Below are 71,096 nucleotides of genomic sequence, written 5' to 3'. Positions count from 1 at the left end.
TCGCCCAGGGGCCCCAGCAGTTTATGTACTTCAACTCCTATTGTTCTAGTGACCTCAGAATCCAATATGTTCTCTATGACAGATTAAAATAAAAGCTGAGGCCCTGAGAAGGCCCCACTGATAGCTGGTATTTGGACTGAGAAATCTGGAATACAGGCAAATCTGGACACTGGGACTGAAGTCCCAGAGAAGTGCACAGCTATAGGCAGGGTGGTGACGCAGATGCGGAGGCCTGGTGACAGGGCTCCAGCTAGGGCTGCTCCTGGCCAAACCTGACTCTCCCACTAACAGTCTGACTCGGGCTGAGGCCAGGGCGGCCACCATTCACTGGTTCTCCGTCTTGTCTTCATGTTTTCTCGCTGCGGGAGTTAAAGTCAGCCAGACAAGAATCCCCAAAGGCCAAGTTAAATTTCCAAATCTCCACGATACTCTTTCACATGGTTCAGAATTTTCAGAAATTCAGGGAAACAATGCTCTTCACAGACTATGAGTGAAGGGATTCATGGCAAAAACGACATTCTGAGACAAATAACGGCGTGATCCACATTGTGTGAGTGAACACATGCTGCAGTCGGTGTGGACGGCATGGTGTCTTCACACTCACTCTCAAGCTGCTGGCCTGCCAGGAACGGCCTCACCCTCCCTGAGAGAAGCCCAGCCTCTCCCTGAGCACCTCAGGCCTTCTGGGCATCCACAAACTCCTGTTTCTGTGTGACTCAGGGCTCCCTCCCTTCTTTCTGGATACATCTCTAGTTCTTCCCTTATACAGAACACACGGTCTATGTCCTGTCATCAGTGTGTCCCTCCCTTCTCTCAGACACACACCTTCAATTCCTCACATTAAGGCCTCAGCCCTCCCGGAGCACAGAGCATCGTCTCCATACCATATGTGTGTGAAACCTGCTGTGCCCAGCATTCGGAGAAGGGCAGGTCTCTGCCACCACAAGGAACCTACAACCCTCTCAGTATGACTGGAAGACAAGGTCCATCAATTCTAAGTACAGAACAACCAGAAGAAAGTTACCATGTCTTTAGCAGTCTTCACTCCCTCATGCCACGAGAGGCCTGTGGGCAGCACCGCTGGTCCTTGTGGAGGACGCTCCAGCATCTGTATCTGACCCACACCATGGAAAAGACAGAAGCTTCTCCACCTGGAAGTGACTGAGCAACATTCCAGCAAACCCTCTACACCTGCCTCCGGCATCTGCCATTTTTTCTTTCATTCTAACCTCCCAGACCAGACAAGAGCTTTATCCACAAGTTTCTAAGCTACAGAGGACAAGGGCAGACCCCTACGCTAATGAACAATGAAGGGACCACTTCCCTGTGTCAGGCGTTTATACAACTAAGGAAATGACAGCTTAAACCCTACACACTGCAGATGAAGTGAGAGGTGTTTCATCCCTCCCAGAACAACGTATGTGGATGCTGGATGTGTACGACGGTAAGAGACAGATGTCTGCCATTGTGCAATGGAGACACTTCCTTCCCAACAATGGCAACTGCCCACTGCTTAGTGTGCGCAAATAGCCAGGCACAAGCACGTGTGTCCCGAAGAACTTCAGAATCATACAGCGTCCCCAGCCTGGTTTCCCCTTGAATGTCAAGCCCTGAACACAAACTCTGCCTTTGCTCCACTGACACAACCAGAAGGTGATGATCTGGAAATAGACGCCTGTAAGCTCTGCATGAAGACTTGCCACTTTGAACGGGAAACGACACCACACACAGACCCCAGGATATACCCAACACACAGAGGTCAGGACACTGTGCTGCCCAGAGAGGAACAGGACTCCAGAAATGGGTACAACTGAAAACGCTCCAGCATTTACTTGGTTCTTCTCTGGGAACTTCTCGGGCATGGTGCTGCTATTGTCCCCTTGAGCTCCACAGGCTTCTGATTGGGACCGAAGTCCGAGAAGGGACAGAGGTGGTTTCAGACTGACGATCACACAGGATTCAAGCCAACTCTCTACCCCTGCCCCAGCCTATTCCCCTCTCTCCTTCCGGAGGGTCCACTGTGTTTCTCACAGGACTCCCTGGACCCCTGTGGACGAAGGCGGGAACTGTCCATCACCCTCGCAGATACAACCACTCTTCGTGGGACATATGTTTCCAGAACTAATCTATAATGCTGGACAACTGGGGGTCTCCACATGTGAGACTGATGTGAAGGTTGTGCTTCGTCCAGCCCAGAGCCCAAAACATTGTGTCTGTGTAGTGCACCTGGGCAATGCTTCTATGTCTGTCCTCTGTGGAATGTCACTTTTCTGCTCCATAGTAGACGCCTGCTGCCCAGTTCTGTATGTTGAACCAGACAGTCCATGAGATGGACGTCAGACAAAGTGGAGGAATGTTACCATGTCCTCACTTGGGCTTATTGCTGCATTGCAAAGCCTTGTGGTACCACCTCTCCATCCTCTCAACCGACAGAAGTGGTTCAACTATGAATAAGCTCTATGACCCATGTCAATTCAGATCATCTCACCTTGTGGTGGAGGAACGAAGTGTGGCCAAGGCCCCCATGTCCACCACTGTGGAGGTGGATGAGGAGGAGGGAAGTCTGGTACATTCCACCCCATGTGGTAGGGCATACGGAGGAGCCCTGGGCAATGAGGGAACTCTCTCACACCTCTAGTGACCTGCAGAACAGACAAGAAAATATTTTAGCAAAACAGACAAAAGTTGCAACACCAAGAAAAGAAACCAAAAGAAAGAGCTCCCAGCATCCGGCTCCTTCTCCAATACCACCTTCCAGGAGAGCTGCATCATGCTAGAAAACTTACATGTCCCTCCCAGCTGGGGCCAGTACAATGAGGGGGGAGACAGCAATGGCTGTTACAGGAATAGCCTGTCACCACACATCACTGCCCATGTCGGCCCACATTATCCAGCAAGAAGTAGTGTCTTCAAGAGAAAAAGGATCATTGCAAACTAAAGCAGCACATTCCAGACACGGAGGCATCGACATTCTGAACAATACTTCCTCTATCCTCCTCAGCCACCAGAGAAGATTTTGCTTTGGGCAGAATAGAGAGAATGTGACGAAACTGAATGCCCTTTCTCCACAAAGTTTCTGAGGCACTTGAGGGTAATCATTGGCGTAGAAGTCCCTGACTCTCCCCACGCTGCCTCGCTCCTGACAAAGGGGTCCTCTACTCTCTACAGTTTCTGTCCATGGCTACAAAGACACTTGAGGAATTAGGGCCTTGTGGTCTGACAGGGGCACTGGAAAAGTGTCGTCTGAGGGACATGATATCAAAAACCTTTATTTACACTGAGCAGCTGTGCTTGCCTTTTTTTTTTTTAAAGATTTTATTTATTTGACAGACAGAGATCAGAAGCAGGCAGAGAGAGAGAGAGGAAGGGAAGCAGGCTCTCTGCTGAGCAGAGAGTCTGATGTGGGGCTTGATCCCAGGACATAGGATCATGACCTGAGCCTAAGGAGAGGCTTTAATGCATTGAGCCACACAGGCATCCCCTGTGTTTGTCTGAAAACACAGTCATTGGGAAATTTCAACCTACTGAGTTCCAGAGTAATTTTGTACAATGGGAAATGAAGATGGGAAGGCCATATAAGAGAATTCACAAAAGGGTATATGCTTCCCAGTGGAAAACTCCACACGTGTGATGAGAAAAGAAATAAACTCTCACAGTAATTTAGGACCAAAGGACCTGTTCCTGGAAACCCAGTTGAAGGGCTGGGAGGCAGTGATCATGCACGTAATCACTGATGTCCCCCTTCAGAACATGTGACCCAGTGTGCGATTATGACAGTGCACATAAGAGCTTTGACACTTCAAAATACTTGTAGAAAGGGTCTTAAGTGGGCTGGTTCTGCAAGGCACGTTTTCCAGCAGAAGTAAAATGGAGATGACTTGTGAAACATGCCCTGAGAACATTGCAGACTGCAAAGGAGACAGTATAAAATGCAGAGAGAGTTTTCCCCAGTCTCCATTTGTGAGGATTACCAGACCCATCTATCCCTAGCATGAGCACACCACCAGTGCACCTGAACGTAACCTAAAGGGAGTCGGGCTGGCCAGAGCACTTCACTGTGAGGGAGGGGCCCTCCTCCCCCAGTTACTTCCCCGGAGTGCACTGTGGGCAGGCAGGGGTACACATCCGCATACACATCTTCCCCACCACCATGTTCCAATACTATAGCATCTGTGCCAGAACACCTATCCGCCCCCTGTGTCTCACCTAGCACCTGGGGTGAAGACATGCCATGGGGAAAACTACTGTCACCACATGTTAATATAGATCTGCACACCTCGACAGAGACAAGAGTGTGACACCAAGGATAATCAACTAAGGAAAAAACTCCATTCACGACAGGCCAGTATCTACAGCTGGGACCACACCTCCCCCATCACATCAAACAGAGCAGCTCCTTCTATACATTGAGAACAAACACAATGATAGGCCCTGGAAAGCCTGTTGTCCACATGTGGAAGTGCATGTGCTTATGGGTCAACTGGAAGCCCACCAGCATCCCCCCTGAACAGCTCTGCTTCCCTCCCTGACAATGGGATCTCCTACACTCCACAAGGGCTGTCCATGGCCACAGACACCGCTGAGGAGATAGGAGTGTCCGGAGTCCTGCAGAGGACCTGGAAGAGTGCTTTCTGAGAGTAACAGGACCCCTTTGAGTGAGCGAGACCAGCTCTGTGGATCTACGTCCCCGACATTCGGACAGTCCTTAGCTCAGGCACAGAGCAAATGCCTAGTCTTTGGTGCTGAGACCCACTGATGGGCCGATTCGATACCCCCAAATGGGAACCAGTGTGTCTGGAGAGCAGAGGCAATGCTCCCAAGATGGGTATGGAGAGACCCTATGAGTTGGCACAGCCATCAGACCCCATCAGAACCCGCTCATGGAAGCACAAGTAAAACACGTGTGAGGTGTGGGCCTTGCAGAGAGTCACTGGGATTCCCTCTTCAGGGCTGCTGCTCCAGGGGGTGTTTTCTATGACACACCTGGCACCTGCCAGAGTTCATCATCATCTCAACCAGGGGCCAACTGGAGGGATTCCAGCTGTCGTCTTCATCCACTCAGATGGGACGCACGGGAGGTCACAGCTCACCTTCTCCACAAACACTCAAGCTGCCCAAAGCAGGTGGGGCAAGTGTGACGCGGTCCTGGCTTTTCCCATTTTCCATCTGAGGACCTCTGCAGATACCCTCCCAGGTTAGTCTCCTGACCCGAATACTAAAAATGCTCCAGCTCCCGCAGGAAAGCAAACCACAAGGAGTCAGCCGGACTAGATGACTTCACTGTGGGGTGAGATGTCACCCTCCTCGAGTTATGTACACACATACATACACGCACGTCCACACACACACACATACACACACAGATGCATGAGGTGAGCATCCTACCATCACGTATCTCAAAGCATCTACAGCTTTGGGAGGAAGCACAAAATTGAAGATCTCTAACGGAGCAGGCGGAGGCTCCTGGGTGAACAGCGTGCACTCTGAAAGGGATGATCGCAGGACACACACCAAGGCCACAGGCTAGGACAGGGACCTGTCCACACTGCAATCCATTTCAGAAACGGACACAACTAAAAATGCCCAAGCACTTACCGTATGCATCTCTGGGTCGCTTTGAGGGCTAGTGCTGCTGTTCATCCTGGGAACCACTCTAGATGCTAGATCAGACAAAGGTCAGAGGTTTATATTGGTTTCGTGCCCTCCATGCCTTCCTCTCCCCATCTTGCACTCTTTCCCACACTTGGGTCCCTTATCAGAGGGTTTCACCCGTGACTCAAGTGAGTCCTTTGCAACGAGAGACACCAGTCTCCTCTTGCCTGAGACACTCCAGGGCCCTGGTTCCAGTGTTTTTGTAAGTAACCCATCACGTGTAAACAGGTTGGGGTACAACTGGCTATCAACACTAAAATTGGGGTGCTCAACACACATCAGGAAAAAATCACTTTATCTTCATAGATTAAACACCTAAGTGAGAATAGCCTTGCGTGGGGACATCCACAAACCCTCAACATGAACAGCCCATGTTCTCTTCTCAGGCCACAGGTGAATGGTTCATTTGTCCATCCTGCATTTGGGACCTAGAATGCGTGACTGGCCAACAAATAAACATTTCAGGGAAGAAACAGACTTTGACATTTGTATAGTCACGAAAAAAGAAATCATAGACAGATTGAGCAATAAAGCAATGGCACTGCACCGATGACATGAGAGGAGTAAAATATATTTCATTGCTCAATATGGTCCTATAGATGACAAATAAAATAAAAATATAGAAGCCTCCATAATGAGTAAATAAATGCCCTTTTTCAAAAATAGTCTTTTATTTTTTTGTCAAAGTTTGACCACTGAGTCAAGGTGGAAAGGGCGCTCGTCTCGCACCTTCTCAGGCTCAGCTCTTCCGAAGGGGGTAGCAGGGGGAAGGTGTGGAGCGGCGTGAGCTCCACCTGTCACGGGGCAAGTGTCCTGCTGCCTGGGGACATATAAGAAAAGCACCCTCCTGTCACCCCTTCAGACAACCTGCAGGCTTGTGATTTTCTCCAGGACACACAGCAATCACCCACAGGAACAGGAAGGACACCGTGTGGTTTCACAACAGAAATCAGGCTGCTTCATTTCACTTCGTGCTCCCTACCTTGCCTCACAGGCTTCTGCGACTCAGGCCTTCTCTGCATCAGTTCCTGCCTCACGGATCCCACAGGCAGCATCTCCCTTTGCATCATGCGCAGTCTTGAACACAGAAAAAGAATGGACATCTCTAAGAATTACAACACCACGTCCTCTCCTAGGCAGTAAACAGCATAGCCGTCACCTCTCCAAACACCCGTAAAAACGCACATCAAAGTCTCACACCTGTATTTCAGGTAGGCGTTCTCCCTGCTCTGCTGCATCATCCTTGTTTCCCAATACCGAGCCTTCATCTGCGGCAGAAAAACACACCCACATTCAGTTGTGCCCAACTCTGCCTCAAACGAAGATGAGGAAAAGGAAAATACTTACCCAGTTAGCTAGAGCGTTCCTCTCTTGAACTGCGATCTGAAAAAGCCAACACACCAGAAACCCATGTTCAGGGCTCTAAGGGCCACGACCATCACCTGCAGGGGGCGCCAAGGGGTCAGTGTGTTGGACACAACTCCCATTACCTTGTGGTTGAAGGTGAGGTTAGACTCCTGCAGCTCTTCCCGCATTTCTTCCACTTCTTTTCTGTGAGGGGGACAATTGTTTTCATCAGACAAAACCCAACACTGGGTGTGATTTTCAATCATCTGCCAATGTGGCCATCCTCCTCTTATCTGTCCCCTCATACAATTGATCCTGACACAGGAAACACTATCACCTGACTATAATTGGACTGTGGGATCAAAGCTGTTCTTAACAGCCTTTCCTTCATCATTTTTCTTTGCCTGCGGGATCAAAACCGACAAAACTTCCTTACCCATTTTCAATCTTTCCCTCAGTTATCACATGACAAATGTCTTTTGTCATGAAGCTCTATTCTCCTTTAACTTCTATCCTCACTATGGTTCCCAGGTTTGCAAAGACCAGCACCATCAGATGCCACTACTGGGCTTATGGGAAAGACTCATCCTAGGACAAACTGTTTTCCTCCAAACACCACCTCAAGGACGCTGGTATGGAGCTAGTTTCCACAGTCAGGCCAACACTGGGGATCCCGATATGTTTAGTAACGTAATTGTGTTGTGCCTTATCTTTCTGTGTCAGTTAATTCGCTCTGGATACATCCTCTGAATTTTAGTGTATATTACTTAATTGAGTCCTCAAAATGTACAAAGATTAACAATCCAAAGGGAGGGAGGAGTCAATATGGTCGAGAAACAGCAAGGTGAGATGATATGAGGTAGCAGGAGACGAGCTAAATAGCTTATCAAAACATTCCAAACACCTACAAATCCAACAGATGATCGAAGAGAAAAAGAGCATCAATTTGAGAAACAGAAAATTGACTACTTTCTGAAAGGTAGGACCCACGGAGAAGTGAATCCAAAGCGACGGGAAGAGAGAGCCTGGGGGGAGGGTCCGGCTTCTGACAAGCAACAGAGCACAAAACCAGGACTTTTAAAAGCGATGCGCACTGAGGGACGTCGCTCCAGAGGCTAAAACAGGCTGAAGCCCGTGCAGGGACAGCATGCCCCCAGGTCCTGCAGGGTCACAGAAGGCCCGGGGGTGTCTGAGTGTCATAGAACACGCAGGTATTAGAGCAGGGAAGCCGGGAACAGAAAGAGAGCCAAGGAGTGACCTCTCAACTCAGAGTTACCTTGAACCGTAATCTATGGCACAGGATCTGGGGAAATCCCCCCAAAAGAGCTCAGCGATCTAAGGGTTTCGGAGACTCCAGGTGGAGCTGTGTGCCAGAGACAGAGACACTTGGTCACAGCCTGGGTGAGATCTGAGCGCAGCCGGAGGCCAGGGAGAGGGAAATGATGAGTGCTTTTCTCTGAGGGCGCACTGAGGAATGGGTCCCTGAGCTCACAGCTCCTCCAGGCCAGAGACTGGGAGGCCGCCACTTTCATTACTGATCTCTGGAACTCTACGGAAAGTGTTCAGGAAACAAATTCTCCTGAAAGCGACCCCAGCGGATTACTTAGCCTCGCCTCTGGAAAGGGTGGTACAATTCCGCCTGGGGCAAAGAGACCTGCGGATCACTACAACAGGCCCCTCCCTGAGAAGACCAACAAGAAATCCAGTCAAGAGCAAGTTCACTTACCAAGGAGAACAGCGGAATACCAGAGGAGGAGAAAGCAAACCATGAATTCACGGCTTTCTCCTCATGATACTTTAGTCTTGCAAAGTTAATTTTTTTAACTTTACTTTTTTATCTTCAGATAATTTTTTTTAACTTTTACCGTTTCTTCTTTTAACATTTTTTAAACTAGTTTATCTTAACAATACTTTTCATTAAAAAAATCTTTTTCGAACCTTCATTATTATTGTTGTATGTTATCCTTCATTGTATCTAACTTCAGTTTCTGTATACACGTAGGGTTTTTTCTTCTAAAAAATTTGGGGTACAACTTCTTCTAATAGATGAAACTACACCCTAAATCTACCACCGGGCTTGTTCTACTCTCCAGCCTGAGCAATTCTTCTCCATTTTCTTTTTCTTTATTCTCCCAACCAACTTACATATCAACTCTTTCTTTAGAAATTAAAAAAAAAATTCTTTTCATCTTAATAGTCATATTCTGTCCTTTCATTGTGTTTACTCTTATATATGTTTTCCATTCTTTAAAATTTTGGGAGGTAAATTCTTGTAAGAGACAAAAATACACCCCAAATTAAGTGAATGACCCTGTTCTAGTCACCAGTCTAATATGTATATATATTTTTCTTCTTATATTATTTCATTATTTGTATTCTTTTAAAATTTTTTTTCCCTGAACTTCCTTTTACCACCTTTCTCTCCCACCATGATTTGGGTCTCTTCTGATTTGGCTCAAGCACACTTTCCTGGGGTCTTTGCCACCCTTTTAGTATTTTATTTGCTCCTTCAAATATTCTTATCTGGACAAAGTGACAAGATGGAAAAACTCACCACAAAAAAAAAGAACAAGAGGCAGTACCGAAGGCTAGGGACCTAATCAATATGGACTTTGGTAATATGTCAGATCTAGAGTTCAAAATGACGATTCCCAAGGTTCTAGCCACGCTCTAAAAAGGCATGGAAGATATTAAAGAAACCCTATCTGGAGATATAAAAGCCCCTTCTGGATAAATAAAAGAACCACAGTTTAACCATGTTCAAATCAAAAAAGCTATTAAAGAGGTGCAATCAAAGATGGAGGCTCTTACTGCTAGGATAAATGAGGCAGAAAAAAGAATTAGTGATATAGAAGACCAACTAACAGAGAATAAAGAAGCTGAGCAAAAGAGAGACAAACAACTACAGGACCACTTGGGGAGTATTCCAGAGATAAGTGATACCATAAGACAAAACAACATTAGAATACCTGGGATTCCAGAAGGAGAAGAAGAGAGAGCAGAGCAGAAGGTCTATTGGAGAGAATTATTGGAGAGAATTTCCCTAATATGGCAAAGGGAGCAAGCATCAAAATCCAGGAGGTGTAGAGAACTCCCCTCGAAATCAATAAGAATAGGTCCACAACCCGTCATCTAATAGTAAAATTTACAAGTCTTAGCAACAAAGAGAAAATCCTGACAGCACCCCGGGACAAGAAGTCTTTAACATACAATGGTAAAAATATTAGATTGGCAGCAAACTTATCCAAAGTGAGCTGGCAGACCAGCAAGGACTGGCAAGATATATTCAGAGCAATAAACGAGAACAATATGCAGACAAGAATACTATATCCAGCTAGACTATCATTGAAAATAGAAGGAGAGGTAAAAATATTCCAGGACAAACAAAATCTGAAAGAATTTGCAAACACCAAACCAGCTCTACAAAAAATACTGAAAGTAGTCCTCTAAGCAAAGAGAGAGCCTAAAAATTGTAGATCAGAAAGGAACACAGACAACATACAGTAACAGTCATCTTACAGGCAATACAAGGGCACTAAATTTATATCTCTCAATAGTTCCCCTGAATGTAAATGGGTTAAATGCCCCAATCAAAAGACACAGGGTATCAGAATGGATAAAAAAACAATACCCAACCATATGCTGCCTACAAGAAACTCATTTTAGACCCTAAGACACATCCAGATTTAAAGTGAGGGTGTGGAAAACAATTTACCATGCTAATGAAAATCAGAAGAAAACTGGAGTGGCAATCCTTCTATCAGATCAATTAGATTTTATGCCAAAGAGTATAATAAAAGAGATGAGGAAGGACACTATATTATACTCAAAGGGTCTCTCCAACAAGAAGATCTAACAATTTTAAATATCTATGCCCCTGACATGGGAGCAGCCAACTATATAAACCAATTAATAACAAAATCAAAGAAAGACATCAACAATAATACAAGAAGAGTAGGGGACTTTAACACTCTCCTCACTGAAATGGACAGATCATGCAAGTGAAAGATGAACAAGGAAATAAAGGCCTTAAATGACACACTGGACCATCACAGATGTATTCAGAACATTCCATCCCAAAGCAACAATACGTATTCTTCTCTAATGCACATGGAACATTCTCCAAAATAGATCACATTCTGGGTCACAAATCAGGCCTCAACCGGTATCAAAAGATTGCGATCATCCCCTGCATATTTTCAGACCACAAAGCTCTGAAGCTAGAACTCAATCACAAGAGGAAAGTTGGAAGGAACTCAAATGACAGAGAAAGGAAGCTAAAGAGCATCCTAATAAAGAATGGATGGGTCAAGCAGGAAAATAAAGAAGAATTGAAAAAAAAATTCATGGAAACAAATGACAATGAAAACACAATGGTTCAAAATCTGTGGGACACAGCAAAGGCAGTGCTGAGAGTAAAATATATAGCGATACAAGCCTTTCTCAAGAAATAAGAAAGGTCTCAAATACACAACCTAACCCTACACCTAAAGGAGCTGGAGAAAGAACACCAAAGAAAACCTAAACTCAGCCGGAGAAGAGAAATCATAAAGATCAGAGCAGAAACCAATGAAATAGAAACAAATAGGGGCGCCTGGGTGGCTCAGTGGGTTGGGCCTCTGCCTTCGGCTCAGGTCATGATCCCAGGGTCCCAGGATCGAGCCCCGCATCGGGCTCTCTGCTCAGCGGGAAGCCTGCTTCCTCCTCCCTCTCTCTGCCTGCCTCTCTGCCTACTGCCTACTTGTGATCTCTCTCTCTGTCATATAAATACTTAAAATCTTTCAAAACAAACAAACAAACAAATAAACAAAACAATAGAACAAATCAATGAAACTAGGAGCTGGTTCTCTGAAAGAATTAATAAGATTGATAAACCCCTGGCCACACCTATCAAAGGAAAAGAAAAAGGACCCAAATTAATAAAATCACAAATGAAAGAGGAGAGATCAAACCAACACCAAAGAAATACAAACAATTATAAAAACATATTATGAGCAACTCTTCGCCAACAAATTTGACAATCTGGAAGAAGTGGGTGTACTAGTAGAGACAATATTATCTACCACAAGTGAGCCAGGAAGAAATAGAAAACCTTAACAGACCCATAAACAGTAGGGAGACTGAAATAGTCATCAAAAATATCCAAACAAATAAAAGCCCAGGGCCAGATTGCTTCCCAGGGGAATTCTATCAAACATTTAAAGAAGAATTAATTCCTATTGTCCCAAAACTGTTCCAAAAAACTGAAATGGTAGTAAAACTTCCAAACTCGTTTTATGAGGCCTGCATCACCTTGATCCCCAAACCAGACAAGGATCCCATCCAAAAAGAGAATTACAGATCAAGATCCTTGATGAACACAGACGCAAGAATTCTCACCAAAATACTAGCCAATAGGATCCAAGAGTACATTAAAACGATTATTCTCCACCACCAAGTGGGATTTATTCCAGGGCTGCAAGGTTGGTTCAACATCCGCAAATCAATTAATGTGATACAATACATTAAGAAAAGAACAAGAACCACATGATACTCTCAATAGATGCTGAAAAAGCACTGGACAAAGTATAGCATTCCTTCCTGATCAGAACACTTCAAAGTGTAGGGATAGAGAGCACATATCTCAATATTATCAAAGCCATCTATGGAAAACCCAATGCAAATATCATTCTCAATGGAGAAAAACTGAAAGCTTTTCCGCTAAGGTCAGGAACACGGCAGGGATGTCCATTATCACCACTGCTATTCAACATAGTACTAGAAGTCCACGCCTCAGCAATCAGACAACAAAGAGATATCAAAAACACCCAAATCGGCAAAAAAAAAAAAAAAAAGTCAAACTCACTCTTTGCAGATGATATGATACTATATGTGGAAACCCCAAAAGACTTCACTCCAAATCTGCTAGAACTTGTACAGGAATTCAGTAAAGTGTCAGCATATAAAACCGATGCACATAAATCAGTTGCATTGCTTTACACAACAACAAGACAAAAGGACGAAAATTAAGGAGTCAACCCCATTTACAACTGCACCAAAAACCACAAGATAATTAGGAATACAACTAAGCAAAGAGGCAAAGAATCTATACTAAGAAAACTCTAAAGTACTCATGAAAGAAATTGAGGAAGACACAAAGAAATGGAAAAAGGTTCCATGCACCTGGATTGGAAAAACCAATATTATGAAAATGTCTTTGCTACCTAAAGAAATTCACACATTTAATGCAATCCCTATCAAAATCCCACCCATTTTTTTTCAAAGAAATGGAACAAATAATCCTAAAATTTATATGGAACCAGAAAAAACCTCGAATAGCCAAAGCAATATTGAAAAAGAAAGCCAAAGTTGGTGGCATCACAATTCTGGAATTCAAGCTCTGCTACAAAGCTGTCATCATCAAGACAGAATGGTACTGGAACAAAAACTGACACATAGATCAATGGACCAGAAGAGAGAACCCAAAAATACACCCTCAACTCTATGGTCAACTAATCTTCAACAAAGCAGGAAAGAACGTCCAATGTCCAAATGACAGTCTCTTCAACAAATGGTGTTGGGAAAATTGGACAGCCACATGCATTAAAATGAAACTGGACCATTTCCTTACACTACACAGGAAAATAGACTCAAAATGGACGAAGGACGTCAATGTGAGAAAGGAATCCATCAAAATCCTTGAGGAGAATACAGGCAACAACATCTTCAACCTCAACCACAGCAAATTCTTCCTAGAACATCATCAAAAGGGAGGAAATCAAAGGCAAAAACAAACTATTGGAACTTCATCAAGACCAAAAGCTTCTGCACAACAAAGGAAACAGTTAACAAAACCAAAAGACAACTGAAAGAATGGGAGAAGATATTTGCAAACAACATATCAGATAAAGGGGTAGGATCCAAAATCTATAAAGAGCTTCGGAAACTCAACACCCAAAGAACAAATAATCCAGTCAAGAAATGGCAGAGGACATGAACAGACATTTCTGCAAAGACATCCAGATGGCCAACAGACACATGAAAAATTGCTCCACATCACTCGGCATCAGGGAAATTCAAATCAAAACCACAATGAGATACCACCTCACACTAGTCAGAATGGCTAAGATTAACAAGTCAGGAAATGACAGATGCTGGCGAGGATGCATAGAAAAAGGAACACTCTTACAGTTTTGGTGGAAATGTAAGCTGGTGCAACCAACTCTGGAAAACAGCATGGTGGTTTGTCAAAAAGCTGAAAATAGAGCTACCCTATGACCCAGCAATTGCACTACTGGCTATTTACCCTAATGATACAAACGTAGTGATCTGAAGGGCCACGTGTACCTGAATGTTTATAGCAGCAATGTCCACAATAGCCAAACTACGGAAAGGACCTAGATGTCCATCAACAAATGAGTGGATAAAGAAGACGTGGTATATATATATACAGTGGAATACTATGAAGCCATCAAAAGAAATATCTTGCCATTTGCGACGACGTGCATGGAACTAGAGCGAATTATCCTTATTGAAAGAAGTCGACTGGACAAAGACAACTATCATAGGGTCTCCCTGATATGAGGAAGTGGAGATGCAACATGGGGGGTTGTGGGGTAGGAAAAGAATAAATGAAACAAGATGTCACAAAATAAACTGAGGGATGCTGGGGGGAAGGTTGTAGGGAGAGGATGGTGGGGTTATGGACACTGGGGAAGGTATGAGCTATGGTGAGTGCTGTGAAGTGTGTAAGCATGGTGAATAACAGACCTGTACCCCTGGGGCTAAGAATACATCATAGGTTTATAAGAAAATTAAAAAATTAAAAAAAATCCAAAGGGAACTTTTCAGGAGCCAATAGTATGTAGTGTCTGAACTTACCTGTACTTCTCCATTTCTTCTTCAGTTACTTTCAGATATGTATTGGCAGTTAACAGCTCATTCTTAGTTGCATTCAATTCATACAGTTTCTCTTCTAGCTTCCTAAGATGGGAGAGATATATACATTGTCCAGTAGCCACGGTCCTGAATTTTTGCCATTTATTCTTCTAGCACACTTGATGGCCTATGTTGGAATGTCCCCGCTAAAAGCACAGACTGACAACACAACAGGGAAATGAATGAAGGCCCCATTTAGGGTTGAAGAAACATCGAACTTTTGCTGCTGGCCAAGCTCCCTGCAACCATGGCTGTCTTTTTACTTGTCTACTTTAATTCATTCACCATGTCACCAAATAATATTGCACTCTGTGCCCTCTTGGAATGCGTCTTTGGTTTGAGATGGTGAAGGCTCATTTCAATTCAAAGTGAAAAGCCAAGCCTGACGAGCTACACTCATTTGGATGAATAGGGGCCCATCATTAGTCTCTGTGGGGAGCCCTGATCCTCAGACCAAGGCTGTGCCCCCACATTCAGCCCAAAGGAACTTCCAGAATATGGCTTCACTGGTATGGAAACTCACTCCCACACATCTCTAGGCTTTAGAAGTACAACCCCTGGCCCCTTGTGAAAGATCCTGATATAGGAAAAGGCCAATCTTAGTGCCGAAAATATGTCCTCATATAATCCATGTGAACTGTCACATACTCAGGGTGTTATCTCAGTGGAACATAGTTCAGATGTAAACCTGTCAACTCCAGTGACTCTAACTTTATTTTTTAAAAAAAGATTTTATTTATTTATTTGAGAGAGAGATATCTCAAGTATGCAGAGAGGTAGGCAGAGGGTGGGGGGGGAGCAGGCTGTCCACTGAGCAGAGAACCCAATGCTGGGCTCCATCCCAGGGGGACCATGAACTCAGCCGAAAGCAGAGGCTCTAACCTCCTGAACCACCCAGGCCCTCCAAGTCAACCTTCTTGACCAAAACCAGCTTCATGGATGGTGAAGGCAGCAAACGGTGATGCTTAGAAAGTTTGGTCTGCTGGGCTGCCCTCAACTCTTTTGTTCATGGTGTTCATTCACAAGGTTTCAACAGGACACTTGTCAAGAATCTCATGCAGAAAGACTTAGGGACAGACAAAAGCTCTAGAAAGAGAAGGACAGGAGCATCTTCTTCTGGTCTCTCAACCATCCTTCAGCAAATGTCTTCTGGAGCGGCAGTCAGTGTGTGGCTCAGGGATATGGTGTTGAAGAGAGAAAGGTGGTCAGGACATTGGGCCTGCCCCAAGAAGGTCCTGAAGTACGTAAATTAAAAGTAAGACTCCTTTCTTTGCCTGAATTGTTTTCTAACAGCAGAAATAAAAGTAATGAAATATTATTATTATTAAAATTAATATTATTTCAAAGATTGATTTGAGAGAAGGAAAGAGTGAGGGGAGTGGGTCTTTACCAATGAACAGAACCCAAGTGCCTGTGAGAGAGAGTGGCCCCCACCCCCAATGTGGGAAGGAATAACACAAAGCTGAGTCTCCAGGTTAGACAGGGAACAGTTTTGCTTTTCCACATGAATGAGGGACTCCAACGTCCTTATCTCTCCTGAGAAATAAAAGGACACACTGGACAAGAGAGAAAACTTGTGAGTGAATGCACACAATTTCTAAAGAGCACATGAAGAAACATGATAATCAGATGGAGAAGAAGGAAGCCTAGGAGAAAGCCAGCCTGGGAGCCAGTTTCCGGAGGACACATCAGTGAATTCTAGAACAGGCGAGTGAATACAAAGAAAATGAACAAGCAACCTTTGGGGGACAGGTTGGAATGCAACAAGTGAAGCTCTCATCCAGCCAGCAAAGATGAGACTTAGTGAAACTGCAGGCTTTGGTTGGGATCCAAGAGACATACACCTAGAAAATCGTGTGGAGGGGCACCAGGATGGCTCAGTAATTATCTGCTTAAAAGTATTTGGTACAGGTCATGATCCCAGGGTCCTGCAATAGAGCCCCACACTGGACTCCCTGTTCGGCAGGAAGCCTGCTTCTCCCTCTCGCACTCCCCCTGCTTGTGTTCTCTCTCTCGCGGTGTCTCTTTCTGTCAAATAGATAAATAAAATCTCTTAAAGAAAGAAAGAAAGAAAGAAAGAAAGAAAGAAAGAAAGAAAGAAAGAAAGAAAGAAAGGTAAAAGAAAATCAGGTGGTCAGGAAATACCCTGGCCTTCTAAGGTATTGGGCTGCAGCAAATGATCTCAGTTGTACACCAGATAAAGGGACCCAGTATTGCTGGAGCCCCAGCACACTTTCCACAAAGAAACTTTCCCTGTTTCTGCAGGAAGAGAATTCCATTTTTCTCTCCATGTTCTGGACCCAAGTCTCATACTGAACAAGAAATGGACCTAATGCAGGAGTGGTCAGAGCATGTGATGAGAGTTAAAATGAAAGGGAAATGTAGACTGATCCAGAGGGGATCCACGTATCAAAGTGATTAATGCTGGTACCTTCCCCCTTCTTCCCCAATGAATCACACAATAACATGTGGCAAGTCATTAGAACAGAAAGGAAAATTCAGGTTACACAAATCAAGACAGGAAGGGCAGGCACAATTCTACAGAATGCATTTGGCAAAAGTACACAAAGATCCAATTCCAGAAGATCCAAATACTGGCCGCCACGAAAATTCATACAACAATATCTATGACAACACAGCAATGGCTTACTCTTCTGCAGTCAGTTTTTGGTTTTCAGAGAACTCCACCACCATATCCAATTTTTTCTTTAGCAGGTTCAATTCTGCTTCTTTAGAACTCAGGGCATTACACTGGTCTTCCAGGAATGTTTTCCTTTCTGTAAAGGATGAGTTTAATTTTCTATGTTTGTGCCATGACCTGAGAACTTGGTTTCAATGGGGAAAGGAGAAGGGCAAGGCTGTGAAGGCAGAAAGGCATTCTCTCCCTGCCCGATGCAAACTCATTGCCACCATATGGAGATTTCATCCCCCAAAACAAGGTACCTTTCAGTTCTTGGTTTTTTGATGTCAAGGCTCTCAACTCTTGATCCACCAGTGCATCTTGGGCCTTTAAGACAGATTTGAGAAAAGACATATGAGGGCACCTAACAGGACAGGATCATGGAGGGCAACAAAGAAAGCCCTTGAGGCATAAATGGAATAAGGGGCAAGTAAAGAAACTAGTTCATGTCAAAAACCGCACAAATGGCTTTCTTAGAGGAACTGATATAAAATAATATTCTACTATACATATTGGGCTTGCTATCATCCTTCACTGCTCACATATTTTGTGGGATTTTCTATGTAACTTGGAGGGCAGCGCTGAATGATGTGATGATTACCCAGCTGTGAAATAAACCATACTTCCTAGGCCTTGAAATTGCAAATCTCATCGGGGTGGTCCTATGTGAAATCACAGTTCACGGTTCAGTAGAGGTTGCTGTTCCCAGATTCCCACGCTCTACTGCGCAAACAGCACAGGAGTACACTGCACTCACCTCACCAAAATAAACCAAAAGCCTCCGAAGCCACATTATAGTACAACTAACACCTAACTTTTACCACATCCACATTTTTAATATTCTTTTCTCTCTGAGCTTGTAAGAGAGCCTGTTTACAATGAAGGGAGTCCTTCAAATTTTCATTAATCTCTTCCACCTTTTTGATGTTCTCCTTCAAGAAAACATATTGAATGAGTAACAGTGATTCATTCCTTGGGGCACCTGGGTTGCACCTGGGTGGCCCAGTCTGTGGAGTGTCTGACTCCTGCTTTCGTTTGCCTCAAGTCCTGATCTCAGGGTCATGGGATTGATCCCCGCATCAGGCGAAACACTCGGCACGGTGTCAGCTTGGCATTCTCTCTCTGTCTCCTTCAGACCCCCTCCCCTCACTCTTTCCTTCTCTCAAATCAATCTTTGAAATAATAATAATTTTAATAATAATAATAATATTTTATTACTTTTATTTATGCTGTTAGAACACAATTCAGACAAAGAAAGGAGTCTTACTTTTAATTTACGTACTCCAGCAAGGGAACGCTTATGTTCTCTCTTCGTTTCTGCTTGCTTCTTTGCTTCCCTGGCCTACAAAAAATATGAAAAAGAATCAGAAGTCCAAAATAGCATGTTAAAGAAACCTATATTTGTGCCTCTCCTTTTGTGACAAAGAAAGAGGCAGTACTCTACATTTGTGAAGCTTCTCTTACTCAAGGACCATTTCTGGGTTGCATGATATAGATCGATAGAATGAACTACCAGAGGGTAAGTAATCAATATGAAATCACAAAAAAATATTTGAAAGGGCACACATACCTTCTCCTCCCAACTCGCTATGTTTTTTTCAAGATCCCTGTTTTCGTTTTTAAGGTTATTAATCTTCATCTTGATTTGGTCTAAAGTAACTGAAAGGAGAAAAAAGAATTTTAAGATAATTAGCAAAAACAGCGACATTGAATAATTCAAATATATTAGCACCAGAGTCCATTCTCTGACATTTGGGTGTCACTAACTTGCTAGCATTCCCATTGTGCCTGAAGGAAGCATGTTATAGCAGCATTTGAAACCTAAGACATTCTATATCAGTGAGATTCCTACTTAAAATGTTTTTCAAACATAAAAAAAAAAAACAATCAAAAGCTTTCTCATTTTTCTCCCACCTGTAAGCACCATTCTTGGAAAATTCAAACCTTGCATATGCTAATGTCATCGCCAGAGATGTGACCAAAAAATCAAGCATCCTAGCAACTAACATCTCTCTCCTCCAGTCATTCAGATACAAAAGCAGGTCCCTGCAAACAACACATAATGAGCAAAACTATACATTGTTCCTGCTCAGTGGATCGTCCACTTCCAGGTCCTACTTGGAATTCCACACAAGGAAAGCTCAAGATGTCAGGTGAGTGACAACTCACAGGCCTTCAGAAACTTTCTGCTGCTCCCAGATCGCCTTTCATGGACCCCAGGCTGGGGGCTCTGGAGGACCAGTTCTCTGCTATAAACACATTTGGGTACAATCTCCACGTTACAGAGAGTCTTCGGAGGCCCTGGATAATGCACAAGCCTGAGAAGACAAGATTTTTCATCACAACAGGAGAATGTTACCCTCCACCCTTAAAGGAAAACAACACTCATGAGGAGACTGATGGCAGCTGCATAACACTTGTAAGGTCTAGAACACAGACTCCTCTAAGAGCCACTTAATTTTCTCATCGTGGGGCACCTGGGTGGCTCAGTTGGTTAAGGGTCTGCCTTCTGCTGGGATCAGGATCCTGGGTCCTGGGATCACATCCCACATCCAACTCTCTGCTCAGCAAGGACCTGCTTCTCCCTCTCTGTCTGCCTCCCACTCTGCCAGCTTGTGCTCTCTCTATATATATATCTAGTGAATAAACAGAATCTCTTAAAAAATAATTCTCTCAGCTTTCCTCAAAGTGCAAATTTCTCTTCTCCTGACCCACTGTGTGTGCTCTCCTGCTCTGAGACCTCTCTTCTCACCAGAACCACTTCCACACTCACAACAACGAACAATGACATTCAATGGTCTCCTAAGTGCCAGGTGGCCACCCAGGCCATCAACAGCCAGCACCATGGAATCACCACAATCCATGATCCCCACACACTATCCATTATCCCCGCTGGCACAGGCTTTATTCCATTCATTCTCCCCTGGCAGGCAATGACCCCTCCACTTCAGACTTAAAACCACAGTTTACCTATCTCCTGTAACACACGCTCTGCATGGCAATATCTGCCTTCTTCCCTATGTGTAGCCATTTTGCTAGACTCAGAGAGTTTTCTCCTCTTGACATTTCACCAAGAGCCAGCTCATGGTCAAGTACTCACTCCAGACCTCACGCTGTCATCATCACTTGCCTCCTAAACATGTCTCTGCAAAATTACACCTTGTATTCTCCCTAGTCCCACTAGGAGTTCCTTCTCCTGGTCTCTTAAAGATGGCAACTCCCTCCACACTGTCACTTAGACTCCACATGGGGAAGAGAAGCATTTTCAAGACTTAAGTCAGTGAGACATCAGAAGTCACCATATTTATCCCTCATCAAATTAAACATACATCAAATACGGGTACTGAGAATTTTTGGCAAAGAAAACTGAATCCCCCAATCTTACCTTCGTATTGTCGAGGCTTTATCTAAGAGAGGAAGAAAAAAAGATAAGCTGGATGACAAAACATATTATGAGTAATAATCTATAGTACAGATAGTACCACAATTATAATCCAAAGATATGACAACAATCACTTTGCTTAGCAGCATGAATTCACAGGATTAAAAAGGAAGATAAAATTAGAATTTCTGATTAAGTCATCATGGTTTACAATCAATTTATGATAAAGAGCCCAAGTTGTGTTTAACTTATTTTTGCCCCCAAATCCTATTCACATAGTAGTCAATGAATGTTCAACCTCTTCAATTTTGACAAGGGATCATACAGACATTGAAAAGATATCCTTTATTTCATTATTTACCTAGCTATTTTTTATGTTAGTCACCACACAGTCTGTCATTAGTTTTTGTTTTCTTTTTTTTTTAATTTATTTTTTATTTATTTTCAGCCTAACAGTATTCTTTGTTTTTGTACCACACCCAGTGCTCCATGCAATCCATGCCCTCTCTAATACCCACCACCTGGTTTCCCCAACCTCCCTACCCCAAGACTTAAAACCCCTCAGATTGTTTTTCAGAGTCCATAATCTCTCATAGTTTACCTCCCCTTCCAATTTCCCCCAACTCCCTTCTCCTAACTCCCCATGTCCACCATGCTCCACCAATAAGGGAAACCATATGATAACTGACTCAGCATTATTTCACTCAGCATAATCTCCTCCAGTCCCATCCATGTTGCTAAAAAAGCTGGGTATTCGTCCGTTCTGATGGAGGCATAATACTCCATAGTGTATATGGACCACATCTTCCTTATCCATTCATCCGTTGAAGGGCATCTTGGTTCTTTCCACAGTTTGGCAACTGTGGCCATTGCTGCTATAAACACTGGGGTACAGATGGCCCTTCTTATCACTACATCTGTATCTTTGGGGTAAATATCCAGTAGTGCAATGGCAGGTCATAGAGAAGCTCTATTTTTAATTTCTTAAGGAATCTCCACACTGTTCTCTAATGAGGCTGCACCAACTTGCATTCCCACCAACAATGGAAGAGGGTTCCCCTTTCTCGACATGCCCTCCAACACATATTGTTTCCCGTTTGGTTAATTTTGGCCATATCTCAATGAAGTTTTAATTTGAATCTCCTTGAGGGCTAGTGATGATGAACATTTTTTCATGTGTCTGATAGCCATTTGCATGAATTCATTGGAGAAGTGTATGTTCATACCTTCTTCCCATTTTTTGATATGATTATCTATTTTGTGTGTGTTGAGTTTGAGGTGTTCTTTGTAGATCCTGGATATCAACCTTTTGTCTGTACTGTCATTTGCAAATATCTTCTCCCATTCCGTGTGTTGTCTCTGTGTTTTATTGACTGCTTCCTTTGCTCTGCAGAAGCTTTTGATTTTGCTGAAGTCCCAAGTTTATTTTGGCTTTTGTTTCCTTTGCCTTTGGGGACATATCTTGAAAGGAGTTGCTGTGGCTGATATCGAAGAGATTACTGCCTATGTTCTCTTCTAGGATTCGGATGGATTCCTGTCTCACGTTGAGGTCATTTATCCATTTTGAGTTTATATTTGTGTATGGTATAAGAGAATGGTCGAGTTTCATTCTTCTACATATAGCTGCCCAGTTTTCCCAGCACCATTTATTGAAGAGACTGTCTTTTTTCCACCGTATATTTTTTCCTGCTTTGTCAAAGATTATTTGCCCATAGAGTTGAGGGTCAATATCGGGGCTCTCTATTCTGTTCCACTGGTCTATGTGTCTGTTTGTATGACAGTACCATGCTGTCTTGGTGATCACAGCTTTGTAGTAAAGCTTGAAATCAGGTAACGTGATGCCCCGCATTTTATATTTGTTTTTCAACATTTCCTTAGCGATTCAGGGTCTCTTCTGATTCCATATAAATTTTTGGATAATTTGCTCCAGGTATTTGAAGAATACTGGTGAAATTTGGATTGGAATGGCATTAAAAGTATAGAATGCTCTAGGCAGTATAGACATTTTAACAATGTTTATTCTTCTGATCCAAGAGCATGGAATGGTCTTCCATCTTTGTGTGTCTTCTTCAATTTCTTTCATGAGTGTTCTGTAGTTCTCGAGTACAGATCCTTTACCTCTTTGATTAGGTTTATTCCCAGGTATCTTATGGTTCTTGGTGATATTGTAGATAGAATCAGTTCTCTAATTTCCCGTTCTGTATTTTCATTGATAGTGTATAAGAAATCCACTGATTTCTGTACATTGACTTTGTATCCTGCCACATTACTGAATGGCTGTAGGAGTTCTAGTAGTTTGGGGGTGGGGTCTTTTGGGTTTTCCATATAAAGAATCATGTCATCCGCAAAGAGAGAGAGTTTTACTTCTTCATTGCCTAATTGGATACCTTTTATTTCTCTTTGTTGTCTGATTACTGTTACTAGGACTTCTAATACTATGTTGAACAAGAGTGGTGAGAGTGGGCAAAATTGTCGTCTTCCTGATCTCAATGGGAAGGCTGCAAGCTTTCTCCCATTGAGGATGATATTTGCTGTGGGTCTTTCATAGATAGATTTGATGAAGTTCAGGAATGTTCCCTCTATCCCTATACTTTGAAGCGTTTTAATGCATCGGATGCTAGATTTTGTCAAATGCTTTTTCTGCATCAATTGAGAGGACCATGTGGTTCTTCTCTCTTCTCATACTAATTTGTTCTATCACATTGATTGATTTGCAAATGTTGAATAATCCTTGTAGCTAAGGGATGAATCCCACCTGGTCATAGTGGATAATCTTTTTAATAAGCTGTTGGATCCTGTTTGCTAAGATCTTGCTGAGAATCTTAGCATCCATATTCATCAGTGATATTGATCTGAAATTCTCCTTTTTGGTAGCGTCTTTGCCTGGTTTGGGAATCAGGGTAATGCTGGCTTCATGGAAAGAATCTCGAAGTTTTCCTTCTGCTTCAATTGTTTGAAACAGTTTCAGGAGAATAGGTGTTATTTCTTCCTTGAAAGTTTGGTAGAATTCCCTTGGGAATCCGTCAGGACCTGTACTCTTGTTTTTGGGAGATTTTTGATCTCTGCTCCAATCTCATTACTAGACATTGGTCTATTCCGGTTGTTGAATTCTTCCTGGTTCAATTTTGGGAGTTTATAGTTTTCCAGGAATGCATCCATTTCATCTAGGTTGCTAAGCTTATTGGCATATAAACTGTTGATAATAACTTCTGATGATTGTTTCTACTGCCTTGGTGTTTATTGTGATCTCTCCCTTTTCATTCATAATTTTATGAATTTCGGCTTTCTCTCTTTTCTTTTGGGTTAGTGTGACCAATGGTTTATCGATCTTATTGATTCTTCCAAAAACCAGCTTCTAGTTTCATTGATACGTTCTACTGTATCTCTGGTTTCTAGCTCATTGATCTCAGTTCTAATCTTGATGATTTCCGTTCTTATGTGTGGAGTTGGTTTGATTTGTTGTTGATTCTTCAGTTCTTTAAGGTGTAGAGACAGATGCTGTGTTCTGGAATTTTCAATTTTTTTGATGGAGACTTGGGTGGCTATGTATTTCCCCCTTAGGACCACCTTTGCTGTATCCCATAGGTTTTGGACCAATGTGTCTTCATTCTCATTCGTTTCCATGAATTGTTTCAGTTCTTCTTTGATCTCCTGGTTGATCCAAGCATTCTTAAGCAGGGTGGTCTTTAGCTTCCAGTTATTTGAGTTCCTTCGGAACTTTTCCTTGTGATTGAGCTCCAGTTTCAAAGCATTGTGATCTGAGAATATGCAGGGAATCATCTAAGTCTTTTGGTATCAGTTGAGTCCTGATTTGTGACCCAGTATGTGGTTTATTCTTGAGAAGGTTCCACGTGCACTTTAGGAAAATGAGTATTCTGTTGTTTTAGGGTGGAATGTTCTGTATATATCTATGAGGTCCATCTGGTCCAATTTGTCATTCAATGCTCTTGTTTCTTTATTGATTTTCTGTTTCGATGATCTGTCTATTCTGAGAGAGGCGGGTTAAGATCTCCTACTATTAATGTATTCATATCAATATGACTCTTTATCTTGATTAACAGTTTTCTTGTGTAATTGGCTGCTCCCATATTGGGGGCATAGATATTTACAATTGTTAGATCATCTTGGTGGTTAGTTCTTTTAAGGATTATGTAGTGTCCTTATGTATCTCTGATTACAGTCTTTAGTTTAAAATCTCATTTATCTGATATGAGAATTGCTACCCATCCTTCTTTTGAGGCCCATTGGCATGAAAGATGCTTCTCCATCCCTTCACTTTCAGACTGGGTGCATCTTTAGGTTCAAAATGGGTCTCTTGTAGACAACATATGGATGGGTCCTATTGTTTTATCTAATCTGCAACCCTTTGCCATTTTATGGGAGCATTTAGGCCATTTTCATTGCGAGTGATATTGATAGATATGTTTTTATTGACATCGTGCTACCTTTTAAGTCTTTCTTCCTGTAGATTGTCTCTATATTTCTGTTCAATACTATTCTTAGGAATTTTCCTCTTTTATAGAACTCCCCCCTTAAGATTTCCTGCAGCGTTGGCTTGGTGGTTGCATAATCTTTTAAGCCTTGCCGGTTTTGAAATCTCTTTATCTCTCCATCCATTTTGAATGTCAGTCTTGCTGGATAAAGTATTCTTGGCTGCATATTATTCTCATTTAGTGCCCTGAATATCTTGCCAGCCCTTTATGGCTTGCCAGGTCTCTGTGGACAGGTCTAATACTATTCTCATGGGCTTTCCTCTGTAAGTAAGGAGCCTCTTAGTGCTAGCGGCATTCAAGAGATTATACCTACAATTATGATTCCTCAATTTGACTATCAGGTGTCTTGATGTTTTTCTGGAATCTATAATCTTGGGTAGAGAACATTTGGCCTCTAGTACATGAATGCTGGTTCCATTCCCTAGATTGGGAAAGTTTCATGAAGGACTTGTTCCACTATATCCTCTAGACTTCTTTCTTTCTCCTCCCCTTCAGGAATTCCAACAATTCTGACGTTGGAACTTTTCATGGCATCATTTATTTCCCTGATTCTGTTTTTGTGGTTTCTATTCTGTTTGTTCCAGGCTTCCTCTTGATATTTCTCTCTATCTGTTTGTTTTCCAGATCACTAATTCCATCTTCTGTCTCAGTTACCCTAGGTTTTAGAAAATTTAGATTAGATTGGAACTCACTGAGAGCATTGTGAACATCAGCCCTGGTAACTTTTAACTCTGCCCTAACATTGTGACCATCCTGTCTGGTCCCTTTCAGCACGGCCCTAATCAATTCCGTTTGGTCATCCATGGCTTTCTCCAACCTATCTATTGCCTGGATAAATGTTAACCTGAATTCTCTTTTCGACATATTGTCTATGTTGATAGCCCTTAGCTCTGTTGTGGAAGGTCCATCCTCTGTATTTTTCTCTGTTGGGATTCCTCTTCCTAGTAATTTTGGTGAGAGATGACTGAACAGATGTAGCTGGATATATCGACCGTGGTGCAGTCAGGGTGCACTCTGTAACACTTCTGAGCAATCAGGATTCCCCACCAAAATGAGAGAAAAAAGACAAGAAAAAGAAAAAAATAGGAGATAGAGAGAGACAGGAAAGAAAGGGAAGATGAAAGAGAAGGTTCAGCCCAAATGCGCCCCAAGGAAAGATTTATGAGGTATACAAACAAAAGACAAACAGAAAGACTGATAAAAGTATATAACAAGAGAAAAATATGTAAATATATGCAAATACAGGAATAACCTTGTTGAAAAGAACCCCAAGTGTAAGATTTATATACTATCAGGACAAACACAAAAACACAGAAACACTGGTGGAAGAAAAAGATGGGAGAGTGGTTATAAATTCTCTGTGTGGGCAAGGAAGGTTGTTTTGATCCTTGCTGGATGTAATTGATATCTTTGTTAAAGGACTCAACTTTCCTAGGATAAAGGGATTAAAAATGGTTTACCTCTAGGGGTAGTATTGATTGGGGAATGGGGATTTCTTTGAAGTTTAACTCTATATGAATATTAGAAAATAAAAATAAAAAAGGAATAAACTCAGCTAAACTAAAAATTTTAAAAATTCAAAAAATAGAAGTGCAAAAAGAAACAGGTGTATGCAACAAAAAGTTTAGGTTGGAAATTTATTATGGAATTTCATGTGCTGGACAGCTCTCTGTGATGGTAAATCGGTTAAACAATTATCTATATACAAAAAATGAGCCAGAATAGTGGGAACAAATTAAAAATAAAAGTTGTCCTATGAAGTAGTGGTGGTGGTTCTCTTGTAGTCTTTTTTTTTTTTTTTTTCTTTCCTGGTTGGTTTTCTTGGGGAGGTGCCTGCCACGTTGGTTTTCAGTCAGTAATATTCCCTGAGTTAAGTCCTCCAGTCCCTGTCTAGGGGGTGGGCTCTGAGGAAACCGTTTTTTTCAGGCTTTTGTTCTCTGGAGCTTTTTATGTTTCTTCACCTTTTACCCCCCTCTAGCCTTAACCTCTTTTGATGGTTTTTGTCCGTTTAGAGGAAAGCAAACTGTACCCTGACCTCCCTCTCAGAGAGAAGCCTCAGTCTGTTCTGTGGGTGTTGCAGAGCCCATATAAACTTCCCCTTGGCTGCTGGCAGAGTAGGTTCTGAGTCATGGTTCCTGGGGACGCAGGATCTTCTGCTTGTACCCAAAAGCATGGCAGCGGCGTCTGTCTGGGATCTCCAGACCGCCAGAGAGGTCCTAAGCATGGATCGCACACTGAGATTTTCCCGCTGGTCCAGGCTGGGAGTGCCTAGTCTTTCTAGGTCTAAGAACACCTGGCTTGCATGCACCTCTTTTGGGGGAGGCTGTGGGTCGCTTGCACGTCTCAGGCCCTGAGAATGGGTGCAGGTCCAAAAGCACCAGGCTGGGCCTTCGCACACCTCTCTCCTGGGAGAGTTTGGGGTGCCTTTGATAGGCTCTGAAACAATGGCGCATATCAAAGAGCGCTGGCTGGGCCTTTGTACCTCTCTCAGGGGAGGATAAGGGACATGCACATTAGAGGCTCTGTAGCAGGGCTCACACATTCTGCCATTCTGTGTGGCTCCCATCCCCTCACAGGAGCCAGAACCCACGCAATCTCGGGTTTGCTGGCGGCTCTGGGACCAAGATCTGGTTTCTTTGTCATACTCTCTCTGGCTCAGATGCAGGGGAGGCTGTCCTGGGACCAAGGACTTAAGCCCCTGTCCCTAGCTGCCCGGATTCCAACAATTTACCCCCCACGTTCCTTTGCTCTTTTGGAGTGCTTTCAACCAGTCTCCAAGTTAATGCTGGTCCCCAGACACTGGGCAGGCTCGCTCGTATTAGGGTATTACTTTCCAACTGGTCAGCTCTGGTGGCTCCCTCCCCCTTTTGTTTATCTTGCAATATCAGTCCGCCTTTCCCACTCCGCTTTACCTGCCCATTGGCGTCTTCTGCCCCTGTTGAGATCCAGATGTGTAAAATTCTGATCTCAGGCTGATTTCATAGGTGATCAGAGTTCTTTGGTAGGTAATCAGCTCGCTCTAGAGTACAGGTTGAAAAGGTGCCTCTTCCTACTTTCCCGCACCATCTTTTCCCTTCTGTCATTAGTTTTTGATGTAGTGTTCCAGGATATACTGTTTGTGTATAACACCCAGTGTTCCATGAAATAGGTACCCTCCTTATTACCCATCACCAGGCTCCTCATACCCCTCTCCTCTAAAACCCTCAGTTTGCTTCCTAGAGTCCATAGTCTCTCATGGTTCATCTCCCCCTCTGACTCTCCCCCCCCCCCCGATTCATTTTTCCCTTCCTTCTCCAAATATTCCCTATGCTATTCCTTATGTTCCACAAATAAGTGAAACCAAAGGATAATTGACTTTATCCACTGGACTTATTTCACTTAGTATATTTCCCTCACATTTTTGCAACCTAGTATCTGCACTGAAGTACAGAATTTGGGACTATTTTAAAATACTGAAAGAAAGAAAATGGAAGGAAGGAGGAAAGAATGCAGGCAGGCAGGCAAGGGAGCAAAGGCTGTGTCAAGGATATGCCACCTCTTTCCTTCTCTACAAAGCTATCTTGAAACCTTACAAAGAGTTGGCTGTTTGCTGAATTCACACACAGTTATGACATATCAGGTGCTATGCAGTTTCCCAGACTGTTTAAATGCAGTGTCATCAAAAGAAGTAAAAGCCATCAGATGAGATAAAGAGTGGCCCATTATGAGAAGAAGCATAAGCCATGACAGAAATGACAGCTGATGGTTCCAAAAAGGGAAGTGAGGCAATTCAGATTTGAGTCACCCTCATGTTATTATAGCTCAACAACATCTAGGCAAGACCTCACTTTGACACCATTAACATATTTCCTGTTTTAATAGGTTTACAGGATGATGAGAGGCTGGGGCCAACCTGCAAATCTTGCCAGGATATTGGAATATCACCATGCTATCAATAAACCAGTCATAGTATGTTGTTGGGGAGAGTGCATCAGGGGAGGGAAATCAGAAAGCCATGGTTATTCCTTTGATTTCACATGTTGATTAGGAACCTCTGAGCTCCTGTGGCCTATGTCACCAGCCCCATGGGCAGGGGAAGTGGAAAGGTCGATGGCTACACCAAATATATATTTTTCTTTTCTCTTTGAAGGGAAGTTTTCTCCATTGTGAGGGAGAGGGGGAATAGTCCCACGGAGAAAGAAACTCAAAAGAGTTCTTTCTTCTTACAAAGGCCTGCCCTCAAATGAAACTATATCTCCAGAGTCTAAATGGGGGTTTCCCAAAGACTCAGCCACAGAGGTGAGGGAAATCCTCAACTCCAGTGCCATCTCCTCCCTGTCTCACCGGCAAGGACCTCAGTCTAACTCCGAGCCAGAGAAGCAGAAAACCTCACCCTAACTCCCACTTACCTCCCTTCCTTCAGCAGGACACAGTATCTAGATTTCAACACAACCCTACAAGGCATGCTGCAGGTAAAAACCATGACAGCAAGCACGAGAATCACACTTCCTGTGGCAGAAGTGATGGGGAGAGCAGGCTGGACTTTCAAGTCTCTTTGATGTAAGATACTGGGTCTAAGGGAAAAGTGCACAAGAGGAAGAAGAGATGGTAAATGTGGGCAGAGATAGGAAACTCTAAGATTGTAACATGTTGTCTAGAAAGACAACAACACCATTATAAAAATCAAGAGTGCTTGCGCTGGCTTCATGAAGAGACTCAAAATAAACCAGAGGAAAGAATCATTGACAGGAAAGAAACTTCCAAAAGAGAAACACAAAGACAAAAATTACACAGACAACACAGAAAACCCAAGACAGATAGGTCATTACAAATGTGTAACACACACATATCAGGAATACCGATTCCTATAGGAGAGTGGACGGAGAGCTATTTGAAGGAATAATGACAGAGGATTGTCTGAAATTAATGGAGTTACCTAATCAAGATCCAGGAAAATCAAAACATTGAAAGAAGGATAAATACCAAAACACACCCACACACACAAACAATGAACCAAAACCACCAATGTTTCCTAATCTAGAATATTCAGCTACAGATCATTAAAGACAAAGAAATTGTTTTGGAAATCTGGAGCAGGGATTGGGAGTGGGTGGGGAAGGGGAGAGGTGAGCAGTAACACCTTACTCCAGAGAAAAGGATAAGAACGACATCACACTTCTTTTCAGAAACCATGCCATCAAGAAGGATGAAGTGTTTATACTGTTTAAAGGAACATCGAGCTAGAAATCTGTGGCCAGTGAAATGGTCCTTCAACACACACCACACAGTAAAGAAACCCGTCAGGAATAATGGCGGGCATTATTTCAATGATGAAGGGGTCAATTCTCCAAAAAGACACAACAATTTCTAATGCATATGCATCAACAACAGACTGTCAGAGCACATGAAACAGAAACTGAAAATACTGCTGGTGGGAACAGATGAATCCATTCCTACAGCTGGATAATTCAAAATCCTCTTATCCCTCATTGACAGACCCAGAGATGCAGAAGATCCATGAGAACACAGGTGAACTGACCAGCATCACCCATCCACCCCATCCACTATCATCGGCAGAATACTTCATTCAACAATGAGGTATAGACATTCTGCTCGGGCTGACATGAAACAGTCACTAAGAGAGCCAAATTTCGGGGCCATACAACACATGTGAACCACCAAAGGAATTGAAATCACTGGAACTATGCTCTCAGACCCCAGTTGACTTAAACTAGAGATCGAGAACAGAAAGATAGCTGGAGAAATGACCAGAGAGAGAGAGATTCAACAGCCCACTTCTAAAGAAGACATGGGTGGAAGGGCAGGTGGGTGGAGGGATGGGTGAAGGAGGTGAAGGGAAAGAAGAGTGCACTTCTTCTGCTGAGCACTGAGAAATGTACAGAATTGCGGAGTCATGTTGTACACCTGAAAGTCACATTACACTGTTTGCCAATTATGCTTGAACTTAAAAAAAAGAACATATGGATCAAGAAGGCACTTCAATAGAAATTTAAAACTACATCAATCTAGGTGATAATCAAAATTGACATATTAGAGGGAAATTTGTAGTACTGAATGGACATAAAAATGTCCAGGGACTATAACATATTTTTGCTTATTTATGAATGAAAGTACAGAAGGTACATTAATATACTTACAGCGAGGATGGTTCTCCAGAGGTATATGAGAAAGGCACAAGTTCCCAAGAAGGCAGTTAAAATGAGAAGCTTCCACAGAACTTCAATCCCATGAGGGCCAAGACAGAAAGGATCAGGCAAGGAAAGGACAAGCTGAAATACCATTTGAGACAATGAGGAATCTCAAAGACTTTTACTGTGTATCTGTCACAAAAAATCAACTTTACAAACCCTCAGTCAGCCTCCAGGAGGTGAGCATACCTCTTAACTAGCTCCTCCTGGAGGAGAAGGAGCACAGAGGCATTTCCAAGGAGCTGGGGCAAACTTTTGGCAGTGATGAGTGTGTTTACCAACTTACCATGATGATGGCTTCCTTGTTGCTTCCCTATGTCTAATATCAACAAAAAGTATTCTTTGAAAAGATGTTGTGATCATATATACATTATGACTCACTAAAGCTGCAGGCAAAATCTAATAGACAAATCTTAAGAGATTTTATTTTATCTACAAGCACATTGCAACTGTTTTTTCTATAGCTAACAGAACCTGAGAATTTATAAGCCAACATAAAATAAACAAGGTAAGTCAATGTAAACTTAGAATAGGTAAGGAGTCAGTGACTTCTATTGTATATCCATGGAGGACCTGGAAAAACTCCTTTGGACCATTTCCAAAACTACACCCAAAATTTAAGGACGAATGAGGGAAAGCATGAATAGAATTTGTACTAGAGGTACAAATGAGCACATTATATGGACACATGTTTATAGATCAGGACATAAGTGAGAGAGACAGGAGGCTGCTCGTTAATACGACATGTGATTATTGCCCAATAAAAATAAATCAGAGTTACTGATTAGTTTCTGAAAACATTGATGTTTTCTTTCAATGCTCACTCTGATTCTGAATTGCAAACCCAGATGTCAGATTTCTGAAGTACATAATCAGGTGATCATGTATGTTCTAAGCATATCTGTGAGGGTTAGTATCTCCAAAAAGCCAATGGAAGCAATTCATGTTCCTATTTCTTGGTACTGTAAGTAAATCATGCAAGAGCAACTTAAAATTTAACTTTCTAAACAGGGAAAATATTAATGAATGTATTTATTTATTTGAAAGAGAGATGGGAAAAGGCAGAGGGAGACTGAGTAGATGAGTGGCAGCTGAGCAGGGAGCCCAACCAGGGCTCAATCCCAGCACCCTGGGATCATGACCCAAGCCTAAGGCAGACACTTAACTGCCTGAACCACCCAGGTGCCTGTGAATTCTAATACAAAATTCCTGGATACAAACACCGAGGCTAGGAACACATCATTTTACAAAAACTACACTTAGAAGTATTTCAGGAGAAAAGACACTAACAATGCAATTCATACTAATTCACACCAAGCTTGAATTTTGTGCAAACACACCTCTCTAGAAAGGAGCTCCTGAAATCTAAAACATTTTCCTCTTCAGCCCTCACAGCTGAGGTCAGGAAAATGTGTGCTGGTGGGAAACGTACACTGCCTTTAATAGCCACTGTCTGGAAGAGAGCAGTAGCTGTCAGCACAATGGTTGGTCATGGGGATCAAATGCACAAAAGACAGAGGCTGTCTTGTCAGGAATGTAAAACACGCCCAGCTGTGGGCACTCAGTACATCTGGCAGCTGTCTGGATGCTGATATCAGTAGCTGAGTCTTAACTAGAGGACAGCCAGTGGGGCCAAAAACTCTAGGTTCTCCGACAGTGGCCATGAGCAGGTGGAGGTGGGAAATGCAACACCAGTTCATTTAGGCAAGAGTTCAGAGATGAGGAAGGGTGAGAAAGGTGAACTGATCCATGAGATGCAGCCCAGGTAGAGGGGAATGATTCCAATCCAGACGACCAAGAAATTCCCTCTTCTGAAGACTCAAATGAAACAGAATGGGGTCTACTTTGACTAGAGGTCTTCATGTGGGATGGGTCTGCCTCAATACAAGCATCCTTCTTGACTACTGACACTTCCAGATCCCTCTTTCATAATCTGGTGCAAGCGGATCTAAAGTAGTCTACTTATTTCCAGGGGTGTTCCCTAACTGTTGGCTGACTCTCCCTCTTTCTCCTGGGGGTACAGGGTTTACTTTTTCATGACAGAGTGAAATATTCATGCTGGGAACCACGTATTTCTTTATATTTGGACAATCCTAAGGACATCCAGAACTTTCTTATTTTGGGAAAATCAACACACTGCACATACTTGGTCAAAGAAAGGACAACAACTCATTCACTTCCTAATCACATCACTCCTAGTGATTTTCCTGTGACATATATCCCAGCAGGTTGTGGTCTATTAGTGTCTTCTGGGATTCTCAGGTCTCCATGGACCTGGTGGGACACACAGTCCCTGGGGACAGCCTCCAACCAAGAAGCAGAGCAAAAAGGATATTTCACTTCTTAACACTCTAGTCCCAACACCAATGCTTAAGATACCCAGGGATGTCAAACTTTACAAATATAAACAATGCGCTGACACAAAAACAAACTAAACAGAAGCTGGACCCTGAATTTACCAGGCTTGCAGTAGGATCTTCACCAGGATCCCAGGCTACAATCTAACACCCCTAGCTCCTACTAAATTAGAGTTCCTGACATTTTTGAAGAGAATTTTAAAGAGATATAATGTACATATCACACAAGCCCCCTATTTAGGACAAAGAGCTCAATGGCTTTTCCTATCTTCACAAATCCTTCCTCCTGACACTATAAACCTGGTGCCTTCAGGTTTCCATCCTACCAAAGCTGTGCTTCTTGGACCCAGCAGCACAGACAGGACCCGAAATACGAGGGAAATGGCTGTGGCCTCAACACCTTCAGGTTGACCCTGAAACCTGCCCTGTGGTGCCCAGTCATCAGGAAGAACTCTCGTTCTTCTGAAGTTACCTTCAAGAACCCCATGAAAAAGCTGTGATTAAATAACCCAGTTGGAAGGAAGAAACCACTAGCAGCTTATGGACACCCAAGTGGCTCAGTCAGATACGTGACCAAGTCTTGGTTTGGATCAAGTCATGATCTCATGGTCCTGAGGTTGAGGCCCACTTTGGGCTCTGTGCTCACTGCACAGCTGGTTTGGGATTTTCTCTTTCCCACCCTCTCTGCCCCCTACAAATGAGCCCTTTTTCTCTATTCCTCAAATAAATCATATCAGAAGAAGAAGAAGAAGAAGAAGAAGAAGAAGAAGAAGAAGAAGAAGAAGAAGAAGGAGAAGGAGAAGGAGAAGGAGAAGGAGAAGGAGAAGGAGAAGGAGAAGAAGAAAGAAGAAGAAGAAGAAGAAGAAGAAGAAGAAGAAGAAGAAGAAGAAGAAGAAGAAGAAGAAGAAGAAGGAAGACATGAGTGAAGTGTCACATTTACTCACATTTGGGTTGGGGGAACAGGGACACTGGAGCAAGACAAGCCAGAAGAGTAGCTTTTGCACCATCATGTCCTGGTCCTTTTAAGGGGCACTGTGGGCCCAGGGAGGAAGTGGAGATGGTTGGGGGGCAGGGGAGGGTGGGGTGGGGGTGTTTGGAAGGGGTGGGGAGGGGCAGGGTGGTAATTAGGGAGGGGAATAGGGAAGAAATAGAGGGTAGGATGGGGAAGGTGTTGGTCAGGAGGAGGGGTCAGGGACAGTGTCAGGCGGTGTCAGGGTCAGATTAAGTACTCAAGGGGAAGTAGCACGGTTCAGAAAAGTTAGGAGGTCAGCAGGTTAGTAAAGGACAAGGTCAGCAGGACACATTAGCAGGTCAAGTGAACTCTCAGGAGCAGTTGGTGTGGAGAATCCATCCTCCATCAAGCCTTCCCGTGTTTGAACGTTTCCTTAGCAACCTAGAAACATTCTAATCTCTCCACCAATCCCCTGCCTTTGCCCCTAGTAGCTCAACATGGATGCCACAGGTACAAAGCCCCTTCCCACCTGATACCCCAACACATGCCATCACAACGACAGATCCTCTCTGGATCTTTAGCCATCCTTCTTGTTTACTTCCTCCAACCCAGGTCCCTGTTCCCTCTTCTGGGCACTCTCTCCTTCCCTTCCAAACTCCCGTCTGAGAGCCACTGGCTGAACAATGTAGAAAGCAAAGGAGAACCAAACTGCAACAACAAGCAAGTACACAACCAGAGTAGGAGGTTAGAGCCTCTCTCAGCAACTCAACCCAGACAGAACATCCACAAGATGTAAATCTTAATGGCAAACCATCTGAATCCCATAGCTGTCTCCATACATCTGTCCACATCCACATCCACTGATTTTAGGCACATAGGAGACCATTACAAAAATACGCCCGATTTACTTTAGCCATAAGGGAAATTTCAATTTTGTTTCAGATGCATCAATTCAGGCAACTACAGAGCATCTTGTGGTAATATAATGTGCTAGAAATCACTGATAAAAAGTGAACTAGAAATTCCCATATGTTTAGAAATTGAGAAGTACCTCTATCATGGGAACAGGAGTAAAGAAATAGAAAAAACAGGGGCTCCTGGTGGCTCAGGTCATGATCAGGTCCTATAATCAAGCCCCACATCGGGCTCTGTGCTCAGGAGGGAGCCTGCTTTCCCCTCACTCTCTGCCTGCCTCTCTGCCAACTTGTGATCTCTGTGTGTGTGTCAAATAAGTAAATAAAATCTTAAATAAAAAAGAAATAGAAAAGGAAAAGAGCAACACTGGAACTGAATGATACGACGATGATACAATTGAAATCAAATATGTCTTCTGGGCTGGAATATCCTCCGGTATTAGTCTGAGAAGACTTCATGGTCTCAAAATCATCCCCAATTGGCTGAGACATTGGAACACCTCCGACAGAGTAGATCTGTCACTTCTCTTTGTGACCCTCCTACGCACTAGCTTTGGCTTTACATGAGGAAACTTTACAGGGAAACAGTCCAATCAGACTCTCATGTCATCTTCTGGGACCTCCAGGAATGAGAGCATTTTAAGAGAAGACTTTCACCAGCTTCTCCCCTGGCAGATCTAGGATAACACCCAGAGATCTGGCAGCTCCATCTGTGCTGGGTAGGGACAGCCAAGCATGTGGGCAGGGCCAGGGACCCAGGAGACTAGACAAACCCCTTGTTATCCTCTCTCCTGGGGCCTGTCCTGAGCTGAACTTCCTAAACTGTGTCTCTCTAGGACTCTCAAATGCTTCCTCAACTCCTTCTGGCCCAAGACAGCTGATTTTCAGTGCTCTACAAACCACCACTTTATTATTGTGTAAATTTCTTGTAAACAGGAACCACTCTAGTACTGCTTAAATAGAACAACAGCTTGTTTTTTCTAATTAACGTATAATGTAGTTTTTGTTTCAGGGGTAGTCTGTGATTCATCAGTCGCACACAGTTCAAGCACTCACCAAAGCACATACCCTCTCCAATGCCCATTCCCCAGCCACCCCATCCTTCCCACCCACTTCCACTCCTGCCACCCTCAGTTACAACAATATCCTAAACATACACATACAGAAACCATAAAAAATAAGCCAACAACAAAATAAGGATAACAAAACAAAGTATTAAATTCTGCCTAGATGCCGCTGTCCACCTCAAGAACCCCAGAGTTGGGCTGCTCTGGTTGTAGAAGGAGACCAGCTATGGAAGGGGTGGAGTCAGACTATCCCAAAAGGGAACAGGAGAGAGGCCCAACCTGTAAGGGGGCCAGGGACTTCCATGGAAGATGGCCAGAGTCACCTTGATTAGAACTGGAATTGGGAGCAGGGAAAGAAGCAGGGAATAGAGTTTGGGGGCCTCAAATAGGTGAGATCAGTCATGGAGTTGATGAGGGGTCCCCAAAGCCAGTGTCAGTCTCCCATCTATGAAACACTTTGTGGCCCCTGGAGACAAGCCAGAGGCTAGAGTTTGAGATCCAGCTGTCCTGCTTACCTGCTGTTTGGCCTGGTGCTCATTTCCTTCACTGAACCGGGAGTGTCCATGCCCATGTCCATAACTGTGTGGAGGACAAGAAGTCACATGTTGAGAACACGCAGACATTGACGTCATCACCGCCAGGGGCTCAGTGTCTCTGGAGATCCAGTGGCTCATGTCTCACCCCTTTTAATGGCAGCCCAGGTGACAACCACCGGTCCCTCCTGTTTCAGGCCTGTGCTATGCCCTGCCCTTTGCCAACATCAGCATTCCGGCACCAGATGGCAGGAAGACCCCATGAACTGTGGGGTGAGCTCTGGGCCCCTGGCAAGACTGAGAGATTCCTGGACTGTGGGAAAGGTGATCAAGTGAGGGATTATACAGGACTGGGCAACTGAGCTCCGGGGCACCCTGAAAGGAATGGGGGTTTGGGCACCTGTGGAAAGGGCTGGAGGCATCTTACAAGATTCCTGGGTCCCCACAAGGCAAATCCCTCCTACACTCCTGCTGGTGCTGGCAGGGATCTGGAAGCACCAGCAGCACCAGCAGCAGAAGTCGCAGCAGATCAATGGGATGCTGGATGGACCTGGGAAGAATGGTCTGGCAGGTAAGTAAAATCACCAGGCTGGGATGCCCTTGGCCTCCTCCTCCTTCCCCAGCCACCTCTCAACCTCTGACTCTGACTTCACCTTCCAAAAAGGCATGGGAAAGCCAAGCAGAGGTGGACACCCGCGGCCAAGGAAGGGTCCCTCCCCAGAGCTCTGTGTCCTTGTTTCTGAACAGACAGAAGGAGTCACCCGGGGACCCTGGAACAGGGAGGGAGAATCTGGCCCCAGAGCCCTCTCTGATGGGGCCTGGGGAGAATCCTGGAGGGACAGAATGTAGCACTGGTTCGTAGTCTAAAAAGTCTATGTTTATTAAGGAAATGGAAAAAACAAGTTGCCAGTTGAGCCTCTGGAAGAGAACAGGACCAGTTTCCATTCTTCCAATTTCTACTCTTTGCCTGGATAATTACTTCACCTCTCCAAACTTCTGTGTCCTTCTCTGTGATGTGGGGACAGCATGGATTCATTCCTCAGGGCATGGATGCAAAGATTCATCGAGATCCGTCATACAAAGCTAGTTTAAACTGATATTTATACCTATCACTATCATCATTTTTTCTTAAAGATTGAACTTGTTTTTCTCAACATTATGCTAAATAAACTTTTATATTTACTTTCTTCAAAAGATTTTATTATTTGAGAGACAGTGAGCACAAGTCGTGGGCAGACGCAGAGGGAGAGGGAGAGGCAGCCTCCTCTCTGAGCAGGGCTCAGTCTCAGGACAATGAGATCAGGATGCCAGGTAAATGCAGATGCTTAACTGACTGAGCCACCCAGTCACGGAGGGCTCCTGAGAAAGAGCCCCCAGGGCTGCAGCAGTGGGAACAGCCCCAATCCCGATCCCTAGTGGGAGAGATACATCCCCAGTGCCAGGATATCCTCCAGCCCCGGGAACTCCATCTTAGCAATGCCTGCCTCCCCCCACCCCGGGTGGCCCCAGCGTCCAGCCTGTTCCAGTCCCTGCCTGCCCCCAGCCCTTCCTCCCATTCCACCCCCTCCGCTCCATGCAGGTACCTAGTCAGGCTCTTCTTGTGGCCCATGGTCAAGGATGGGCTGTACCCCCGCCCACCCGCTAAAAGCCGAAACCAGCACTGCTTGGAGGAGTAACGCCATAGGTGGAGTCCTCGTGGTCCGCCCCTCTTCCTTCACAGCCCCGGACCTCAGCCCTACCTAGGCCACTGGGCCTTGAGCACCCTTCACCGACGCTACCGCCTCTGCTGCCGCCCCTTGAGCCTCCACAGCTGCTAGTCTCCTGAGACCAGCTCCCACCTGCGCTGCCTCCACTGAGTGCATGTCAGGGAGTGTGTGCTCCTTGGGCGCATGCGGGCCTCTTGGTGACCTAGTGGCCCAGCGAGGTGGAGCGTGTGATTCCGGCAAGTGGCGATGGGCTCCAGGCCCTGCAAGTCTGCCTTAAGGGGCTGTAGTGGGGACCCAGTCCCGAAGCCGTTGCCAGGGATGCAGTTCCCCACACTGAGGCTTGCAACTGCCAGTGCTGCTTGCTATGCCTCCAGGCTTGGAGTGCCCTGGGAGCCAGCGGGCCTCTTTCTTTTGGCCCCAGTTCCCCTGCTCCCTTCTGCTCTTCTGCCACCAGGAGCTTTGGAGCAGCCTCTCCTAAAGTCCTGGCCTCTTGCCCATACCCCAGGCGGAAGCCCCTTCCCAGGCTCCTGAGGCAGGTAGAAGTGTGCTGACAAAATAAAGACAGCAATGCATACCCTGGAAAGCGAAATCCACACGTGACAACACAGAGACCAAAGGTTAATTACACGTGCTCCATCAGACCCTGTCCAGACACCACTGCCCTGTGTGGGGGGCAGTCATTCACAATCTCTCTCCTGCCTGGGACTACTGATTTTAATGATGGCATGGCATGTTATTTTGAGGAATTGTGTAATTTTCTGAATGAGTCAAGTGACAAACAGTACAGTCAGCAGTGTTATACTACATATTCTCAGCCCATTTTCAGGGCTCAGAGGGTTAAGCGTCCCCCTCCCGACTCTGGCTCACTTCATGATCTCAGGGTCCTGGGATGGAGCCTTCAGTCTGGCTCCTGGCTCAGTGCAGAGTGTACCTGACATTCTTACTCTCTTCCTCTACCCTCCCCATGCCCCGGATGGAGACTCTCAAATAAATAAATATCCTTAAAAGGATAAATAAACCTTTAAAAGAAACAAAAAAACAAAAACAAAAACAAGAAAAAAACCCTCCTTACCTAAAAAGGAAGGAGGGAACCATGGGGGCGAAGATGCCACCCACAAAAAGGCCCTCCTGAAAGAGCCAAAGAGAAAGTGAGAGCCAAAGGACTGCAGCACACGTCATTTAGGTGTCGGAGGCAGGCCCCTGACCAGGGCGGCCTCCGCCATTAAAAGATGGCGCCTGGCTAGTTGCCAGGTTAGGATTGCCTCATGAGACTAAGCAGAATGCCCAAAGAGGAAGTAAACAGCATTGGTTGCTAGCAAAGTTGTTCGTTTAGGTGTGCAGCCTGATTCACTCCCTCCTGTACCCTGCTCGCTGACTGCTCAGGTAAGCGTATATAAGTGTGTAGACTTGCGGAAATAAAGAGAGAGAAGATACATCTGAACTGGGGCTTCTTGTCGTCCTTGCGGGTCGAGGGCGATAAATGGCGCCGGCACCCGGGAACTAAATAAAGGAATCTTGCAAGGTAATTCGCAGGAAAGCGGGGAGTAAAGTTCCGCAGGTCAGCGGGGACATTAGCCACGTTCAAAAGTGGGAATTCCGCGGTAAAGCAGGGAGTAAAGGCCACGTTCAAAAGTGGGAATTCCACGGTAAAGCGGGAAGTAAATGTCGACTGAAGCATATGCGTGTAAACAGTTGATGTGTTAGTTACTGTCTTTAACGTCCGCGTCTGTTGTCTGTGTGTTCATAATGGGATCTGAAGTATGTAAAGTGCGGTTGGAAGAGTCTTTAAAAGACCTGCTGAAAGCCAATGGAACTTCACTAAAAGCAAAAACTGCTCGGGCCTTTTTGAATACAGTGGAAAAGGCGGCTCCATGGTTCCTAGATGAAGGCTTGCTAAACATACCTCAATGGGACCACTTAGGGGAGGATTTGAAGAAACAGGACAATAAAATGCCTTTGCCACCCGGGTCCCTGGCAATATGGACCTTAGTCCGGGGATGACTGGTGGGGCCTAAACCCAAATATTAATCAGCTCTACAAGAGGGAGCATTGGCATTGGAGGAAGTGAAAGAGGAGCGGTCTTCTCGTGCCTCAGATGGGGGTAGTTCTAGTGAAGAGGAAGAAGAAATGTCAGGGGAGGAGTTAGGCCATAAAATGCATTGCAACTTTGAACAGTTGAAACTATCGACTCCAGCGACGCCTAGTGCCCATCCGCCGTATAATCCTATGGCGTGCCAAGGAGCTTGTAGCTGCTGCACCACATGTGGTAGTGGCAGGGTTTCGAGCTGGAGAGATCATGACCTGGCCTCTGCCTTTCCAGTTTTAGAGGACCAAAACAACCAGCGGTATCATCAGCCTCTTGATTTTAAACTGGTTAAGCAATTAAAGGAAGCAGTCATGCAGTATGGCCCTCAGGCAGCCTTTACGGTATCTTTGTTGGAGACCATAGCAGGAATGAACTTAGTCCCTGAAGACTGGGGTAACCTAGCCTGCGCAACCTTGTCGGGAGGGCAATATCTAGTATGGAAAACAGCTTGGCAAGAATACTCAGAGGACACTGCCCGCCGTAATGCAGCGGCTGGAAATCCTCAGTGGGACCTAGAAATGTTAATGGGAATAGGACCGTACATGGGAAAGCAGGCCCAAATACAATACAACCCTGCGGTGTATCTGTAAATAGCCGCGGCGGCCACTAAAGCATGGAAGACAATTCAAGGCAGTGGGGATTTACAGGGTCAGCTGTCTAAGGTAATACAAGGACCAAATGAAGCATATGCTGATTTGGTAGCGAGGCTGATGCAAACAGCTGGTCGAATATTTGGGGAGGTAGAGGCAGCCATGCCATTGATAAAACAGCTGGCTTATGAGCAAGCTAATAAATGGTGTAAAAAAGCCATCAGACCTTGGAAAAGCAAAGACTTGAGTACATATATTAAAGTTTGCAGGGATATCAACGACAGTGTTATTCAAGGGCAGGTTATGGCTGCAGCTATCACTCAAGGTTTATAAGGATTTCAGGGAGCTCAACAATATAAACATAGGGGTACTCCTGGAGTTTGCTATTACTGCAAGGAGCCAGGACACCTTAAGCGTGAGTGCCCAGAGAGAAAGGTGTCCTATCAAGAGCCTAAAAAACCAGGTATCTGCCCAAGATGTGGGAAGGGTGCCCACTGGGCATATGAATGTCGCTCAATAAGGGATATACAAGGAAACTCTCTGCCTCCAAGAGGGTCAAAAAATGGGAAGGGGGGCCCCACACCCCAGGGCCCTCAAATGTATGCGGTGCTCCAACAGGTGGCTCGCTCGCATTATCCGCCGACGAGCCAAGGCGAGCCACAACAGGGAGTGCAGGATTGGACATCCGTGCCACCACCAGACTCATACTGACTCCAGAGATGGGGACCCAGGTAGTCGAATCAGATTTTAAGGGTCCATTACCTGAGGACACCGTGGGCCTCTTGCTAGGACGGAGCTCCATGGCGTTATCAGGACTCCTTGTTCACCCCGAGTTATAGATGCTGATTATAAAGGAACGGTGAAAATCCTGGTATCCTCCCCACGTGGAATTACAGCTGATAAGGTGATAAGATAGCTCAATTCCTGGTATTGCCTTGTTGTCACAAGCTTTTTGGAAGCCATGAGGTTACGCGGGGACAGAAGGGGTTCTGTTCATCTGGAGTTCCTCTAGCATGCGTCATGCTAGGCATGGAAAATAGACCCTTTTACTCTTTATGGATAAGAGACAAGAAATTCATGGGCTTATTGAACACTGGAGAAGATCGCAGTATCATCAATGAAGCTGATTGGTCTAAGGATTGGCCTGTGCAAAAGGCTGATCAAACACTTCGAGGATTAGGGATTGCTCATAGACCCATGTGCAGTGCAGCTACACTGCCATGGAAGGATGATGAAGGCCACCATGGACTTGTGCAGCCATGTGTCCTTAAGATTCCCATTTCATTGTGGGGATGGGATGTCTTGGCCCAAATGAACCTGAAGTTGACTACAGAATTATTCTATATTGAGGAAGCTCAAGCCTTAATGACTAAGTCTGGTTATCCTGGAACGGGAGGCCTAGGAAAACAGCTGCAGGGCACCCCTGAACCTATTCCCTTGACTAATTACTTCTCTCAAAGAATAGGTGGGCCGGGGCTGGGTTTTTCTTAGGGGCCACTGAACCTCTAAAAATTCAATGGAAAAACAGTAAACCCGTGTGGGTTCCTCAGTGGCCCCTGCCTAAAGAAAAATGTGAAGCTGCCCACACGTTAGTAAAAGAGCAACTTGCCGCCAGCATATTCGGCCCTCCACATCACCATGGAATATGCCTATTTTTGTGATTAAGAAGAAGTCGGGGAAATAGCGATTGTTACATGACTTACGAGCGGTTAATGAAAAGATGGTGGCCATGGGAGCAGTACAGCTGGGGGCTGCCTTTAGTCTCAGCCCTGCTCTCTGGTTGGCCCTCTGTGGTAATCGATATTAAAGACTGTTTCTTTTCCATCCCATTGCACGCCGAGGACACCCAATGTTTCGCTTTCACAGTACCTACCATTAATCATTCTTGTCTGGATCAACACTATGAGTGGGTAGTATTGCCTCAGGGCATGGCCAACAGCCCTACAATGTGCCAATTATATGTGGACCAAGCCCTGAAGGAGGTTAGAACACAATTTCCCCCGCTCATTGTGTATCATTATATGGATGATATTTTGCTGTGCCATAAAAAAGAACAATATATTGAGAAGGCCCTTTCCTTTCTTTTCAAACATTTTGAGAAATTCGGATTACACATAGCACCAGAAGAGGTCCAAATGACGCCCATTAAAGAGTATTTGGGAACTAGGTTAGAGAATACTAAAGTCAGAGCTTTAAAGATAACCCTGCGGACGGATCACCTAAACACGTTAAATGATTTTCAAAAATTGTTAAGAGATATCAATTGGATGAGGCCCTATCTAAAACTCACTGATCAGGAATTGTCACCCTTATTTGAGACACTTAAAGGAGACCCTAACCTCACCTCTCCTCGTCAGTTGACTGAGGGGGCAAAAGAAGCCATCAGTCTGATCCATAAAAGGCTAGAAGCTGCTCAGATAGACAGAAATGACTACTCCAAACCTTTTCCTCGTAACAAATGCTAGCGAGCTGAATGATACGTTAATTGCACTAAGAATTGCCATCGTTCCCAGGGCTGGAATGTAACGGCCTTCAAGCTGGCTGTGATTATACGTATCCCTACCCATGTTCCTATCCCAGTTTCCATTCCAGAGGACAAGTTACTGGTGGTGCTATCCAGAAAGAAGAGAGATTTTGGTATCACAGCCGCCGTTGTGACAGCACTGGCTATATCTACAGCAGCTGCCACGGCAGCAGCAGTCTCACTTGCTACAACTATACCCACTGCAGAAGTTGTGAACACCCCTGCAGAGGAACGGCGGCTGTCCTTCAAACAGTCTCAGATCAATGCACATCTGCAAGCAGGAATCCCGATAGTCAACCAGAGACTGGATTTGGTTCAAGAACAAGTGGACATATTGGGGGCCCTATTGGGACTGGGATGTATAGCACCCTTCCCGGCAATTTGTGTAACTCCCATAGCCTATACTAATATGAGTGACTTACAGAATGTCTCCTGACAGCTCTCCCAATACTTGCGGGGGAATTAGTCCGCAGAATTCCAAAACTACACTCAGCACCTGCTACTAGGCATAACAAGGATAAAGAACACCAGAGATGAGCTGGCAACCCTCCCAGAGATAATCAAAACATTGCAAGATGTGTTACCCTTTATGAAACAAGCGGCTAGCGTAATTTGTCTGATGATAATCCTCGTAGTGGGCTTGATTCTGCTAGTAAGGAAACTGCAAATTTGGAGGCGACAGCAACATAGGCAATGGCAAGCCATGGTGCAGGACTTGTTAGCCATCGAGGCTGGAACATCCCACCAAGTGTGGCTAAGTATGCTGGATCGGTAGTCAACAACGGGTAAGATTGGTGGGGGAAATATACCAACCTAAGACAGGACACAGATCATTGATATCTGCCGTCTGATGATGGGTAAGGGTATTCCCCACCACTGACAACCTAAGAGAGGCACAATCCCTGCCATAATAGAAAAAAGGGGAGATGTCGGAGGCAGGCCCCTGGCCAGGGCGGCCTCCGCCATTAAAAGATGGCGCCTGGCTAGTTGCCAGGTTAGGATTGCCTCATGAGACTAAGCAGAATGCCCAAAGAGGAAGTAAACAGCATTGGTTGCTAGCAAAGTTGTTCGTTTAGGTGTGCAGCCTGATTCACTCCCTCCTGTACCCTGCTCGCTGACTGCTCAGGTAAGCGTATATAAGTGTGTAGACTTGCGGAAATAAAGAGAGAGAAGATACATCTGAACTGGGGCTTCTTGTCGTCCTTGCGGGTTGAGGGCGATATTTAGGGATCCACTATTACCTGAAGTTCTACTGAACTGAGTTAGTGCTGACAACTTCCTCAAGTAGCTGCCGTTTACCAAAAGAGCTTTTAATAATCTTGGAATTTCTTCAGCATTGACAGAAGCACAGGAGAAACCTATGCCACATGAGGAATGCACTCCAACCTCCCATCCCAGTAACTGACAGGATACACTGACAAGTTAGCTGGCCTGGTCTCAGGATGTGGCAGGCAACTAAGGAAAGGTTGATTAGCCTGTCCACGAAGGTTCCACCTTTAATTCTCCCCAACCCCAGGAGCTAAATGGCAGAGTCTTCAGAAATAACCTAGAGAAGTAACTACCCCTTGCCCCCAAATGAAAGGAGCGTGCACGCTGCACAAAAAGGCAAAGGTGTACCTTAACACTGTCTAGAACGAGTTTCTCATCACTGTGTAGTTTCACATTCTGCTCTGATTTCTCAAAACACTTGCCACTGGCCACAATTATTTCACTTTTCTGTTTACTTGCTGAATTTCTCTTCTTCTCCACAGTATTCCAAACGCAATGAGAACAAGGACATTGTCTGTTTTTCCACCACTAGACACCAGAGCCCATTTCGTGGTATGCTCCAGAAAAACCTGTCAAATAAGAACAACTACCCAGGTAATTTACTGGAAGGTTACCAAGTAGACAAGATCAAGTCAGTATCAATAAATCACTAAGTCCAATGTAATAGCAAATACAAACAAAATTAGCACCGTTTTGGGATAAGGGCGATCTTAGAAGCCAAAAGGTTGGGTAAATTAGATGGCTCAGAAGACATGTAGTTTTTCCATGTATTTCATGGAGAAGGTTTATTAAAGACAAACACTACAGTAAAACCCATGTGCTCTAAGGAGCAAAATCACTGTGGTGGATGACCCCAAACCACAGGGAAGAAGCCTTGCTCTACTCCAGGTTAGCTACACCCCAGCCCTGTTTTCTGGGAGTTGTTCTTTTTTTTTTTTTCAATCTGAAACTCATTACCTCAGGGAGATGCACTTTTGAGGCAAGATTCGAACTTTCATGTCTCGCTAAGGATGAATGTTTACCTTGAAAACTTCTAAAGTACTTCATGACTATCCAAGGGCTATTGAGTTGTTAGGCTACCTGAATTTGAGGAGAGAAATGTCCAAACTTACAACTTCAAAAAGTGAGGGAGCTCCAGAAGAAAGGAAAAGTTTTACAAACAAAACAGTGTACCAACTTTTCATTCAATATGCTGAGTACCAACTTTTTTTCCTTTTAAGACATAATTTTATGACACATCTAAAGTAAATTCCTCACATCTCCCTGCAAAAGCTCTACAAACTTCTCAAGGAGATGGTGTGCAAATAAACTCGAGTTGACCCTAGTATCCCAATAAAATTGGGCACTGAAAAATATAAAAGTTCTAAATCCATGGGAATTACCCTACACCAAATTTTACCAACTTTCTAGTGAGTGTCACATAAGCGGTAGGTGAGGGTTCAAATGCGGCACTATGATCAAAGAGGCACTAATCATCTCCTGCTGCAGCAGTAGCTTGGCCATCTCTACTTCCAAAAAAGACATGATTGGATTCAGAGAAGCAGCAAGACTGAAGCAAAGAACATCGAATCTAAAACCGAGTCAAAGAAGTTACTCTGCTCAACACTCAAGAATGTCCACTTCACAAAAGGGTTAAGTAAAGTTGTTCATTTGCAGGGGTAGCTCATCCTAAAAGCCGATGGCATCATCCTTCATGACACTGGCAAACCCTACTTTATCCGTCTCCTCTTATCACAGAGGAAAGGGACAGAGTTTCCTCCCCACACACAGCCACCTTCAATATACACCACTTTATTTCCTATGTTGAAAGGCTTAGGGTAGAGTTCTCTCAGCATGGTGAGGAGGCAACCTTCCTGGCCAGGAGCACGTGACCCCTCCAGGCTCTTAAGTTGTATCACAGAACAAACAGGAGCCAACCACAGGATAGGATGGAAATCTTCCCAAACTGGTTTGTGGTGATGCTTGCACAAGTCTTTAAAACAACTGAAATTCAATGAATTGTGCACTTAGCATGAGTGACTTCGACAAGATGGGAATCATACCTCCATGAAACTACACAATAATCACCAGCCAGGGTCAGACTGCGATGACACAGTTAGAAAAAGGAGTGTATCCAAGACCCACAGAGACCCTCCATATGACTGACACACCCAATATACATCTCTGTTGCTCCCTGAACCTCCGAGGATCCTGTTCAGTATTTCCTCCTGCTTCCCTTCACATGTTCCTCTGGCACATCTGACCTCCTTCCCATTCTGCTCCAGAGCAGACCTTATGAATCCCTTCCACGAATCCACCTGGAGTATTCAACACATAAAGCACACCTGGCAATAACAATGAAAAGTTGGCAGGGGATCTTGTAGAAATCGATTCCTTTTTTCAGAAGAAATGGGAAGGAAAAGGAGGCATTCGAATTGACTCCCCTAGCCAGACTGCTCTAATCCCCCAGACAGCACCTTATTTATACCTGTCTCCGAGGCTGTAAAACTTGATTCTTCTCATCCTAGTGCCTTTCCAATCAACTCCTTCCCCACCCCTCGCCAATATCTTGACCAGTACCTTTCCCCTCCTAGGAATTTCATAAATGCTCTTTGGGGAAGTTATTATTCTCCTCACCCAATTAAGTGATACCTGTTCTATCCTCAAAGGGTAAATACAGTTCTGTGTCCTACTGGACCTACCACTCATCAAACTCTGACTTCCTTCCTAGACTTGGTCGATTATGGCAATAAAGACCAAAATGATGAACAAACTCCAGAATGACCACGGGTTAGACCACCGGAGAGGCTGATGTCATCATACGAATATGAAATAAGCTCAGAGCTATAAAACCTAACTTCTACACGAGCCAACAGGTTAACGAATCCCTTTTAAGATTTTTTTAAAGATTATTTATTTATTAATTTGACACAGAGAGAGCTCACAAGTAGGCAGAGAGGCAGGCAGAGAGAGAGGAAGGGAAGTAGGCCCCCTGCTGAGCAGAGAGCCCCATGTGGGACTCGATCCCAGGACCCTGAGATTGTGACCTGAGCCGAAGGCAGTGGCTTAACCCACTGAGCCACCCAGGCGCACCCCTTTTAAGATATTTAAAGGTTGTTCTAAAATCCCAAATTCTTACCTCCTCCTCAGCATCCAAACCCAACAAGTTTTCTACTGTCATCAATACCAATATGCAAGACAGAAAGTATGAAATCTTTGCAGTACCAAAAAAGAATTATAAGAAAAAGACCCAGGAAGATCACAGAGCAGTAACTAGGATGGCAGGGAAATTAACCAACTGTTTCTATACCTCATGACACCTGGATGAAGACCTGTTGAAAGTCCCCTTCCCACAGGAATCCCATTTCTAGCCTAAGAAAGCCCAAATGGGGTCTGCTTTCCAATTAAAGATGGCTTCAAGAATGTTTCTCCAACACCTAAACACTGACAATAACCACGGGGTGAAAAAATAATGAATACTGTTATGCTGAAAATAAAGAAATTAATTTAAAAAAAGATGAAACAAAAAGGCCACAGAAAGTTGGTGCCACTTTTCAGAGTGTTAAGTCCTCTGATCTTGGAAATCTGAGTTCAAATCCCACTCAAGCAGAGACCTCAAAAAATTACACAAAAACCCTTAAAGAGAAGAGAGAAGTACCCTTTCCTAAAACAGTATGACTTCAGTAATCTCCTAGATTCATTAAAAATCAGAATGTCACTCTCAACATCTATAACTCTGGAACAAACTTCGAACATTTCTATGGCTTTTAAAATCTAAACCTCGGGGCACCTGGGTGGCTCAGTGGGTTATAGCCTCTGCCTTTGGCTCAGGTCATGATCCCAGGGTTCTGGGATCGAGCCCTGCATAGGGCTCTCTGCTCAGTGGGGAGCCGGCCTCATCCTCTCTGCCTACTTGTGATCTCTGTCTGTCCTATAAATAAAATCCTTAAAAAGAGAGAGAGAGAGAAATCAGCATCTTCTATTAAAATAAATAAATAAATAAATAAATAAATAAATAAAATCAAAAACTCTCATGTACTTCCAAAATTTGGTAAATCAGATTTTTTGTAAGGAACATGTAGAAACTGAAATGCATATCATAGGAAGATAATTATGCCCTGCAATAAATACATCAGTATAAACTTGAATTTGGTTTTGGTCTTCTCTGGTAAATTTCTCAAGTTCTTAGGAGTTTCCTAAGCCATTTACTTGAACATCATCTAAGGGAACACTCAAAGCAGTACCACAATAAAGAGGTTTGGCCTCTGCGGGATTCTACATGTAAAAAAACAAAAACAAAAAACAACAGGACACATAAATTAAACACAATCACACTGCTTTATATAACATTTCTAAACTTTCATGCCATTTGATGAAACTCCCTGTTGCGGAGAGCGAAACAAAATCTATTCAGCTCCCATTAAGTGCTTTTTCTTTTCTTTTCCTTTTTAAATAGATTTTATTTATCTGACAGACAGAGATCACAAGTAGGCAGAGAGGCAGGCAGAGAAAGAGGAGGAAGCTGGCTCCCTGCTAAGCAGAGCCCAATGCAGGGATGGATCCCAGGACCCCAGGACCATGACCCCAGCTGTGCAAGGCAGCATGGTCCAGGCCCAGATGTTGCGGGGTGCCAGTGGGAGCGCCCTGTCCACTCCCCAATCCCTGTTTCGGTCCCTGGAAAGTGTGGGTGGGTGGTGGCCCAAGCCATGGTTCCAGCCCAGGATTCCTAGGAAATTGCTATGGCTCACCAGCGCCTGTGTTTTGCTGTTTCTCCCCACTTTTCCCCTTTTCCAGTTCCCCACTCCTCACTCCTCCTAAAGCCAAAAGGATCAGCAAAACTGCCACAGACAAAGGCTTTTGGGATTGGAGCGTCTCCACCTTCAGAAGCTGCGCTGAAGCCTTAAAATGCAGTATCTGCACTGTGAGGGAAGCCACCTCCACCAGATACTTGAAGATCTGGGTTAGCTTTGGCAGAAGGACTTTTGTTGCTTAAGGTGTGGGAGAGGGTGGAGCGCTATCCTTGAGGCCCTCTTTCCAACTTGTTGATGATGGCTTTTTTGCATTTGGGGGTGGTTGATGTGTGGTTTTGGTTGTGTCTATTTTGTGTGTATTTCCCCACCACAGCCTCTCCCTGTCCCTGGCCCACAGCAAGCCCCCAGCCCTCCCTCCCTTCCACCCCCTGAGCTCTGAGCAGGTACCTGGTCAGTGATATGCTGTACCCCCACACACCCACCCCCGCCCCAAGCGGGAAGTGGAACTGCTGGGAGGAAAAACGCAGTCCCCCTCCCTTCCCCGAGCACTTCAATGGCCCAACCTCAGCTGGACCTCAGCCCCTGGGACTCAAGCTCCCAGGCCACCTCCGCTTGCACCACTGCAGCTGCCAGTCTCCCTGCCAGTCTCCCTCCAACCTGCACCGCCTTCTCCAAGTGACTGATGAGGGGCAGGGCCAGGCGCTGCACTGAGGCGTGCAGTGGCGTGGCATGGCACGGCGTGGTGTGCTGTGACATGTGCCAAGCTGTCGGTGCGCCTGCCTGGGTGGGTGTGCTAGCTCGGGGCGCGCGGGACTGCTGGTGACCTGGGGGCCCGGCGAGGTGGAGCCTAGGAGCCCCACAAGCAGTGATGGACTCTGGACCCCTCGTGTGCCCCTTACGGGGCTGCATTTTCAATTCCTGAGTTTTGTGATCATGGGTTTTTTTTTTTTTTTCCCTATGCAATTCTTTTTTATTTTATTTTATTTTATTTTATTTTTTATAAACATATATTTTTATCCCCAGGGGTACAGGTCTGTGAATCACCAGGTTTACACACTTCACAGCACTCACCAAATCACATACCCTCCCCAATGTCCATAATCCCACCCCCTTCTCCCAAACCCCCTCCCCCCGGCAACCCTCAGTTTGTTTCGTGAGATTAAGAGTCACTTATGGTTTGTCTCCCTCCCCATCCCATCTTGTTTCATTTATTATTCTTCTACCCACTTAAGCCTCCATGTTGTATCACCACTTCCTCATATCAGGGAGATCATATGATAGTTGTCTTTCTCTGCTTGACTTATTTCGCTAAGCATGATACGCTCTAGTTCCATCCATGTTGTTGCAAATGGCAAGATTTCATTTCTTTTGATGGCTGCATAGTATTCCGTTGTGTATATATACCACATCTTCTTGATCCATTCATCTGTTGATGGACATCTAGGTTCTTTCCATAGTTTGGCTATTGTGGACATTGCTGCTATAAACATTCGGGTGCATGTGCCCCTTTGGATCACTACATTTGTATCTTTAGGGTAAATACCCAATAGTGCAATTGCTGGGTCATAGGGCAGTTCTATTTTCAACATTTTGAGGAACCTCCATGCTGTTTTCCAGAGTGGCTGCACCAGCTTGCATTCCCACCAACAGTGTAGGAGGGTTCCCCTTTCTCCGCATCCTCGCCAGCATCTGTCATTTCCTGATTTGTTGATTTTAGCCATTCTGACTGGTGTGAGGTGATATCTCATTGTGGTTTTGATTTGTATTTCCCTGATGCCGAGTGATATGGAGCACTTTTTCATGTGTCTGTTGGCCATCTGGATGTCTTCTTTGCAGAAATGTCTGTTCATGTCCTCTGCCCATTTCTTGATTGGATTATTTGTTCTTTGGGTGTTGAGTTTGCTAAGTTCTTTATAGATTCTGGACACTAGTCCTTTATCTGATATGTCGTTTGCAAATATCTTCTCCCATTCTGTCAGTTGTCTTTTGATTTTGTTAACTGTTTCCTTTGCTGTGCAAAAGCTTTTGATCTTGATGAAATCCCAGTAGTTCATTTTTTCCCTTGCTTCCCTTGCCTTTTGCGTTGTTCCTAGGAAGATGTTGCTGCGGCAGAGGTCGAAGAGGTTGCTGCCCGTGTTCTCCTCTAGGATTTTGATGGATTCCTTTCGTACATTGAGATCCTTCATCCATTTTGAGTCTATTTTTGTGTGTGGTGTAAGGAAATGGTCCAATTTCATTTTTCTGCATGTGGCTGTCCAATTTTCCCAGCACCATTTATTGAAAAGGCTGTCTTTTTTCCATTGGACATTCTTTCCTGCTTTGTCGAAGATTAGTTGACCATAGATTTGAGGGTCTATTTCTGGGCTCTCTATTCTGTTCCATTGATCTATGTGTCTGTTTTTGTGCCAGTACCATGCTGTCTTGATGATGACAGCTTTGTAATAGAGCTTGAAGTCCGGAATTGTGATGCCACCAACGTTGGCTTTCTTTTTCAATATCCCTTTGGCTATTCGAGGTCTTTTCTGGTTCCATATAAATTTTAGCATTATTTGTTCCATTTCTTTGAAAAAGATGGATGGTACTTTGATAGGAATTGCATTAAATGTGTAGATTGCTTTAGGTAGCATAGACATTTTCACAATATTTATTCTTCCAATCCAGGAGCATGGAACATTTTTCCATTTCTTTGTGTCTTCCTCAATTTCTTTCATGAGTACTTTATAGTTTTCTGAGTATAGATTCTGTGTCTCTTTGGTTAGGTTTATTCCTAGGTATCTTATGGTTTTGGATGCAATTGTAAATGGGATTGACTCCTTAATATCTCTTTCTTCTGTCTTGCTGTTGGTGTAGAGAAATGCAACTGATTTCTGTGCATTGATTTTATATCCTGACACTTTACTGAATTCCTGTATAAGTTCTAGCAGTTTTGGAGTGGAGTCTTTTGGGTTTTCCACATATAGTATCATATCATCTGCGAAGAGTGATAATTTGACTTCTTCTTTGCCGATTTGGATGCCTTTAATTTCCTTTTGTTGTCTGATTGCTGAGGCGAGGACCTCTAGTATGATGTTGAATAGCAGTGGTGATAATGGACATCCCTGCCGTGTTCCTGACCTTAGCGGAAAAGCTTTCAATTTTTCTCCATTGAGAATGATATTTGCGGTGGGTTTTTCATAGATGGCTTTGATGATATTGAGGTATGTGCCCTCTATCCCTACACTTTGAAGAGTTTTGATCAGGAAGGGATGTTGTACTTTGTCAAATGCTTTTTCAGCATCTATTGAGAGTATCATATGGTTCTTGTTCTTTCTTTTATTGATGTGTTGTATCACATTGACTGATTTGCGGATGTTGAACCAACCTTGCAGCCCTGGAATAAATCCCACTTGGTCGTGGTGAATAATCTTTTTAATGTACTGTTGAATCCTATTGGCTAGTATTTTGTTGAGTATTTTCGCATCTGTGTTCATCAAGGATATCGGTCTATAGCTCTCTTTTTTGGTGGGATCCTTGTCTGGTTTTGGGATCAAGGTGATGCTGGCCTCATAAAATGAGTTTGGAAGTTTTCCTTCCATTTCTATTTTTTGGAACAGTTTCAGGAGAATAGGAATTAGTTCTTCTTTAAATGTTTGGTAGAATTCCCCCGGGAAGCCGTCTGGCCCTGGGCTTTTGTTTGTTTGGAGGTTTTTAATGACTGTTTCAATCTCCTTACTGGTTATGGGTCTGTTCAGGCTTTCTATTTCTTCCTGGCTCAGTTGTGGTAGTTTATATGTTTCTAGGAATGCATCCATTTCTTCCAGATTGTCAAATTTATTGCCGTAGAGTTGCTCATAGTATGTTCTTATAATAGTTTGTATTTCTTTGGTGTTAGTTGTGATCTCTCCTCTTTCATTCATGATTTTATTTATTTGGGTCCTTTCTCTTTTCTTTTTGATAAGTCGGGCCAGGGGTTTATCAATTTTATTAATTCTTTCAAAGAACCAGCTCCTAGTTTCGTTGATTTGTTCTATTGTTTTTTTGGTTTCTATTTCATTGATTTCTGCTCTGATCTTTATGATTTCTCTTCTCCTGCTGGGCTTAGGGTTTCTTTCTTGTTCTTTCTCCAGCTCCTTTAGGTGTAGGGTTAGGTTGTGTACCTGAGACCTTTCTTGTTTCTTGAGAAAGGCTTGTACCGCTATATATTTTCCTCTCAGGACTGCCTTTGTTGTGTCCCACAGATTTTGAACCGTTGTATTTTCATTATCATTTGTTTCCATGATTTTTTTCAATTCTTCTTTAATTTCCCGGTTGACCCATTCATTCTTTAGAAGGATACTGTTTAGTCTCCATGTATTTGGGTTCTTTCCAAACTTCCTTTTGTGGTTGAGTTCTAGCTTTAGAGCATTGTGGTCTGAAAATATGCAGGGAATGATCCCAATCTTTTGATACCGGTTGAGTCCTGATTTAGGACCGAGGATGTGATCTATTCTGGAGAATGTTCCATGTGCACTAGAGAAGAATGTGTATTCTGTTGCTTTGGGATGAAATATTCTGAATATATCTGTGATGTCCATCTGGTCCAGTGTGTCATTTAAGGCCTTTATTTCCTTGCTGATCTTTTGCTTGGATGACCTGTCCATTTCAGTGAGGGGAGTGTTAAAGTCCCCTACTATTATTGTGTTGTTGTTGATGTGTTTCTTTGATTTTGTTATTAATTGGTTTATATAGTTGGCTGCTCCCACATTGGGGGCATAGATATTTAAAATTGTTAAATCTTCTTGTTGGACAGACCCTTTGAGTATGATATAGTGTCCTTCCTCATCTCTTATTATGGTCTTTGGCTTAAAATCTAATTGATCTGATATAAGGATTGCCACTCCTGCTTTCTTCTGATGTCCATTAGCATGGTAAATTCTTTTCCACCCCCTCACTTTAAATCTGGAGGTGTCTTTGGGCTTAAAATGTGTTTCTTGGAGGCAACATATAGATGGGTTTTGTTTTTTTATCCATTCTGATACCCTGTGTCTTTTGACAGGGGCATTTAGCCCATTCACATTCAGGGTAACTATTGAGAGATATGAATTTAGTGCCATTGTATTGCCTGTAAGGTGACTGTTACTGTATAGGTCTCTGTTCCTTTCTGATCTACCACTTGTAGGCTCTCTCTTTGCTTAGAGGACCCCTTTCAATATTTCCTGTAGAGCTGGTTTGGTATTTGCAAATTCTTTCAGTTGTTGTTTGTCCTGGAAGCTTTTAATCTCTCCTTCTATTTTCAATGATAGCCTAGCTGGATATAGTATTCTTGGCTGCATGTTTTTCTCGTTTAGTGCTCTGAAAATATCATGCCAGCTCTTTCTGGCCTGCCAGGTCTCTGTGGATAAGTCAGCTGCCAATCTAATATTTTTACCATTGTATGTTACAGACTTCTTTTCCCGGGCTGCTTTCAGGATTTTCTCTTTGTCATTGAGACTTGTAAATTTTACTATTAGGTGACGGGGTGTGGGCCTATTCTTATTGATTTTGAGGGGCATTCTCTGAACCTCCTGAATTTTGATGCTCGTTCCCTTTGCCATATTGGGGAAATTCTCCCCAATAATTCTCTCCAGTATACCTTCTGCTCCCCTCTCACTTTCTTCTTCTTCTGGAATCCCAATTATTCTAATGTTGTTTCGTCTTATGGTGTCACTTATCTCTCGAATTCTCCCCTCGTGGTCCAGTAGCTGTTTGTCCCTCTTTTGCTCAGCTTCTTTATTCTCTGTCATTTGGTCTTCTATATCACTAATTCTTTCTTCTGCCTCATTTATCCTAGCAGTGAGAGCCTCCATTTTTGATTGCACCTCATTAATAGCTTTTTTGATTTCACCTTGGTTAGATTTTAGTTCTTTTATTTCTCCAGAAAGGGCTTTTATATCTCTCGAGAGGGTTTCTCTCATATCTTCCATGCCTTTTTCGAGCCCGGCTAGAACCTTGAGAATTGTCATTCTGAACTCTAGATCTGACATATTACCGATGTCTGTATTGATTAGGTCCCTAGCCTTCGGTACTGCCTCTTGTTCTTTTTTTTTGTGTTGAATTTTTCCGTCTTGTCATTTTGTCCAGATAAGAGTAAATGAAGGGGCAAGTAAAATACTAAAAGGGTGGCAACAACCCCAGGAAAATATGCTTTAACCAAATTAGAAGAGATCCAAAATCGTGAGTGGGGAGAAAGGGGATAAAAAGAGGTTCAAAAAGGAAGAAAGAAAAAAGAAAAAAAAAAAAGAAAAGAAAAGAATATTTTTAAAGAAAGAAAACACCTAAGAAAAATGTAAAAAAATATATATATATATATTAGATAAACTAGTAAAAAATCGTTAAAAAAGAAAAAGGTAACAGTTAAAAAAAAATTTTACCCGAGGGCGAGAAAAAAAAAAAATGAAAAAGAAAAAATTAAATTAACTGCAAGACTAAAAAAAATCACAGGAAAAAAGCCATGAGTTCCGTGCTTGGCTTTCTCCTCCTCTGGAATTCTGCTGCTCTCCTTGGTATTGAAACCGCACTCCTTGGTAGGTGAACTTGGTCTCGGCTGGATTTCTTGTTGATCTTCTGGGGGAGGGGCCTGTTGTAGTGATTCTCAAGTGTCTTTGCCCCAGGCGGAATTACACCGCCCTTACCCGGGGCCGGGGTGAGTAATCCGCTCGGGTTTGCTTTCAGGAGCTTTTGTTCCCTGAGCGCTTTCCGTAGAGTTCCAGAGGACGGGAATACAAATGGCGGCCTCCTGGTCTCCGGCCCGGAGGAGCCGAGAGCCCAGGGCCCCACTCCTCAGTGCGCCCTCAGAGAACAGCGCCCAGTTACTCCCGTCTGCCTGACCTCCGGCCGCGCTCCGAGCTCACCGAGCCTGCGACCGGTTCAAGGTAACACGGAGCTGCAAGCTTACTGTCGGCTCTGTCTCTGTAGCCGGCTTTCCCGTTCCAATACCCGCAAGCTCTGCGACACTCAGACACCCCCGATCCTTCTGTGACCCTGCGGGACCTGAGGCCACGCTGACCCCGCGTGGGCTTCGCCCCGGTTTAGCCTCTGGAGCGATGTCCCTCAGCGGAACAGACTTTTAAAAGTCCTGATTTTGTGCGCGGTTGCTCCGCCGCTTGCCGGGAGCCGGCCCCTCCCCCCGGGGTCTATCTTCCCGTCGCTTTGGATTCACTTCTCCGCCGGTCCTACCTTTCAGAAAGTGCTTGTTTTTCTGTTTCCAGAATTGCTGTTCTTCTTCTCTTCGATCTGCTGATGGATTTTCAGGTGTTTGCAATCTTTAGATAAGCTATCTAGCTGATCTCCGGCTAGCTGAAGCAGTCTCAGCTTGCTACTTCTCCGCCATCTTGACTCCTCCTGTCTGATCATGGGTCTTTTAAGTATGAGTTTGCCTGAGTATGTATGACTTTTGTGATTATGTCAAATTTATTCCTAAATCATTTAAGGTTTGATGTTTTTTGTAACTGGGATTGTTCTTAATCTCTTAATCTCATTTTAGCGCTGCTCAATTTTGGTGAATAAAACTACAACTTATCTTGAGTACTGATCCTGCATTGTGGAACTATGCTGGACATACTGAGGTCTAATGGCAATTTTGCAGATTAATTTTGTTCTACAGAAGAATTCTACAGAAGAATTTTTTTCTATAGTATCTTATGAAAACAAAAGACATTTTCACTTCTTCCACTCTTATTTATACTACTATTATTCCGTTTTCTTCCTAAATACCCAAGACAGAATTTCCAATAAAATGTTGAATAAAAGTGGCAATTGCAGGCTTTCTTTCTTGTTCCTGACCTTAGGGACGAATCATCTAGCCTTTTACTATTAAATATGTAAGTGTGGGTTTTCATATACAGCTTTTTATTACGTTAAGAAAATTTTATTTTATTCAGTTGACAGATTATTATCACCAAATGGTGTTGACATTTAACCACTTTTTTCTTCTATATTTATGGAGGTAATCATGTGGTTTACCCTTTATTAATTTAATATGGTATATTAATTACAGTGATGAAATATAATTTTATTTATTTATTTATTTAAAAGAGAGAGAGAGAGAGAGACAGACAGACAATGAGTGAGGGAACACAAGCAGGGGAAGTTGGAGAGGGAAAAACGGGCCCTCTGCTGAGCTGGGAGCCTTATGCAGGGCTTGATCCCAAGACCCTGGGATCATGACCTGAGCTGAAGGCAGATGCCCAATGACTGGGCAACCAAGGTGCCCCTAATTATCACATTTTGAGCAAACTTTGCATCCCTGAGATAAATCCTCTTTGGCCATAGCATTTTATGAGTTGCTGAATTCAGTTTACTAGCATTAGTATTGAAGACTTTTGTGTCTACAGTTCTAAGAGATATTGGTCTATAATTTCATTTTCTTGTGTTATCTTTACCTGGTTTTGGGATCTGGCTAATACGGACTCTCACAGAATGAATGCGAAGTGTTCTCTCCACTTCTACTGTTTGAATGATTTTTGAATCTTCCTTAAAAGTTTTCACAGAATTCACCAATGTGCCATATGGACCCAGATTTTTCTTTATGGAAAGTTTTTGGATTACCTGTTCGATTATTTTACTTGTTTAAGTTCCATTCAGATTGTCTACTTTGGGATTAAGATTGAGGAATTTGAGTCTTTCTAGGAACCTGCCAAATTTCTTTAGTTTTCTAATTTATTAGCATGCAATTGTTCCTCGTATTGCAATTTAATTCTTTTTATTTCTATAAGGCTAATAGGAATGCCTCTCTTTCATTCCAGATTTTTTCAAAATTTGGTATTTTTATCTTATTTTTGGTAAGAATAGCCAAAACATTGTCAATTGCTCATCTCTTTAAAGAATTAGCTTTTGGGGCACCTGGGTAGCTCAGTGGGTTATAGCCTCTGCCTTTGGCTCAGGTCATGATCTCAGGGCCCTGGGATCAAGCCCCTGATTAGACTCTCTGCTCAGCAAGGAGCCTGCTTCCCTTCCTCTCTCTCTGCCTGCCTCCTGCCTACTTGTGATCTGTCTCTGTCAAACAAATAATAAAATAAAATCTTTTTTTTAAAAAAAGAATTAGCTTGGGCGCCTGGGTGGCTCAGTGGGTTAAAGCCTCTGCCTTCAGCTCAGGTCATGATCCCAGGGTCCTGGGATCAAGCCCCGCATCGGGCTCTCCACTTCTTGGGAGAGCCTGCTTCCTCCTCTCTCTCTGCCTTCCTCTCTCTCTGCCTACTTGTGATCTCTGTCTGTGAAATAAAAAAAAAAAAAAGAATTAGCTTTTGTATATATTGATTTTCTCTGTTGTGTCTTACTTCATTTATATCTAATCTCATCTTTCAAAATTTCTTTCCTTTTGCTTGCCTTTTAACTCATTCTTCCTTTATTATGTTTTTATTTTTATTTCTTTATTTCAGAGACTGAAAGAGTGAGTGAGAAGGGAAGAGCAGAGGGACAAAAGCAGTCCTCAGTGAGTACAGAGCCCAACACGGGGCTTGACCCCACAACCCCGAGATCATGACCTGAGCCAAAACCAAGAATTGGTCACCTAACCAACTGAGCGACCTCTAAGCCCCTAATTTGTTTTGTCATTTCTTAAGATGATAGGTTATGAAAGTAACACTTTCTTCCTTTTTAAATATATGTTTACAATCCTAAGTTTCCCTAAAAAAGAAAAAAACTTAACTGTATCCCATAAGACTTTGTATTTTATATTTTCACTTTCAAGAGATGAGCAAGTGGCCGATTTTTGGCTTTCATTCATCTCAAGGTATTTTCTAACTTCTACCATGATTTCTTTTTTGACTCATGTCTTATTTAGGAGTGTGTTATTTATTTTCCACATACTTGTGAATTTTCTGTTTCCTTTTGTAAACCACTTTTATTTTATTGCATGGAGTTAGAGACCATACATTGAGTGACTTTAGTTCTTCAACATGTATACTACATTTATAGGTCTTTTGGTTTTTCAGACTGGATAATCTCAATTGATCTCTATTTATATTCCCTGATTATTTCATCTATTACTACCACTGAGCTCATCTGGAGAATATTTTGTTTCAGTTATAATGCAACTTTCATTTCATTCTAATTTTATTTTTATTATATTCTTGATTTGGTGTGGCACCATTCTTGTACTTCCTGTGTATTCTTTTTTTTTAAGAGTTTATTTATTTATTTGACAGACAGAGATTACAAGTAGGCAGAGAGGCAGGCAGAAAGAGAGAGAGGTGGAAGCAGGTTCCCTGCTGAGCAGAGAGCCCAGTGCTGGGCTAGATCCCAGGACCCTGGGATCATGACCTGAGCCAAAGGCAGAGGCTTTAACCCACTAAGCCACCCAGGCACCAGTGTATTCTTTAAACATGGTTTTTCTTCAGTTCTTTAACATATGGATACAGAAGAATGACAGTTTTTGTCCACATCTTTATCCATTCAACCTATATCTGGAGTTCTTGGGAAATGGCTTTAATTGAATGTATTTTGTTTTTTGTTTTCCTAGTGTATAGATAGCTATAATTCCCTTTTGCTGAAGTATTGTGCGATTTCTTGAGAAAATTAAGGTTTAAATTATATAATGTGGTAACTATAGAAAGTAGATCCTCCCCCTGGGTTTTGAAAGGTAGCCTAAACATCAAGGCCAGATCTCCTGAGACTACATTTCACTCTGTTTCCCCCCTACATACACATATTTGCACACTTCATCTGACTGTATTTTAATTATTAAACTGGGTAGTGGAAAGCATATGTCTATTTACTTATTTACTGCTGTTTAATTTTGATGTTATTTTCTAATTATACAATGATTCTCTTTTAGCTGCTACTCCATGGAGTGTGCATCAAGAATGCAACAAAATTCTATTGGCTTTCTTACCACAAATGTTGTTTTTCATTTCACAGATGAAATGTGAAATTTTCACAAATGTAGGCTTTCATTTGACTTGAGCTCCCCAATGCACTCAAATCAAGAAAGATTATTAAGTACATAGAAAAATGGGGATTCAAATTGTGTCATGCTTTCTGCCTACGCATAATAGACATGTGATGTAAAACGGATATCGAGACAAAAGATTTAGCTTGGTTTTTAATCGTTGCACCTAAACACTGTCAGACTGCAGACAAATCAATCATTATGTTCTTATTTGTAAACTGTGAATAATATCAGCTCTATTTAATACTTTAATATTTTTACATCAAATGTTACATATTTCTACATAAACGTTATAAAATGCATTTTATTGAGATAAAATGTGTATATTTTCTTGTGTACCTACGTAGTTACTATATAATAGATAGGGTTATAAATTACTTTCCCAAAGTTACACTCTCTTAAATTCTATATCTGAAAGTCAACCTTTTCTTTTTTTGTTTTTTCTTTCCATATGAAACTATGCAAATTTATTGCACAGATGTTCTTAGCTCTATTCACAATGCCACAAACTGGAAAACTACATATATACACAAGTATATGCATACATAAGCACATATGTATATATATACATGTATACACAATGGAATAATGTTTTTTTTAATTTATTTCTTATTTATTTTCAGCGTAACAATATTCATTATTTTTGCACCACACCCAGTGCTCCATGCAATCCAGCGCTCTCTAAAACCCACCACCTGGTTCCCCCAACCTCCCACCCTCCCCGCCCCTTCAAACCCCTCAGATTGTTTTTCAAAGTCTATAGGCTCTCATGGTTCAACTCCCTTCCAATTTCCCCCAACTCCTTTCTCCTCTCTATCTCTCCATGTCCTGCATGCTATTTGTTATGCTCCACAAATAAGTGAAACCATATGATAATTGACTCTCTCTGCTTGACTTATTTCACTCAGCATAATCTCTTCCAGTCCCTTCCATGTTGCTACAAAAGTTGGGTATTCGTCCTTTCTGAGGGAGGCATAATACTCCATAGTGTATATGGACCACATCTTACTTATCCATTCGCCCGTTGAAGGGCATCTTGGTTCTTTCCACAGTTTGGCGACCGTGGTCATTGCTGCTATAAACATTGGGGTACAGATGGCCCTTCTTTTCACTCCATCTGTACCTTTAGGGTAAATACCCAGGAGTGCAATGGCCGGGTCATAGGGAAGTTCTATTTTTAATGTCTTGAGGAATATCCACACTGTTGTCCAAAGAGGCTGCACCAACTTGCATTCCCACCAACAGTGGAAGAGGGTTCCCCTTTCTCCACATCTCCTCCAACACATGTTGTTTCCTGTCTTGCTAATTTTGGCCATTCTAACTGGTGTAAGGTGATATCTCAATGTGGTTTTAATTGGAATCTCCCTGAGGGGAGTGATGATGAACATTTTTTCATGTGTCTGATGGCCATTTATATGTCTTCATTGGACATGTGTCTGCTTTGCACCCAACAGGAAATACACACAACCAAAACCACACATCAACCACCCGAAAATGCAAAAAAGCCATCCTCAACAAGTTGGAAAGAGGACCTCAAGGATAGCCCTCCACCCTCTCCCACACCTTAAGCAACAAAAGTCCACCCACCAAAGCTAACCCAGATCTTGAGGTACCTGGTGGAGGTGCCTATCCCTCACATGGCAGAGGCTGCCTATCAAGGCTTCAGCACAGCTTCTGAAGGTGCAGATGCTCTAACCCCAAAAGCCTTTCTCTGCAGCAGGTTCCCTGGTCTTTCTGGCCTTCTGAGGAGTGAGGAGTGGGGGAAATGGGAGGGAAGAGACAGGGATCCAGTTAAAAAGGAGGAGAAACAGCAAAACACAGGCACTGGTGAGCCCTCGCAATTTCCCAGGCATCCAGTCCTTCAAACTTGGTTCAGATACCAACCACCCACCCACCCATTCCAGGGACTGAAACAGGGACCGGGAGTGCACGGGGTGCCCCCATGCGCACCTCACAACCTCTGGGCCCAGACCATGCTGCTTTCCACAGGCAGCGGAGATGGCAGCGGCCTGAGAGAGGCCAAGGCCGGCATAGGGAGCAGTGGACTTGTGGACTGCAGCATCGGATTGGGGGGGTGGTGCGGCAGGGGAGACACTGGCTGGATCTGGAGGGAGCATGTAGAGGCAGCCAGAGGCCTGTGGCGGGGAATGGGCCAGCTCCTTCCCTCTGCCCTCCCAGGCTGGTTCCCTCCCTTCCTCCCTACCTGGGTAAATCTCCCTTTGCCTGGGAGGAATGGCCATGGCAGTGGCAGCGGCCCAGGGCCACTGAGGAGGAGCTGCCAGGGCTGCTGCACTCAGAGCCGCCAGCCTCCAGCGGGAGCGATGGCGCCCACTGCTGCCTCAGCCTCCTCCAGCCCCAGGATCTCCATTTTAGCAGCGCGGGCCTCCCTCCGCCCTGGATAGCCACGGAAACTTGTCTTCGCCAGGTCCCTCTAGACCCCAGCCCTCCCTCCCCTTCCACCCTCTCAGCTTAGAGCAGGTACCTGGTCGGGCTCTCCTTATCGCACAAGGACAAGGGTGGGCTGTACCGCTGCCCGCCCCCCCCCCCAAAGCCCAAAGTGGCGCCACTGGAAGGAAAATGCCGTCCACGAAGTCCTCCCAAACCCGGCCCCCCTCCCTTCTCGGCGCCAGTCCTCAGCCCTACCTCTGCCCTTCCTCAGTTGCTGGCCCTCGAGCTCCCGCTGCGGCCGCTTGCACAGCCCCAGCCGCCGCTCCGCCGCTTCCATCTGCGTTGCTGCCATCTGCGCCACAGCCGCCACTTGAGTCGCCAACACTGCTTGTGCAGCCGACGCAGTCTGCGCTGATGCCGCTATGTGCTCCACCGCTGCTACCGCCGCCGCCGCTGCCGCTTGAGCCTTGGACGCCCAAGCGGTCGCCGCTGGTGCAGCCCAGCTGTCTGCGCCAGTGCTGCTTGCACCGCTAACACCGTCGTCTGTGTCGCCGCCCCTTCGGCCGCCAACACTGCCTGCGCCGCCGCCGATGCCGCTTGTTCCGTCGAAGCCAGCACCGTCTGCACCGCCGCTTGCGCGGCCGAAGCCGCAGTCTGCAACGTCGCTGCTACCGCCGTTGCTGAAGCCGCTGCCGTCTGCCCCGTCGCCATAGTGCGCCGAGGCCGCTTGCACCCTTGACGCCGTCGTCGGAGGCGTTGCTGGTTCCACCGCTGAAATCGCCTGCGCCGCCACCGACGCCACTTGTGCCGCCGCTGAAGCCGCTGCCACTGCTATCCCCGCCGACGCCAACGCTTATGCCGCTGCCGCCACCGCTTGAGCCCCGGAGGCCTTCGGAGCCGAAGCCGCTTGTGCAGCGATGCCCCTTGGTGACCTCGAAGCCACTGTCTGCGGCGTCACTGCTTCCGCCTCCGAAGCCGCCTGCGCTTCTGACGCTGCCGTTTCCGCCGCCGCCGCTTCCGCCGCCGCCACCATCTGCGCCGCCAGCGGCGTCAGCCCCCATAGCGGCGATGCCGCAGTTGGGGCATCGGCGGCCTAAGCGGCGTCTGAGAAGGTGCAGACGGTGTTGGCCGGAGAAGAGGCGGCGGCGTCGCCAAACAGGCGGGGATGGAGTTGGCATCGGCGGCGCAAGCGGCCTGGGCTGTACAAGCGGCGTCGGGGTTCAAGTGGCGGCGGCGGTGTAGACGGCGGCGGCGAAGCGTCGGCGGTGGCGGCGCAGACGGTAGCGGCGGCGGCGGCAGAGTCGGCAGCAGAGTCGGTAACAGCGGCGGTGCAGACAGCGGCGTTGGCGGTGGGGCCAAGGGCGGTGGCTTGGTGGCGGTGGCGGCGGAAGCAGCGGCGGCGCAGACGACTGCGTCGGCGGTTCAGGCGGCCTCGGGGCAGACAGCGGCGGCGGTGCACAAGGCGGCGGCTTCGGCGGCGGCGGCAGAGTCGGTGGCGGCGGCGGTAGCAGCGGCGGTGCAGACAGCGGGGTCGACGGTGCAAGCGGGGCGGTGCAGAGGGCGGTGGCTTCCGCGGCACAGGCGGCATCGGCGGTGGCGCAGGCGGTGTCTGCGGCGGAAGCGGCGGAGGTGCAAGCGGCGTGGGCGCAGACAGCGTCCGCTACACAAGTGGCAACGGCTTAGGCGTCGAGGGCTCAAGAGGCGACGGCGGCGGCAGCATAAGCGGTGTTGGCGGCGGTAGCCATGGTGGTGCGGACAGCGGGGTTGGCAGCGCTTGTGGTGGCGGAGCAGATGGAGGTGGCTTCCGCGGCGGCGACACAAACGGCGGCGGCGGCGGCGCAGGCGGTGTTGGCTGCGGCACAGACGACGGTGTGGGCGGTGCAAGCGGTATTGGCGCAGACAGCTGGGCTGCACAGGCCGGCAACCGCTTGGGCGTTTTCAGCTCCAGCAGCGGCAGCGGCGGCGGCGGCGGCGGTAGCAGCGGTGGAGCAGACAGCGGCCTCGGTGCAGACTGCGTCGGCTGCACAAGCGGTGTTGGCGACTCAAGCGGCGGCTGCGGCGCAGATGGCAGCAACGCAGATGGCGGCGGCGGCGAAGCGGCGGCGGGGGCCACGCAAGCGGCAGCAGCAGCAGCTGGAGCGAGGGCCAGCAACTGAGGAACGGCAGAGGTAGGGTTGAGGACTGGCGCCGAGAAGGGAGGGGACAGGTTTGGGAGGAATTCCTGGATGGCATTTCTCCTTCCAGTGGTGCCACTTTGGGCTTTGGTGCGGGGGAGCGGGCGAGGGTAGAGCCCACACTTGTCCTTGCAAGATAAGGAGAGCCCGACCAGGTACCTGCTCTGAGCTGAGAGGGTGGAAGGGGAGGGAGGGCTGGGGGCGAGAGGGGGCTGGCGACGACCAGTCTCCGTGGCTACTCAGGGCCGAGGGAGGCGCGCGCTGCTAAAATGGAGATCCTCGGGGCTGGGGGAGGCTGTGGGGTCAGCGGGAGCGGTCGCTCCCGCGAGGGGCTGGCTGCTCTGGTGCAGCAGCCCTGGCGCCAGCTCCTCAGCGGCCCTCCGCCGCCGCCACCGCCATGTCCATTCCTCCCAGGCAAAGGGAGATTTACCCAGGTGACTTGGGAGGGAGGGAGGGCGCCAGCTTTGGAGGGGAGAGTGAAGGAGCCTGCCCACTCCCCGCCACTGGCCTCTGGCTGCCTCTGCGTGCCCTGTCCAGATCCAGCCAGAGTCTCCTCTGCTGCCCCCGCCCCCAGCCCCACGCTGCAGTCCACAAGTCAGCCCGCTCCCCGCGCCCACCACGGCCTCTCTTGGGCCGCTGCCATCTCCGAAGCCTATTCGAGGTAGCATGGTCTGGGCCCTGAGGTTGCGGGGTGCCCTTGGGGAAGCGCGGTGCACTCCCCGGTCCCTGCTTCGGTCCCTGAAAAGGGTGGGTGGGTGGTCTCCAAGCCAAGTTTGCAGCACTGGATGCCTGCGAAATTGTGAGGGCTCACCAGTGCCTGCGTTTTGCTGTTTCTCCTATTTAACTGGATCCCTGTCTCTTCCCTCCCCTTTCCCCCACTCCTCACTCCTCAGAAGGCCAGAAAGACCAGGGAACCTGCTGCAGAGAAAGGCTTTTGGGGTTAGAGCATCTGCACCTTCAGAAGCTGTGCTGAAGCCTTGATAGGCAGCCTCTGCCATGTGAGGGATAGGCACCTCTACCAGGTACCTCAAGATCTGGGTTAGCTTTGGTGGGTGGACTTTTGTTGCTTAAGGTGTGGGAGAGGGTGGAGGGCTATCCTTGAGGTCCTCTTTCCAACTTGTTGAGGATGGCTTTTTTGCATTTTCGGGTGGTTGATGTGTGGTTTTGGTTGTGTGTATTTCTTTTTTTTTTTTTTTTTTTTTTTTAACAATTCTAAGAAATTTTAATGATAGTTACTAACATTGCAATCTAGAAAATTTTTTTTTTTTAACTGATCTTTTTTTTTTTTTAATTTTTTATTTTTTATAAACATATATTTTTATCCCCAGGGGTACAGGTCTGTGAATCACCAGGTTTACACACTTGACAGCACTCACCAAATCACATACCCTCCCCAATGTCCATAATCCCATCCCCTTCTCCCAAACCCCCTCCCCCCGGCAACCCTCAGTTTGTTTCGTAAGATTAAGAGTCACTTATGGTTTGTCTCCCTCCCAATCCCATCTTGTTTCATTTATTCTTCATCTACCCACTTAAGCCTCCATGTTGCATCACCACTTCCTCATATCAGGGAGATCATATGATAGTTGTCTCTCTCTGCTTGACTTATTTCACTAAGCATGATACGCTCTAGTTCCATCCATGTTGTTGCAAATGGCAAGATTTCATTTCTTTTGATGGCTGCATAGTATTCCATTGTGTATATATACCACATCTTCTTGATCCATTCATCTGTTGATGGACATCTAGGTTCTTTCCATAGTTTGGCTATTGTGGACATTGCTGCTATAAACATTCGGGTGCATGTGTCCCTTTGGATCACTACATTTGTATCTTTAGGGTAAATACCCAATAGTGCAATTGCTGGGTCATAGGGCAGTTCTATTTTCAACATTTTGAGGAACCTCCATGCTGTTTTCCAGAGTGGCTGCACCAGCTTGCATTCCCACCAACAGTGTAGGAGGGTTCCCCTTTCTCCGCATCCTCGCCAGCATCTGTCATTTCCTGACTTGTTGATTTTAGCCATTCTGACTGGTGTGAGGTGATATCTCATTGTGGTTTTGATTTGTATTTCCCTGATGCCGAGTGATATGGAGCACTTTTTCATGTGTCTGTTGGCCATCTGGATGTCTTCTTTGCAGAAATGTCTGTTCATGTCCTCTGCCCATTTCTTGATTGGATTATTTGTTCTTTGGGTGTTGAGTTTGCTAAGTTCTTTATAGATTCTGGACACTAGTCCTTTATCTGATATGTCGTTTGCAAATATCTTCTCCCATTCTGTCAGTTGTCTTTTGATTTTGTTAACTGTTTCCTTTGCTGTGCAAAAGCTTTTGATCTTGATGAAATCCCAGTAGTTCATTTTTTCCCTTGCTTCCCTTGCCTTTTGCGTTGTTCCTAGGAAGATGTTGCTGCGGCAGAGGTCGAAGAGGTTGCTGCCCGTGTTCTCCTCTAGGATTGTGATGGATTCCTTTCGTACATTGAGATCCTTCATCCATTTTGAGTCTATTTTTGTGTGTGGTGTAAGGAAATGGTCCAATTTCATTTTTCTGCATGTGGCTGTCCAATTTTCCCAGCACCATTTATTGAAAAGGCTGTCTTTTTTCCATTGGACATTCTTTCCTGCTTTGTCGAAGATTAGTTGACCATAGATTTGAGGGTCTATTTCTGGGCTCTCTATTCTGTTCCATTGATCTATGTGTCTGTTTTTGTGCCAGTACCATGCTGTCTTGATGATGACAGCTTTGTAATAGAGCTTGAAGTCCGGAATTGTGATGCCACCAACGTTGGCTTTCTTTTTCAATATCCCTTTGGCTATTCGAGGTCTTTTCTGGTTCCATATAAATTTTAGAATTATTTGTTCCATTTCTTTGAAAAAGATGGATGGTACTTTGATAGGAATTGCATTAAATGTGTAGATTGCTTTAGGTAGCATAGACATTTTCACAATATTTATTCTTCCAATCCAGGAGCATGGAACATTTTTCCATTTCTTTGTGTCTTCCTCAATTTCTTTCATGAGTACTTTATAGTTTTCTGAGTATAGATTCTGTGTCTCTTTGGTTAGGTTTATTCCTAGGTATCTTATGGTTTTGGATGCAATTGTAAAAGGGATTGACTCCTTAATATCTCTTTCTTCTGTCTTGCTGTTGGTGTATAGAAATGCAACTGATTTCTGTGCATTGATTTTATATCCTGACACTTTACTGAATTCCTGTATAAGTTCTAGCAGTTTTGGAGTGGAGTCTTTTGGGTTTTCCACATATAGTATCGTATCATCTGCGAAGAGTGATAATTTGACTTCTTCTTTGCCGATTTGGATGCCTTTAATTTCCTTTTGTTGTCTGATTGCTGAGGCTAGGACCTCTAGTACGATGTTGAATAGCAGTGGTGATAATGGACATCCCTGCCGTGTTCCTGACCTTAGCGGAAAAGCTTTCAGTTTTTCTCCATTGAGAATGATATTTGCGGTGGGTTTTTCATAGATGGCTTTGATGATATTGAGGTATGTGCCCTCTATCCCTACACTTTGAAGTGTTTTGATCAGGAAGGGATGTTGTACTTTGTCAAATGCTTTTTCAGCATCTATTGAGAGTATCATATGGTTCTTGTTCTTTCTTTTATTGATGTGTTGTATCACATTGACTGATTTGCGGATGTTGAACCAACCTTGCAGCCCTGGAATAAATCCCACTTGGTCGTGGTGGATAATCTTTTTAATGTACTGTTGAATCCTATTGGCTAGTATTTTGTTGAGTATTTTCGCATCTGTGTTCATCAAGGATATCGGTCTATAGCTCTCTTTTTTGGTGGGATCCTTGTCTGGTTTTGGGATCAAGGTGATGCTGGCCTCATAAAATGAGTTTGGAAGTTTTCCTTCCATTTCTATTTTTTGGAACAGTTTCAAGAGAATAGGAATTAGTTCTTCTTTAAATGTTTGGTAGAATTCCCCCGGGAAGCCGTCTGGCCCTGGGCTTTTGTTTGTTTGGAGATTTTTAATGACTGTTTCAATCTCCTTACTGGTTATGGGTCTGTTCAGGCTTTCTATTTCTTCCTGGCTCAGTTGTGGTAGTTTATATGTTTCTAGGAATGCATCCATTTCTTCCAGATTGTCAAATTTATTGCCGTAGAGTTGCTCATAGTATGTTCTTATAATAGTTTGTATTTCTTTGGTGTTAGTTGTGATCTCTCCTCTTTCATTCATGATTTTATTTATTTGGGTCCTTTCTCTTTTCTTTTTGATAAGTCGGGCCAGGGGTTTATCAATTTTATTAATTCTTTCAAAGAACCAGCTCCTAGTTTCGTTGATTTGTTCTATTGTTTTTTTGGTTTCTATTTCATTGATTTCTGCTCTGATCTTTATGATTTCTCTTCTCCTGCTGGGCTTAGGGTTTCTTTCTTGTTCTTTCTCCAGCTCCTTTAGGTGTAGGGTTAGGTTGTGTACCTGAGACCTTTCTTGTTTCTTGAGAAAGGCTTGTACCGCTATATATTTTCCTCTCAGGACTGCCTTTGTTGTGTCCCACAGATTTTGAACCGTTGTATTTTCATTATCATTTGTTTCCATGATTTTTTTCAATTCTTCTTTAATTTCCCGGTTGACCCATTCATTCTTTAGAAGGATACTGTTTAGTCTCCATGTATTTGGGTTCTTTCCAAACTTCCTTTTGTGGTTGAGTTCTAGCTTTAGAGCATTGTGGTCTGAAAATATGCAGGGAATGATCCCAATCTTTTGATACCGGTTGAGTCCTGATTTAGGACCGAGGATGTGATCTATTCTGGAGAATGTTCCATGTGCACTAGAGAAGAATGTGTATTCTGTTGCTTTGGGATGAAATATTCTGAATATATCTGTGATGTCCATCTGGTCCAGTGTGTCATTTAAGGCCTTTATTTCCTTGCTGATCTTTTGCTTGGATGACCTGTCCATTTCAGTGAGGGGAGTGTTAAAGTCCCCTACTATTATTGTGTTGTTGTTGATGTGTTTCTTTGATTTTGTTATTAATTGGTTTATATAGTTGGCTGCTCCCACATTGGGGGCATAGATATTTAAAATTGTTAAATCTTCTTGTTGGACAGACCCTTTGAGTATGATATAGTGTCCTTCCTCATCTCTTATTATAGTCTTTGGCTTAAAACCTAATTGATCTGATATAAGGATTGCCACTCCTGCTTTCTTCTGATGTCCATTAGCATGGTAAATTCTTTTCCACCCCCTCACTTTAAATCTGGAGGTGTCTTCGGGCTTAAAATGTGTTTCTTGGAGGC

General features: G+C 44.5%; 3 protein-coding genes across 3 annotated transcripts in view; 1 reads left to right on the top strand and 2 right to left on the bottom strand.

The window, feature by feature from the left end:
* LOC131819911 (transport and Golgi organization protein 1 homolog) overlaps nt 1-7,359 on the bottom strand; it is an 8,155-nt gene extending 796 nt beyond the window's left edge. The window contains exons 1-6 of the mRNA XM_059155327.1: nt 7,143-7,359; nt 7,000-7,035; nt 6,853-6,920; nt 6,635-6,729; nt 5,596-5,660; nt 2,489-2,642 (exon numbers count right to left, since the gene is read on the bottom strand). Of these exons, the coding sequence (XP_059011310.1) occupies nt 2,489-2,642; nt 5,596-5,660; nt 6,635-6,729; nt 6,853-6,920; nt 7,000-7,035; nt 7,143-7,304 (580 nt within the window). The 5' untranslated portion in view covers nt 7,305-7,359. The remainder of the gene's footprint in view (nt 1-2,488; nt 2,643-5,595; nt 5,661-6,634; nt 6,730-6,852; nt 6,921-6,999; nt 7,036-7,142) is intronic.
* Nucleotides 7,360-17,470: 10,111 nt separating this feature from the next.
* Nucleotides 17,471-64,721, bottom strand: LOC131820054 (uncharacterized). The gene is made up of 10 exons (XM_059155537.1): nt 64,394-64,721; nt 64,232-64,356; nt 63,916-64,190; nt 37,465-37,528; nt 31,609-31,740; nt 20,982-21,003; nt 19,167-19,255; nt 18,864-18,938; nt 17,860-17,923; nt 17,471-17,693 (listed from the first exon to the last, which is right to left on the bottom strand). The coding sequence occupies exons 1-10, from the start codon at nt 64,719-64,721 to the stop codon at nt 17,563-17,565; spliced, it is 1,305 nt and encodes a 434-aa protein (XP_059011520.1). The 3' UTR covers nt 17,471-17,562.
* Nucleotides 64,722-64,825: 104 nt separating this feature from the next.
* Nucleotides 64,826-66,805, top strand: LOC131820053 (uncharacterized). Its single transcript, XM_059155534.1, has 3 exons — nt 64,826-65,122; nt 65,169-65,828; nt 66,728-66,805. The coding sequence occupies exons 1-2, from the start codon at nt 64,826-64,828 to the stop codon at nt 65,814-65,816; spliced, it is 945 nt and encodes a 314-aa protein (XP_059011517.1). The 3' UTR covers nt 65,817-65,828; nt 66,728-66,805.
* The last annotated feature ends 4,291 nt before the right edge of the window (nt 66,806-71,096 follow it).

This window comes from Mustela lutreola, chromosome 17, assembly GCF_030435805.1.
Source record: "Mustela lutreola isolate mMusLut2 chromosome 17, mMusLut2.pri, whole genome shotgun sequence".
Classification (NCBI taxonomy): Eukaryota; Metazoa; Chordata; class Mammalia; order Carnivora; family Mustelidae; genus Mustela; species Mustela lutreola.
Note: the sequence above shows the minus strand (reverse complement) of the source record. Positions and strands in the feature narration are given on the sequence as shown.

What these genes read in the sequence shown, in the direction of transcription:
- LOC131820054 (XM_059155537.1), bottom strand. Translation starts at nt 64,721, where the DNA reads ATGGGGGCTGACGCCGCTGGCGGCGCAGATGGTGGCGGCGGCGGAAGC. An exon ending in TCTGGAGAACCATCCTCGCT is followed by an intron (nt 21,004 to 31,608) that starts GTAAGTATATTA and finishes TTCCTCTCTTAG; the next exon opens with ATAAAGCCTCGACAATACGA. An exon ending in CTGGAGTACGTAAATTAAAA is followed by an intron (nt 17,924 to 18,863) that starts GTAAGACTCCTT and finishes TCTGTCTTAAAG; the next exon opens with GCCCAAGATGCACTGGTGGA.
- LOC131820053 (XM_059155534.1), top strand. Translation starts at nt 64,826, where the DNA reads ATGGAGTTGGCATCGGCGGCGCAAGCGGCCTGGGCTGTACAAGCGGCG. An exon ending in CAGCGGCGGCGGTGCACAAG is followed by an intron (nt 65,123 to 65,168) that starts GCGGCGGCTTCG and finishes CGGCGGCGGTAG; the next exon opens with CAGCGGCGGTGCAGACAGCG.